The 72,089-nt window shown below is 38.3% G+C and overlaps 2 protein-coding genes, 1 long non-coding RNA gene and 1 pseudogene across 7 annotated transcripts; 1 reads left to right on the forward strand and 3 right to left on the reverse strand.

Moving 5' to 3' along the window:
• Positions 1-5,005: 5,005 nt before the first annotated feature.
• LOC121981363 (N6-mAMP deaminase-like) lies at positions 5,006-8,959 on the reverse strand. Of its 4 annotated transcripts, none has more exons than XM_042533834.1 (11): positions 8,782-8,959; positions 7,717-7,787; positions 6,603-6,694; positions 6,475-6,534; positions 6,165-6,398; positions 5,997-6,073; positions 5,852-5,921; positions 5,656-5,769; positions 5,495-5,561; positions 5,315-5,419; positions 5,006-5,234 (listed from the first exon to the last, which is right to left on the reverse strand). In XM_042533834.1, exons 1-11 carry the CDS (start codon positions 8,883-8,885, stop codon positions 5,110-5,112), a joined length of 1,119 nt encoding a protein of 372 aa, XP_042389768.1. In that variant the 5' UTR covers positions 8,886-8,959; the 3' UTR covers positions 5,006-5,109. The 4 variants fall into 4 exon arrangements, with proteins under 4 accessions (XP_042389768.1, XP_042389769.1, XP_042389770.1 ...); XM_042533835.1 differs by having other exon boundaries at positions 8,578-8,917; XM_042533836.1 differs by having other exon boundaries at positions 8,543-8,917.
• Positions 8,960-18,300: 9,341 nt separating this feature from the next.
• On the reverse strand, positions 18,301-20,359 carry LOC121981364. Its single transcript, XR_006111805.1, has 2 exons — positions 20,113-20,359; positions 18,301-19,960 (listed from the first exon to the last, which is right to left on the reverse strand). It is a non-coding gene; the product is annotated as an uncharacterized LOC121981364 (long non-coding RNA).
• A 10,804-nt stretch (positions 20,360-31,163) lies between these two features.
• LOC121979891 lies at positions 31,164-32,489 on the reverse strand (annotated as a pseudogene).
• A 20,601-nt stretch (positions 32,490-53,090) lies between these two features.
• LOC121981365 (putative pentatricopeptide repeat-containing protein At1g56570) lies at positions 53,091-56,454 on the forward strand. Of its 2 annotated transcripts, XM_042533839.1 has the most exons (4): positions 53,091-53,599; positions 53,692-55,180; positions 55,279-56,313; positions 56,402-56,454. In XM_042533839.1, exons 1-2 carry the CDS (start codon positions 53,102-53,104, stop codon positions 54,895-54,897), a joined length of 1,704 nt encoding a protein of 567 aa, XP_042389773.1. In that variant the 5' UTR covers positions 53,091-53,101; the 3' UTR covers positions 54,898-55,180; positions 55,279-56,313; positions 56,402-56,454. The 2 variants fall into 2 exon arrangements, with proteins under 2 accessions (XP_042389773.1, XP_042389772.1); XM_042533838.1 differs by having other exon boundaries at positions 53,692-56,313.
• Positions 56,455-72,089: the final 15,635 nt, after the last annotated feature.

The raw sequence follows: 72,089 nt of genomic DNA on the forward strand, positions 1-72,089 counted from the left end.
TTTTTAAAAGAATTTTTGAATGAATTTTTAAAATAATTCTTAAAATAATTTTTAAAAAGATTTTTAAAAGGATTTTTTAAAATATTTTTAAAATAATTTTTAAACATATTTTTAAAAGAATTTTTTAAATAATTCTTAAAATTTTTTTTAAAGAATTCTTAAAATAATTTTTTAAAAATGTTTTTAAAAAACTTTTTAAAAGAATTTTAAAATAAATTTTAAAAGGATTTTTAAAAGAATTCTTAAAATATTTTTAATAAATTTTTTAAAATAATTCTTAAAATAAATTTAAAAAATATTTGTAAAGGCTTTTTAAAACAATTTTTAAAAGGATTTTTAAAATAATTTATATGTAATATGTTAATTAACATATGTTTAATTCAATTTTGATTTTAAGGTTTAATTAAATTAATATTAGTATTTATTTATTTTTATTTTGAATTTAATCCTTATTATTCTCACCCGGTCTAAGTTTTAAGACAAAGGGATCATTTGATTTTGTGAGATGAGTTAAGTTAAATTTTAGTGTTTGGTTTAACTTGTGTTAGATTCAAGTTTAGCTTTGGGTTCAATAACAGACATTTCTTTCGATAAACGTTTAAGTTATGGTGAGCCACCTTGACATTATTAGAGTAACCACACCATCAAAATTTTCCAAATAATCCTTACCACTGAATTTACTATAAGACTTTGGTCTAACCAGCTAGGGTTAGTAAGAGATAGTTTCAGTTAGTTCCACTAAACCAAATGCACCCGGTCGAAGCCATATTTTCCTAGACATGCATAGACAATGCTTCCCTAACCTACTATCATCCATAACTTCTCTAGTGATATTTGTCAAATTAAACTTTTGTCTCTAATTAAACTAGTTCTAAATTACTGTCAACCGGGTAAACTATTATTTTGAAGGCGTCAGCTAATTTGGTGCCTCCTCCTAAGTTATTGAACTTGGGTTATGTTAAATTAAGTTTGATTAAGTTTTAGCCAAGGTTTAATTACTTGTAATTTATGTTCAATTTAAGTTTTTAATTTTGAATTAATTAAATTGATAAAATTATCCTTCTTTAAAGGGTGCACTTAATATTTAAATTTTCTTTCACTTTCAATTTTATTAATTTAATTGAATTATCTTTCTTTAAGAGATTATTTTTAATACTTAAGTTTTTATTAATTTTTAATTTCAAATTAGTTAAATTGTTTGAATTATATTTTTTTAAAGATTTATCTTTAATGTTTAACATTTTATTAATTGTTAATTTTGAATTTGCTAAATTATCTTTGTTTAAAATGTTATCTTTAATTTTTAATTTTTAATTTGTTAAATTTAGTTTTGATTTTATACTTATATATTTTTTTTCATCTTTTAAGTGTATATTATTAGTTGAATTTGTTAGATTAGTTTTATCTGTTTTTTTATCATTAGGATTTAAATTTTTGTTAATTGGATTATCTATTTTGGATAGAATTTTCTATATTGATATTATCTAGATTATTAAATAATTTATTAAGATATTTATTGATTTTATCTAAATCTATTTTCTCATTTTTAAGTTTTAAATTTAAATTTATTTTAATGTTTAAATTAATTATTTTTGAATTTTTATTTAATTTTAAATTTTCTAAATTAATTAATTTATTTGAATTGATTTGGTCAATCTTCTGTTTGACCAAGTCAAGGTTGATGCTGATTTGATCGAAATCTTGATTGACTCGATCAAAATCTAGATTGTTATGCACCATACTAGGGATAATTTTATAATTATCTAGCTTATTATACACATTATTTAATTCTCTACTAATAGGGGTTTTTTGGTAAATTGAACTAACCTCAAGTGCAACCTCTTAATTTTGTCAACTTCTTCATTGGATTGGACTCAAGCTTGGATTCATTTTTGTCTTGTTCATCCAGCTTCAAAGGCTCCTCATGAAGCTGGGTTATATTAGCTCATAACTTATAAGCATCTTTGTGTTCTCCATTTCTACATGTAATCTTGTTAGGTAATAAATTTGAAATTAACTTGATTTCCTTTTTATTTGACTACGAATGTTGGGTAGATTTCTTCAATGCAATGTTGTAGTCGAAGTCGTCCATCATAACGAAGCTCTCCATCTAACACTTCCATATTTTGAAGTAGTCCTTGTCGTACGATAGAAGTTCGTGAATGCATTCACCCTAACATCTCTTTGTGCATTGATTCTCTTGCACAATACAATTTTAATAAGATATTCCAAGACTAATGACAAAAGGCCACTACGCTCGCCTCCAGTGTAGTAAATAACAGGTGGCTACAAGCCTATTGAGGCCCTTCCTCCCCGTTAACTTATTGAGAATCTCTTCCGGGTGCCCGTACCACTTTTTTTCTCTTTTCTTCCTTGCAACAAAAAATTAATCCAGACAACAGAAAAATATATTTATCCTGTAAAACAGAGTTAGCACAACATTAATAAAATATGAGTAGTAATTAGATCTTATCTCTCTGAGATTAGGATCTAGTCAAGGTCTCAACTTAGATTTTTCAAATGGACCTAAGTTGGACTGATGCATACAATTCCCTCAATCGGGAATACGTTATCACTGGATCCCTCCTCCAGTTGCTTACCTTCACATACCACTTGCAGTCGCTTGATTTGTCGTTGACCCACCAGGTTTTCTCGTTAGTTGTCATGTCCGACGGACCTAACTAGACTTCAGTCGGTTGTCAGGTTTCGCGGACCCAACCGAACTTTCCGTCAGATATCGGGTCCCGCGGACCTATCCGAACTTCGCACTAGCTAGCAAGTCCCGCGGACCTAGTTGGATTTCAGCCTGGTGTCATGTCCTCAAGACCCGTCAACTCCTACACACTTGGTAAAATAATTAGATCACAAAACACTCTAACTTTAATCCACTTGTCATTAATCAAAACCTGAGTTAGATCATTAGTGAAAATTACACCCAACATTCCAGTCTACTCTCGGTCGGCTCTAGCGCCAGTTGGCCCCAGCGCCGGTCGAACCCCAGGGCTCACTCCTTCATTTCTCACGGGCACGACTCTCAGTCTACTCTCGGTCGTTGTCCGTTCCAGTCAGACTATCACAGGAGACAACGTTGTCAGGGAATCACAATCATCTGTCAAAGAATAACGACTACTTGTCAGGGAATATTTCGATACTTTGCCACATGCACATGCGGAACCTTCCTCTACCCAATGGAAGTCTGTCGTACATCCTTCATCACTCGACATGCTTTGACACTCAACATTCTCTGATGTCTCATTATTACGGAGGTTATGAGAAACAATATAAAAAATGGTCCTCTCTGTTGACTATGTATGCGTTCACACACGCATCTACTATAGTTCTAATTTTTGGTACACTTTTCACTCGGTCTCTTTCTGATTTGAGCGTCGGAATGCTTATACCAGGGACCTCTTCCTTAATTCTCGCTCTAATGCCCCCGTGTGCTCTTTATGTGTGCATACCACATTCGATCGTATTCCTTGCCCCGTGCGAAGATCTAAGGCCTGCAATGTACTTTCACGGATCCTTCCATTCGACTCAACTTCTGGACGAAATCATACACCATCTGACTCAGCAACCTCAATGCCTAACTCAGCATCTCGAGTCCCCCACGTAGCTTGATAGTCTAAGCACTCCGATTTAGCATCCCGAGTCATCCTTGCAACTCCTCTCCAAAATGCCCCATGCGACTTGAGACCCAAGTCCTTAAAGCACTTCGCTCGGGGTTGGCTCGGAGCTCTATATTGAAGGAGCCATCCGTATTACTGAGCAATGAGCATGGCCCTCAGACCCGTCTCAATGCATAGGCCATATGCCTAGGGCCCCAATATTACTGGGGCCCATTGATTAAATAATTAAGTAGACATTAAAAATAAATAAATTAGGTCATTAATATTAATGCATGATAACATACACATTAATAAATATCATGTTAACTTATTAATTACATCTTATCAATTAATTCATTATTCCTATTTATACCTTACACGTATCCTTATTTCCTCATCATTACAATTAGCTAAGATTTTATTTTATTTAATCTTATTTCCTCATAATTATACTTAGTCCAGAATTTATTCTATTTAATTATATATCTTATAAAACTAATAAACTCTTTCCTTCTCAATATCTTTAAAAAATCCTAATTATTCTCTAACCAGTGCTTCGTGCCTATTTCTTTTCTGATCATTAATTTTGTACATTTATACTCTCGTCGGTATCTTTTTTTCTTTTCTCATCAGTAATTCTGTAAGTTTATGCTATCTCGTCGGTGATACTCTAGAACACTCTTCTTCTCACTCGTTGATAATATTTCTTTCTCACTCTTTCTTTTTCTTCCTCAATAATAACATGAATGAGGGATTTTTTTTATCCCGACGACAACGTAAATTAAAATGCGAAAAAAAATCAAAATTAAAATTAATAAAATTTTATTTACATTTAATAATGTCTCAAAAAAATTAAATAATTTAACAATATTAAAAAAAAATATCTAAATATTAGCGAGAAAATTAAATTTTATAAAAAATAATATATTATTTTTTAAAAAATAAATCATTTTTTTAAACCGGTCATTCTTAATCTCAAATTCAAATGAAAAAAACTTGAACAAAAAATTTAAAAATATATTAAAGGACTTTTTTTATTATTATTATTATTATTATTATTATTATTGCCTAAAACCTCGGAGTATCTTGAGACGCCCTGATGGCCCTTGTAGGGATGAGCCGTAACAGAACATGACCCTACTAACCCAAGCATCGGAGAGATTCACTGGACTACTCTGGCACCCTTTGAACTCAAGCATGGACTGCTTTGGTGCCCTTTGACACATGTTAATGCACACAGGGAGCTTTATGTCAGCAGCCAACAAAGAGCCAGATTTTGAATCCATCAAGATCCATCTGATTGAAAACAATAAATCACTAGAAGTTGTATACCTATTTTCTGCACCCATTCAATGGAACACAAAGGAGTAACAATTGTCCTGAGAATGTTCTTTGGCTATTTGCAAGGCACACTAATCCATTATCTGATTATGATTTCAATAAACTGAAACTTCCAATACAATGTCTAATTATGAGCACGATCAATTCCAATTAGAGAATATTACATGAATAATGTGCCTTCAGCTTCACAAAAAATCTTACTAAGCTCTTCTTTGACTTCAAGATCAGCAAATGAAAATTGAATGGCACTTCGAGCAAGAATAAACATGTCGCGCTTGTTTAGTCCTGCATAATTAAAATACAATAATGCAGTAAATATAAAGGTTGGTAGATATGCTTTGTGATAAAGATGGTGATTAACACACCAAATGTTGAGGCAGCAAGATGGTACTCGTTTGACAGAGATGTTGAGAAAAGGCCAGAATCATCAGTGCACAGTGCCACTGGATGGTTGACTTTGTAAATATCAGCTGCACAGTCATGTTCTATCACTGTCTAATGAAAGGTAATGCATAAGCCCGAACTTAAGAAAATGAGGTACCGACCAAAATGATGATTGGATAAGGAAGAGAGGCGTTCACTTTGGATATTTGATGTTAAGCATATCTCAACCTGCGATACATACGTGGGATTTGAAGCAAAATATAGGGCGCCAAGCTAGTGAAAAAACAAACTAAAAAGAGACTGGGCATATGGAGATTATTACTGGGATCCTTAAGACTTTCACCCTCGTCCATTCCTCTTCTTTAAGGAAGCAAGCATGGCCTATTCGTTGGGGGCAAAAATCGATCATTGCTTTGATTTCCTTGTGGTTTGGCACCTAAAATCTCTAAGTCATTACATTGAACTAGTTAATCAGTTTGAAAAATTAGTTTGAAACAGCAATAAGCTTGATGACACACCTCTCCACAATGGAGAGTAATAGGAAGCCCTATCTCTTTAGCATGCTTCAGTGCGGGAAGGAAAGTTTCCCTGCAGATCAAAAGCGATGTAAGAACCTGGAAACTGCATTTGCTATATTATAATTACATTGCATGCACAATTTACCATTCACCGACAATAGGATTGCCAGAGAGATCAAGTCCAACCACACCAAAATCCTTCAGTTCCCTTGCAAGCTTGACCTATAAAATTGATTAATGCCTTTGTAAGTAGCATTCAGATTGAATGATTTGACTGATAAAAAAAAATGCAAATATAGTCCTCTGATAGTACTGTTTCCATTGCAGATGCAGTGGTCTCACGGCGATCAATACTCAGAAGAAGGCGCACATAAATTTTCTTCCTCTTGTTGCAGTTGCTTATACAATTTACTGGTGTAGTTTCGGAAAGAGGTAAATTGTTTGCACCTGATGTTACAAAAGCAACATCAACAGTATCAACTGCTTGTATGCCATTAATGACTGCTTTCATATATGAGAGCTTTGTCATTCCTTTAGATTCATTTTGCTGCAAGATCAGCATAGTGTCATTGCTTAATTGCTCAATATCTTTGAAAACATGTTCGTCCCTTGTGCACAAATACCTTTGGAGTTGTTCTTAGTTCAAGATAAACAACATTCTCAGCAGCAAAATCTTCAATGACCTAGAAGACAGCAAGATGCAGAAGTATGACAGAGAGTGGACTGTGTTACAATCATGCAATTGATGTACCTCCTTAGTAATTCTTGTCACAGTTTGATGGTCAGTGGTAAGTATGTGAAATAAATCAAAAAGCTTGAAGCACTCTGGCAAAGACCGTCCATCTGCAGCAAATATGACATGAAAACAATATCCAGAGCTATCAGTGACTGATCATAATTATTGCAAAAACTAGCTACCGTATTAGTATTCGATTTTGTTAATAAGTAACTATCATATTCTTGAATTATTGTGAAAATTATTCTTAAGATCCTACCTTCATATTGTAAAGTCAAATGAAAACAGTCTCTTTTTTACATCCAAAAAGGGTGAGAGAGAGATCCCATGTTGGCCCTTCCTAGCTATCATTTTCTTCATTATCCTAAAAACTATAGTTGAGATTTTCCCCTGATATTATTGAAACATTTTAGCTATCATATAGTCTCATTTTCTTTTATTGCAGAATAGGTGCCAAGATCCTACTAGGTAGATTTTTTATACACGTAAATGGAGAGAATTAACAATAATCTAGCATAACAAAGATGATATTCTTCATGATAAAAGAAAAAACAAAATAATGTTCAAATTAGAAGAAGCTTTTCACTATAATTCAGACAAATTATCAATGGAAGAATTATACTCCCCCATAATTCAACAGTCGGGCAAACCTAAGTTTACTGCAATATTTACAATGCACATCATGATAAGTGCCAAATTTAGAAAGATGCAAAGATTTCTCTAACCAAGTTCAAGTGACTTATGTAAGTGGAGGCAGAATTTAAATCGTTGTTATATCATTGAGCTCAGGATAAGTACCACAAAGACATGATTAGGCAAGAAGAACCACCTAAGAAGGGGTAACAGGGACAATCAGGCTTTCCATGTTAAGGTAGTTGTAAAAGTGAATGATGGTAAATAACACCTATGTCCAGTGGGAAGAAATAATGAAACTGCTGCTGTATCCGTGGAAGAAATGAAGGAAAGGTGTAAAAAAACAAAAAAAAAATGAAGTAGCATTAGACAGAAATATGAAAGTTGTGTTTTGTCAAAAAATTAACAGGAAATATTGAGATTCTAAACAATAGTTCAATTTATCTCCAAAACAATAACTGAATCAAGGAAACCAGAATACTTCAGTATCACTTACTTTTCATGATAACATGTACTACATCTTCAAAATTAATGACACCTTCATCTCCCAATACTTTTGCAAGCTCTCTGTAGAAGTTAGGGAAAGACACAGATAAGATTAAATTGGGTAACTCAGTGTTTTTCTAACAGCATCACTTAGTAGGATAATGCCACCCCATGAAGGCTATTACCTTTGCTTACATTGTGTTTAATTGAATAATTGGATTCATCATTTAATGCATCTTGATGCAAGCATAACCCACAACTATCAATATATTGGGCTATTAAATTATTGTATTTAAACATTCATCTCTGCATCATACCAAAAGCCACAGTTGTAATAAAGGCGTACATAAAGAACAAATTCTTAAGTTAAACCATCAAATAGAGAAGTCAACCTATTTTTTTCAATGTATGTATGGGTCAATGCCACATTGTATATTAAAGAAGTGAGATTAGCGCAGCCACCATAGTATAAACTCCATGAATGCATCTTATGAGAAACATTATCTAAACACCCTACCATATTATCTGCCAAGTTTGTCATAGCTGTTTTTGTTTCTTGTCTTCATCCGTTAGTTAAATATAGTTTCTTTTCGTCATGAAAATCAGGTGAACTCCCACAGTATGCAAAACGCTCATTATCACAAATTCAGTAATTAAAAAAAAGGCAAATGCACAATGCTATGTGAAATAGGGAATTATCCAAGCCATGGCTAGGTTTTCGCAGGCAGCCATTCCGGCGGACATAATCTGCCTTGAAGAATTTCCAAATAATGTCCACCTCAAGTATTCAATATTACTCCTCAAATTCCATGGTATAAAGGAAACATTTTTCATACTTGTAGAAGAACCTAAAACCCCATCGAAGTCATACATATCGGTCCGACAGGCACAAGGAATTAGAATCGTTTCAACGATGGGCGGCCGATGATGAAATACTTGTACATCGACAAGTCCCACGGCACACAGTGAGTGATCCAGAGAGAGTATGAAATGATAGCACGGACGTTTCGATGGCAGATCCCTAGGTATGGATAGATGAGTTAGTTAGTAGGGAAAGAGATGGGCGAGATCTCACAGCAGGGTTGAATCTCTGACGGAGCCATTGAGGTGGGCATGGAGCTCGATCTTGGGCAGCAGTTTGCACCATTCCGGCAGCTCCATGTCTCCACCTGCGTCCATCTCTTCTTCGCCGTGGTTTGCTCAACAGGGGAGCGGCCTTTATGGACGGGCTCAGTCACGAGGGACCGTCGCTGAAAAAACAAAAGCCAAATTGCTAAAATTTCAAAAGTACCCTTAAAAATCGTAACATATTTTCTGAAAAGTACGCAGACAATTTAATTTCTTTTAAAATACCCTTAAACTTCTCAGAAATAACAGACAAGACAGTCGATTATCCGCTAGCGTAGGCTGGAAGACATAAATTGCATACGAATTTGGAAGTGGAGCCCGCTCTCTTCTACCCTTTTTTTTTTGCCGTTATTTTGTAAAATTTATTCCTTTTTTAGCAAAAGTAAAAAAAAGGGTGTCGTTTCAAAAAACAGAAAAGAAAAATCTGAAAATAGAATAAGTTCCGTCTTTGGAAAGGCCTCTGCTAGAGCCTCTTGCATCCTTTTCCTAAAATCACAAAAGCCTTCGTGGAGCTCCCGGGCACGGGACAAGTGGCAAGGCACCAGGTTAATATAAAAAATATCTTCGTGGATTAATGGTTGGAGCATGTTCGTGATAATATAAATTAAATAGCGGATTAATGTTATTTATTCGCAAAATTCTAAAGATGTCAACGTGTCTCGGGAGGTTAGCTCTAATTGTAGCTCGGGGCTTTTGAACATGTAAATGTGATGTAGCCACATAGATATACCATGTTCACTTATAGTTGGAGAGCAATGTGAAGTGTAATAAAAGTTAATATAAATAAAAGTAAAAAGTCATCCATACAAACTTGGGATAAATGTATCTAATCAACTATATAGAAATTTAGTTTGGCCTCTAGTCAGAAATCTACTTCCTTTTTGTTTTAAAATGTATATGGAGGTTAAAAGAAGTGAAATTAGAGGTGTAAAGAATACCTACCCTCTTCTTATTAAGTATATAATAATGTCTCCATTTTTGGAATTCACTCTTTTAGTAGTAGTTCATGCCAACTAGCTGTGAACCATTTTATATACCCACCTCTTTTTAAGTGGCTGATGCTATAAAAACAAACAAAGTGAAGGGGTAGAGCCTCATTTCCTTAAATCAATAAGAGTCAAAGTACACAATGGGTCCGTAATAACTCCAATTATTAAGAGTCTTTGTTTTTTAGCTCCAAATTCTTGTCCATATCTTTTTTCTTTTCTCATCAGTAATTCTGTAAATTTATGTTCTCTCTTTGATGATACTCTAGAACGCTCCTCCCTTGTTGATAATATTTCTTCCTCACTCTTTCTTTTTCTTCCTCAATAATAACATGAATTAGAGAATTTTTTTATCCCACAACGTAAATTAAAATACTTCATCATTAAAAAAGTATCAAAATCAAAATTAATAAAATTTATTTACGTACAACAATGTCTAAAAAAATTAAATAATTTAACAATTAAAAAAATTATCTAAATATTAACGAGAAAACTAAATTTTATATAAAAATAATATTTTATTTTTAAAAAAATAAATCATTTTTTTAAGCAGATCATTCTTACTCTCAAATTCAAATGGAAAAAAATTGAAAAAAAATTTAAAAATATATTAAAAGATTATTATTATTATTATTATTATTATTATTATTATTATTATTAGTGTCTAGGGTCTCGGAGAATCTTAAGACGGCCCTGCCGGTAAAGAATAAGTCATGTGATGTTGGACCGCGAAAATATGATCTTTAGTCAAAATGTCATTCTCCAATTAGACAATAAGTTAGCTCGTCTGGGCAATGTACATAAAGGAATGTAAATATGAAAACAAATCTACCAAGTACACACAAGCAGTGCCGTAACTTATATGCATCTTCATGGTAAGGTTGGTTACAATTTATGAATTGTCACGAGGAAAATATGTGTGCATGAATTAGCAAAGAAAGATACCTTCAATGTATAGACACATCCATAAGTAAAATGTATAATGAAAGTGTTCCCCAACTTCAAGTCCCAAGGGGGCTGTAGTGAAACAATTTGAAAGTAGTGTTATGACAAAGAAGAGCATATGATCCCGTCCGGAAGTTGAGTCAGACGGACCGCTAGATGAGATGGATGAACTGTTGATAAAGTCGCGACATCCCGGAGGGGAGGTGTGCTGAGATAGCTTCTGTGTTGACCAAGTCTTCAGAAGTCATTTGATCAGCGCTACCTGCAGTCAGCGACCGGGTTGACCCGACCCTCGGTACCCCGATACTTGAGGCAGATCCAACGAATATATAAGTACAAGACTAAGTCATAAAATAATGAAATATGCATAGAATATGAACGGAAAACGTACCCTGGCCCAGGGGGACGCCCTCGGATGGGACGCGGCTCGAGTTGTCGCGACCCGGAAGAGTAGATGACTCCGATCAGGCTGGAGAGTTGGATCTGACGACGAGGAGCTGCCCGCGGCACGGGCTCGGAAGACGAGCTGCAGGTCGAGATAAAACATGGGCACGCAGACCGGGGGTACTAGTGGCATGCAGGCCTGGACACGAAAACAGCATACAGACCGGGAAACGAGATCGACACGCAGGTCGGGATATGACTTCGGCACACAGGCCGTGATATGACATCGGTACGTAGACCGAGACATGAAATCGATATGCAGGCCAAGACACGAGACCATCACGTAGGCCGGGACACGACTTCAGCACGTAGGTTGAGATGAAACACCGACACGCAGCCCGGGAAAACAATAGGTCGTGCGCTAAAATACAACCACACATAAAGCTGGAACAGGGCAACGGCATGAAGGCCGGATCACAACACGCAAGTCAGATCAATGAGAGGGTCAGAACACAACGGAGATGAAACGTGGTCCGCTCGACGGTAATAGAACCCACGACAACAGTAATAAGCGAGAAGCCCGCGGGACAAGAGGGTGTCGGCACTGTGAGACAGAAGTCGATACAGTAGAAATGAAGCAGACGGTTGAGGACATGAGTAGGAGGGATGAGAGTTACTGGTAGCTGCGTGGGGAGGAAGAAGAGGAGATGCACCGGCGTCGGCTCCGGCGAGGAGAAATATGGCGGCGTCACAAGGAGGATGGCAGTGTTGTGCGGTTGTTCGGTAGCGGCGTCGCAAAGAGAAGTAGGAGAGGCAATGCGGTCGACGACGAAAGATGCTCGGAGGCGGCGAGCTCAGTCCGGTGGGGGCGGCCGGCTGCGGAGCTAGGGAGGAGGAAGAAGAAGACCAGCTGCGGTGCTAGCCGCCGGAAGAGAGGAGGAGGAGGAGGAGGGGAGAGGCGGTCGTCGTCGGGAGGAGAGGTGGCGACCCGGTTAGGAGAGGGAGAGTAGATGAGGTGAGAGCCGGCATCAGCTCCGGCGACAACGTCGCAAGAAGAAGGAGTCCCCCCTGGTTACTGTTGCAGGCGGCGGCCAGCCTCCCGAACCAAGCAAGCAGCCCGGTTATCCCTTAATGCCCTAACAGTGGAATGACCCAATTGCCCCTCTCCTTCCCTCAAACTCCGTCTATGCCCCTCAGCCCCAACCGTATCACAAGTCTCCCCTTCAAGTCTAGTCGAAGGAGGCGCAAGTCCGACTGACTAGACCCATCCAATTGAAATAAAGAATCGCCAATGAACGCAGAGTCATATCGCGGGTCGGTCATATAACGTCGAACGAACAGCCATGGCGATGGTCGACTGAACAGGGGACGGAAAGCCAAGCCGACGACCGAGTGAATGCTTAAGGAATGATCGATCAAACAAAAGTGTGTCGAGCTGAGTGACGCACGAAATGTCGAGCCGAGCAACATATAAAACCCATGGCAAGCAAGCGATCAATCGAATGCTGAGGGAAACCAAGTGATAATCCAAGAGACACTCAAGCGATACTGAGCAGAGGGATTGGGGGATTATAAATCACGACCGGACGACCGAAAAATGTTAACCGGTCCGGAGAGAAAATGTCAATCGAGCGAAATAAGGGCGGGCGAGCAATGCCCAATGCGCGACCGAGAAAATACCGACCAAGCAACAAAGATAATGTCGATCGGGCGAGATGAGAACGGGCGAGTAGACGAACGGATAAGTAGAATCGAATGCACGATCGAGAAAGTGTCGACCGAACGACAGTAAATTGTGACCGAGAAATCGCACAATACCGACCGGGGTAATATGGAGAGTGATGGACGAGTGAAGCCGTGAGCGCGAACGAGAGAATGCCAACTGAGCGATAGTGAATCGCGGCTGGGCTATAGAGAGAATAATGGACGAGTGAAGCCGTGAGCGCGAACGAGAGAATGTCGTCCGAGAACAGTAAATCGCGACCGGATGATAAAGAGAATGATGGATGCGCAAAGTCATGAGCACTACTGAGTGAGTGCTGACCGAGCGAAAGTAAGTCGCGACCGGGCAATAAAGAGAATGATGGATGCGCATAGTCGTGAGCGCTACCGAGCGATTGCCGACTGAGCGGGTGCAGACCGAGCAATCGTAAATCGTGACCGACAATAAAGAGAATGACCGAACGAGTGCCGACCGAGAAAAACCCTTAAGCGATAGGTCGGTCAGCATAAAGTGAATAGCCGAGTGGTATCAGTGAGTGATCGAGCAAACGACCAAGCAACATCGATGAGTGAAACGCGAATGACGAGGATCGGGCAGAGCGGTAAGTGGAGTGGTGAGCGCCGACCGGGCAACAGCGAAACACGAATGATAAATACCGAGCAGAGAGGTGAGTGAAGCAGTGAGCATGATGAGTGCTGAGCAGAGCGGCGAGCGGGGCGAGTATGATGAGTGTCGGGCAGAGCGGCAAGTGAGCGGTGAGTATGAAGAGTGCCGAGTAAAGCGGCGAGTGCAGCAATGAGTGCCGACCGAGCCACAGAGGTGAGCGAAACGTGAAGGATGAGTGCCGAGCAGAGCGGCGAGTGAGTCAAGTGTGATGTGTGCCGAGCAAAGCGGCAAGTGAAGCAAGTGTGATGAGTGTTAGGTATGGCTGTAAGTGAGCGGTGAGCACCGACTGAGAGGTCGTTGGGCGTGAGAGCATGCTCACTTATAACTCGCATTGGGACGAGAGTCTGGGACCCGACCTGGAAAGGTCGTTGGGCATGAGAGCCTTGAGCATGATGAGTGCTGAGCAGAGCGGCGAGCGGGGCGAGTATGATGAGTGTCGGGCAGAGCGGCAAGTGAGCGGTGAGTATGAAGAGTGCCGAGTAAAGCGGCGAGTGCAGCAATGAGTGCCGACCGAGCCACAGAGGTGAGCGAAACGTGAAGGATGAGTGCCGAGCAGAGCGGCGAGTGAGTCAAGTGTGATGTGTGCCGAGCAAAGCGGCAAGTGAAGCAAGTGTGATGAGTGTTAGGTATGGCTGTAAGTGAGCGGTGAGCACCGACTGAGAGGTCGTTGGGCGTGAGAGCATGCTCACTTATAACTCGCATTGGGACGAGAGTCTGGGACCCGACCTGGAAAGGTCGTTGGGCATGAGAGCCTTGCTCACTTATAATTCGCATTGGAGCGAGAGTCTAGGACGACCGACCTGGAAAAGTCGTTGGGCGTGAGAGCCTTGCTCACTTATAACTGGTACTGGGGCGAGAGTCTGGGACAGCCGACTGGGAAGGTCGTTGGGCGTGAGAGCCTTGCTCACTTATAACTCGCACTGGGGCGAGAGTCTGGGACAACCGACCGGAAAGGTCGTTAGGCGTGAGAGTCATGCTCACTTATAACTCGCACTGGGGCAAGTGTCTGGAACCCGACCTGGAAGGTCGTTGGGCATGAGAGTCGTGCTCACTTATAACTCGCACTGGGGCGAGAGTCTGGAGGCATGAGAGCAGAGCTCACTTACAACTCGCACTAAGGCGAGAGTTTGGGACCCGAGCTGGAAGGTCGTTGGGCGTGAGAGTCATGCTCACTTATAACTCGCACTGGGGCGAGAGTCTGGAGGCGTGAGAGCAGAGCTCACTTATAACTCACACTAAGGCGAGAGTCTGGGACAGCTGACCGGGAAGGTCATTATGGGGGGGGGGGGTTGAGCGTGAGAGCAGTGCTCACTTATAACTCGCACTGGGGCGAGAGTCTGGGACAACCGACCTGGAAGGTCGTTGGGCGTGAGAGTCATTCTCACTTATAACTCGCACTGAGGCGAGAGTCTGGGATCCCAACCAAGAGGTGATATGGAGGCCTGACCAGTACTTGATCTGGAGACCTGGCCAAGAATTGATCTGAAGGTCTGACCATGACCTGACCTAGAGACCTGACTAGGAAACATTCTGAATGCCTGACAAAGAAGCAATCTGGAGGCCTGACTCGGAATTGATATGGAGATCTGACCAGGACTTGATCAGGAGACCTGATTGGAAAACAATCTTAAGGCCTGACAAAAAAGCAATCTGAAGGCCTGACCCGAAATTGATCTGGAGATCTGACTGGGAATTGGTCTGGAAGCCTGACCAGGAATTGGTTTGGAGGCCCGACCGAGAGATTGTTAGCGATACTCCGATCCGAGACCGGTGGTGATACTCTGGTCCGAGACCAGTGGTGATATCTCGACCCTGAACGGGGGAGGATAAGCCTTGAAGCCCCTAGAAGCGAAGCCTATAGCAATATGAGGGAATAAAACCTTTGTCATACCTGATCGCGTATCATACCTGATCGCGGAGTGGTATCAGCCGACTGAGAATCTATCTCGGTCCCTCAACTCCCGAATACCCGTGGAGTGAGGGGGGAGGATAAAAAGCGTGAAGACGATATAAGGGAACAGAGTCCATAACCATAGAAGGAAGCATAGCACTGTGGATGCAGGTAGCAACACCTGTAGACGTAAGAGACTACAAAATAGGTGAAGGATGCAGAGTATATAATAATAATAGAGTAAAGCACCTATGGTAGCAAGAGGATGCAGAGCCTCCTGGCGAAGGGTGTAGAGCCTATAGTGCAGAGCCGGTAATAGAAAGAGGATGTAGAACCTCATGGCGAAGGGTGCAGAGCCTATAATACACCTGATCGGGGAGCTGGGCCCCTAGTCCCTGATTAGAGAGTAAGACCCCTAGCTTGTAATCAAAGAGCGAGGCCCCTAGATCCTGATCGGGAAGTGGTACTGTGAGTCAATGATTGGGGAGCTGTGTCCCTAGTACATGAGCGGGGAGCTGGACTCCTAGTGTCCAATCAAAAATCGAAAGCCCTAGTCTTTGACCAAGGAACTAGGATTTTACTCTCTTATCAGGGAGCTATATCAGTTCCTATAATCGTAAAAAAGGGAGCAGAGCTTGTAGCTTACCTGATCGGGAAGTCATGCCAACCGGCTAAGGGTTTGTCTCGGTCCCTTAACTCCCGAATACCCGTGGAGTCAGGGAAAAAATATAACAGAAAAACTAACCTGTCAGCCAGCTGCAGCTCCACTCGATCCCTCGACTCCCGAATACCGGTGGAGTGAGGATAGAAGATAATACGTGCGTCGAGATCCTCCGGGATTGTGATAATAGCAGAGAACCTCCCGACGTCGTCCATCTTCACGTTCCGGAACAGGTGAAGGATGTTCCCACAGACGACGCCAAATTGATCTCATCCGGAAGCTGAGTCAGACGGATCGCTGGGTGAGGTGTATGAAATGTTGACGAAGTCGCGACGTCCCGGAGGGGAGGTGTGCTGAGATGGTTTCTGTGTTGACCAAGTCTTCAGAAGTCCTTTGGTCAACGCTACCTGCAGTCAGCGACCGGGTTGACCCGGCCACCGGTACCCCGATACTCGAGGCAGATCCAACGAATATATAAGTACAAGACTAAGTCATAAAATAATATGCATAGAATATGAACGGAGAACGTACCCTGGCCCAGGGGGCGCCCTCGGATGGGATGCGGCTCGAGTTGTCGCGACCCGGAAGAGTAGATGACTCCGATCAGGCTGGAGAGCTGGATCTGACGAAGAGGGGGTGCCCGCGGCACGGGCTCGGAAGACGAGCTGCAGGTCGAGATAAAACACCGCCATGCAGGCCGGGGGTACTAGCGGCACGCAGGTCTGGACACGAAATCAGCATACAGACCGGGAAACGAGATCAGCACGCAGACCGGGATATGACCTCGGCACACAGTCCGGGATCTGACATCGACACGCAGGCCGAGACATGAAATCGACACGTAGGCCGAGACACGAGCCAAGCACGTAGGCCGGGACACGACTTCAGCACGTAGGCCGAGATGAAACACTGGCACACAGTCCGGGAAAACAATAGGTCGTGTGCTAAAATACAACCACACATAAAGCTGGAACAGGGCAACAACAAGAAGGTCGGGTCACAACACGCAAGTTAGATCAATGAAAGGGTCAGAACACAGCGGAGATGAAACGTGGTCCGCTCGGCGATAATTGAACCCACGACAACAGTAATAAGCGAGAAGCCCGCGGGAAAAGAGAGTGTCGGCACTGTGAGACAGAAGTCGATACGCTAGAAACGAAGCAGACGATTGAGGACGTGAGCAAGAGGGATGAGAGTTACTGGTAGCTTCGTGGGGAGGAAGAAGAGGAGATGCGGCGGAGTCGGCTTCGGGGAGGAGAAATCTGGCGGCGTCGTAAGGAGGATGGCAGTGTTGTGCGGCTGTTCGATAGCGGCGTCACAAAGAGAAGTAGGAGAGGCAATGCGGTCGATGGCGAAAGACGCTCGGAGGCGACGAGCTCAGTCCGGTGGGGGCGGCCGACTACGGAGCTAGCGAGGAGGAAGAAGAAGACCAGCTGCGGTGCTAGCCGCGGGAAGAGAGGAGGAGGAGGAGGAGGAGGGGAGAGGCGGTCGTCGTCAGGAGGAGGGGAGAGGCGGTCGTCGTCAGGAGGAGAGGTGGCGACCCGGTTAGGAGAGGGAGAGTAGATGAGGTGAGAGCCGGCCTCGGCTCCGGCGACAACGTCGCAAGAAGAAGGAAGAAGAAGGAGTCCCCCTGGTTTCTGTTGCAGGCGGCGGCCAACCTCCCGAACCAAGCAGCCTCCCCTCATCCCTTAATGTCCTAATAGTGGAATGAACCAATTGCTCCTCTCCTTCCCTCAAACTCCCTCTATGCCCCTCAGCCCCAAGCAGCCTCCCCTCATACCTTAATGTCCTAACAGTGGAATGACCCAATTCCCCTCTCCTTCCCTCAAACTCCCTCTATGCCCCTCAGCCCCAACCGTATCAGCATAGATATACCTTTTTTTCTATAAAATAACAAATATAAATATAAATACACCAGAAAAAGAAAGAGGAAATATTTGTATAATGAAATCTTTCCGAATAATATGTTGCACGCCATGTAATGCTCTTGCAATTGAATAAGCATACCTATTTCAGACCTTAGAAGGCATCAGAATATCTCCACCAATCAAAATCTATTAATGCATTATAAAGTAGAGCGTATTAGGACTCACATTTCCAACACCAATCCCAAAGTTTGGTCTGTCTTGGGATCCTCTTTCATATTCAAAGAAATATTCATCCAAGTAGGAGCAATCTTGTCTAGTATGGACTTAGTGAGACAAACAAGGTTGCAAAACTTGTTTGATAGTTCCAAGAAAATTGTGGAAGAAATAGTTTGATATAGAACCAATGACACAGGGATTACATTCAAAAGAAGTATATGTGGCCTAGTGAATTGCAAGCACATGTTACAAAAACTAATGATCAAAAGGAGTCATGATTTACCTTTTTAATTATCACAGGGGAGCTGCCAATAGGGTCAATATTAGTTATAGGACCTTTTTCTTCTCGAAAAAACTTCCTCATAATGTCTACATGTTCAGTTGGTTTGATATAGAAGATTGGAAATCCTGCAAGATAATCTTCGCGAGCCAAGTTTGGCAACGGTTTGACAAAAATATGATCTGGTTCTGCTATCAATACATACCTGCAGTTTTTTAGATGCAACACAGATAGCTCTGTTTTGCTCATAAAGAAACACAGATAGAGTCAAATGGCACAATGTTCTCAAAGGAAAATAGTTTACTCCTCAATAGTTGCTTCTCCAGCCATTACACAAAGGCCAAAGGTCTGTTTAGGGCAATGTACCCCTGGAACCACATCAATGAAGCAGTAGAGAATAATATCCTCCGTTGGTAAATATTTGCAAAAGTCATGAACCAAAGACACACTCAGAGTGATTGAAGCAACAAGGGAGCATTGATAAATAGTTCAATAGTGAAGAAGTTACATGCACTTGTCTGATACTGTTAAATGCATTTTTATGGTGAAAGAAACTGCCATGTACAAAATTTTCAGTGGAATAACTTGATCAATTGTCAAACAACAATACTTACTTTAAGGGCCTATTCGCAATCAGCCAAATGAGAAAATTTTGGTAAGGAGCTAGCAACTATTTGTCTGCAGCACTTAGCATTGAAGAGATGACTAGGAAAAAAATTTGAGAAAACTGTTAGTCCTCTAGATATTGCATATGATTAAGTTAACGTGGGATAGATTTTGCATAAAACACCACAAGTAACTTGGGCTTCTTAGCAAAGTATCACATACATAATAGTCTTTAACTTTTAGTAATTATCTTGCTATTAGCTATGTTTTTTCTTGGAATTTGGATCAATGACTATAACCTATTGAATTATATATTTTATTGTGTTTTTTTAATAGCAATGCAAAATATAGAGTATTTTGTTAATTATTGTTATATGTTTAATATTTACTTATAATTAGTGACTTTCATTTGTGATTGTAAATTTATTTAATCATTGAGGATCTCATCCATCAGGCTATCAGCTTTCCAGAGTGGAGGACCCTGGTGAACCCTCCCATCTCCGACCCCTCGCCATGTTTCATCTCCTTGTACCAGTAGTGCATTATCCGGCACTGCCACCTGCTATACGCTGCATCAATTGCAGTGGCCGCAACGTGAAACAGTTGCCTCTGAACGCGCAATCTCCCAATCTTAAGCATCCCACTGGCAAAATTATCAACACGGAGCTGGTTCACCGACTCTCGCCGCCGGTAGTGGATAACCATCGCGACGAGATTGTAGGTAGCAATGAAAGACCCGAAGGCCAGAAGCAGAAAGAACAGTGGAAAACCCTTGCCGATGTCCTGCCTCCTAATCATCTTTATCAAAAACCGGCCTTTCCTAGCCGCTGAGATCCAACTCACCGAATTTCAAATTCCCCAGCTTTTAAGGTCAACAGACACCCACAAACTCCATAAAAACTAAACAAAAAGGGGCACCAAGACGGGGACCGAGATCAGAAACGCATAAATAATACAGAATGTGATTCCGATACTCACAAGTCCGGAAAATCGTTGGCTCGAGAAGAATTAAGAATGAAAAAAAGGCGGAAAAGAAGCACTGACGAACTTACCAGCCGGCGGTTGTGGGGCGACCAGTGATTGGAAAGGCCAAGCAGTCTTCGGAGGTAGTAATTGTAGCGAGAAGATCGTTGAGGCTCTTGGAAACTAAGAAGCCGATGATTGCAGAGCCATCGAAGCAGGAGAGGCGGAGCACGCAGTGGCGGAATCGGAAGGGGACAACGAAACCGACGGGAAGGGAAAAGAGGAGTTAAGTTGCGATGGAATGAGCATGGAAACCAGGGTACACGAAAGTTAGCTAACCACTAACTGAAACAATATATGGCGAATCGATCATTCGATGCGGAGGATGATCTCATCAATAATAATAATAATAATAATAATAATAATAATAATAATAATAATAATAATAGATGAAATAAAATAAGAACATCCATAGTAAATAAAGATATTTTTCTCAAATATTTATGATCTTCATTTCCATATTATTTTTTAAATATTTTACTATTCAAATATCTCAATTTTTATAATAAAATATCCCCCACTTCTACATCATTTTGATGGATCACACCATATTTAATTAAATTTAAAAAAAAAATCAAAAACAGTGGCAGCCCACCTCTTTTATGGGCCCCACAAGAGAAAATCACCGGGTACAATTTCCAATCATCCCTCAAATATCCCTCCACAATAGGGGATGGAGGGATATTTGAGAAGGGAGGATATTTGGAGAAATATCCTCGCCAAATATCCCCTATTGGAGATACTCTAAGTTGGGGTCAGAGTTTGTCCTTTTCTGCTGTGGAGAGTTTCCATTGGGAATTTATTTTGACTTTGGGTAATCATATATGCCCATTATCGTCGTAAAAGACGCATATTGCATAGAATTTGGATCTCAAGATTTAATGTGATAGTATCTCATATTTTAACCACCACATTTTTCTAAGAACATCTTTGTTGATAGGTGTTATAACACTCATCATCTCATCAAAAAATATAAAATCCACATACCACATACATATTTTATATTAACACATTCATTCTTTCACATTCGTTTTAACAATAACCTTCATTATTTGTGTGATCCCTCCATTCATCTTTATTTTTATTACAATTTCAATTGTTTTACACAATTTAAATGATTATTATTTAAAATAATCAATAATATTATTTTTAAATATATTATTTATGTAAAATTTAAAATATATTTATTTAAAATTACAATAAGTAATAATATTAATAATTTTATTTAAAATTAAAATGTTATTATAAATTTGAAAAGAAGAAGTACAACATATAAAAAAAATTACACTTGCATAAATTTAAAATATAATACTTTCAAGGATTGTTGTTGTATTATAACCAAATATGTTCAACTAAGTCTGCACAAAGTTGGTGATGCACATGACTGTCACGTAGTTCGAAATTTGTCCGGAGATAATAATGAAATCCTCGATTTGAACCTTGGATAGGTTGTGCAGGTTCATCACCTTCATCGTTGTTGTACCAATTTGTCACCTGCTCCTCCTCATCTTCAACAATCATGTTGTGCAAAATAATGCATGCTAACATAATATGTTTTAACTTTTTTCTGTACCAATAATGAGCTGGACCTCTGACAATTGCCCATTGAGCATGGAGCACCCTAAATGCTCGTTGAATATCTTTTCTTGCAGTCTCTTGTCTTTCCTTAAACAACCTCCTTTTGGGATCTTCCGAGCAAGGAAAAGCCTTCACGAAAGTAGCTCATTCCGGATATATTCCATCTATTAGATAATACACCTTTGTATATTGAGTCTCGTTGACCGTGAAATTAATCTCCAGGACATTTCCTTGCAAGACGTTATTGAATATGGGAGATTCGTACAACACATTAATATCATTACGTGAACCTGCGACACCAAAGAATGCATGTCATATCCACAAGTCTTGAGAAGCGACCGCTTCAAGCATGATTGTTGGTGATCCATGACCTCTTGTAAACTGGCCTTTCCAAGCAACTGGACAATTTTTCCATTCCCAATGCATGCAATCAAGGCTGCCCAACATTCTATGCATTTGAAGAAGATGTTGAACATCATCAGCATTTAGTCTTCTTAAGTATCGATCACCAAATAGTTCAACCACATAACTGCAGAACTTAAACAGACACTTGATGGCGGTTGATTCACCCATGTGTAGACACTCATTAAGATGGTTGACTGGGGCTCCATAAGACAATTGGTGAATCCCAAGCGTGCATTTTTGTAATGGTGACAAGCCTTTTCTTCTCGCGGTATCATCCCTCTACTGAAAATACGAAGAACGACTCTCAAGTGCATTAACTATGCGATAAAATAAATCTCTTTGCATGCAAAATCATCTTCAAAATATTTTATCCAGATACAACGGGTTTGTGGAGAAATAATCATTGAAGAGTCTCACATGTCCAGCTTCACGATTTCTTTGGATGAATCTTCTTCTTCGTCGCATCTCATTATTACTTTGATATACTTCAACTATTTGTCGACTTTGTTGAAGTATCAATGACATTAGCTCATTCTCCGGATCATAACCTTCGTCACCAACTTCAACTTGGACTTCGTTTTTACTTGTCGAGTCAAAACTGGTGCTACTTGAATATTGAGACATTTTGGAGGAAACTAATTCAAGTCTATGTTTAAAATAATAATTATAGAGCACAAGGTGTCTATTTATTTTTTTCTTGTCAACGGATATATTCCAACTGCTACTTTCTATTAATCAAATTGTACATATATTCCAATGGCTATATTAACAGAATTATTCTCATTAATTGATCAATTAAAAATATATTTAACGGATACTTGTTTAGGTGGGCCACCCAATTTATTTATTTTTTCTTTATGAATAAAATATTTGATTTATTGAAAATTATAATAATAAAAAAATTAGGCTAATTGAGGAGTACAATAATTAAAAGTTACATTAATTGAAAAGTATAATAATAAAAAATTACATTAATTGAAAGTATAATAATAATTGAACATTACAATAAATGAAAATGACATATTCCATCTCCCCTTAATATCTTGACATAAATGTTCGTGAATGATTAATTACTCCTCTATCATTTGCGAAGTGTCCTTCGAAATGATTGCATATTCTTTTAATTGAACTTTGGCTAAGACAGCTTTTGTTTTCATCTCGGTAGCGTTTGCTTTCATCTCCTCAACTTTGAGTTGTTTTTTCATTTCAACTTCAACCATTTTTATGCTCGTATACTCAGTAAACTTTGCAAACATATTGTCCAAATTTATTGTCATACCTTCAATCGCTGATTTCATTTTGCCTTTTCCCTTTCCTTTTGCTTCCTTCTGACCCACTGGACTAGTTTCTTCTTCATTTAGGTTTACATGTAGACTCGCATCTTGGTTAGATGAAGTGTTGCTTGCCCCCAACTCCGAGGTCTTTGCCTTCTTCATGCCAACAAGGTGATCAACGAACTGTGGAGTAAATATTGGATGGTCTTTTATGATTTTCCATATATGCTCAAGATTAAATGCAATGCCATTATTTTCCTCGTGATATTTTTCATATTAAGCATCACTGCGGCCGCTACGATACACACTATAAACACTATTGTAATTTGCGTTAAAGCGATATACATTTTTTTGTATGATATTGTGTCAGTACGATCGTATGACACTATCAATTCTATTGGGTATACCTGGAGAATGATTCTCATTGTAGTAGTTTACAATACGTCCCCAGAAAGCATCCACCTTCTAATCATTGTCGATGATTATATCATCACCGATAGTAACAAACGATCTTGCTAAAACCTCATCTTCAACTTTACTCCATGTTGGCCGCTTTCTTCTACCCGCAGCGTCAGAATCCGTCTTCTCCAAATTTGTGAGTTCAATTGAGGATTCACGGTCAGACAGTTGAGTCTCTGGAACAAAAGTCGGAGTAAACAGTTCATTTTTCGCTGAAGATGTAAAAGGCATACCTGTTTTATGTGAAATAGATGGATAATTTTGTGGATATGAATTATATGAATAATTTGGTGGATATGAACTGTATGGATTTGGTGAGTATGAATTATGTGGATAATTTGATGAATATGAAAAATATGGGTAATTTGATAGAATTTGTGAATTTTGAGAAGAAGGATTTTTTTCTGATAATTTTTGATAATTCATAACATTTTTTAAAAAAAAACTCTATTATTTTCATCAAAGGAAAAGTAACTGAAAAAGTCAACTATTAAAAAAATCGTTGAAAAACTGTTGGTAAAATAATTGAGAAAGTCGTTGAAAAATTAAAACTATCCGCTAATTAAAAACTATCCATTTGAAAGTTTTTTTTGTTTTTTAATAGAATATATATATATATATATATATATATAATAAAAATAATAATAAATTTTACTCATATGGGGACATTGGTTAAAAAAATATTAAAAAATACATTGAACGTGTTCAATGTTTTGATGGGTTCCATGTATGTTATAATCATACTCTTGCATTGGTTTTAACGCCCTTGAAATGTTATAACATCATAATAGTTTCAATCCGATTTTTTTTTTTGGGACGGTAATTCTTGATCCGCTCCTAAATCAAAGTTAATTTGTAGATGAAATTTTATGAACCCTATTTGTATAATAGATGTAGAGTTGTCAGACGAGTTAACCCGTGGCGGGGCGGGTCGGCCTGTGATGGGTTAACCATTTGGCGGGGCGGGACGGGCCAACCCGTCAACTTGGCGGGTTGAGAAATTTCCAACCCAACCCATTCTAAGACGGATTGTGGGTTTGGCGGGTCAACCCGCGAGCCCATCAAAAAATTTTTAAAAAATTAAAAAATATTTCATATCTTCAACATTTTACTTCGAAAAATTTTCTACAATTAAATGTATACATAAACATATATTTTAAATATAAATGAACACAAACGAGTACTTATGTTGATGAAAAGTACTATTTTTATTTCAAAATTATAATAAAGAAAGATAATAAATTGACCTAAAACTTAGCTTACATGTGTTTTTCAACCCGCGGGTCAACCCAAGCCCGAGCGGACCGACCCGCGCGGGTCGCGGGCCTAGGCAGGTTGGCCCACGACGGACTTGGGTTGATAAAATTCCAACCCAACCCAGTTAAATTGTTTGGCAGGACGGGCCAACTCAACGGGCCCAACCCAAATTGACGGCTCTAATAGATGGGGTCCATAAAAGTTCATCTATGAGTGAGCTGGTCCATCCTCTGCAAGGGCGTAGTCAGGGCTGGGCTTTGCTGGGCTCTAGTCCAGTGCAGCCTAGCAATGCCCAGCAATTTTAGGCCTCACCCAGCAAGCAATGCTCAGTAATTTTAGGCTTCAACCTTGCTATGCTGGGCTAAGTTTTACTGGGCTCAACATTTTTAGCCCAGGGCAGTTGTTCAGCCTAGTAATGCCCAGCAATTTTAGGCTTCAACCTTACTATGCTGGGCTAAGTTTTACTGGGCTCAGTATTTTTAGCCCAGGGCAGTTGTTCAAGCTGGCTACACTATTGATCCTCTGAATCACACTTTGTGGTCCAAAGAATCCGTGCTCTAATAATTCACCAATGTCGTTGTTCTAAGGGGATTAATCAAATATGCATATTAGTACCTTTTGTTTTTGTTATTTTAAAAAGTATGCCACAAGGTTTGAAATACGAATAGATAAAATAGCAAATGGTCTTCCCTTGTAATAAATTTAAAACAACTCCAATAGTAACCCTTTTACACTATTTTAATATAAAAGGGACCCAAATGTATTTCTTAAACTTGCATCATTGGATGGTGCTGCACAATTTACTTGCGCCAAAATGGTACAATTGCCAATTTGCTTTTTTTTTCTTTGTTTTCTACTTTTAAATTTAGAAAACTACTTTCTTTATTATAATATATTCTAATATTAAATTTATATTTAAAATATTCTTAAATATTATAAATTAATATTATTTAATTTAATTGGATTTATTATGTAAATTTTATATATTATAAATTTATATTAGTTATTATTTAAAATATTTGTTATATTACTTAATATTATAAATATTTTAAATTTATAGTGTTTTTAGATTATATATATTTTTATTTAATTATGTATAGATTTGGATATATTATTTTACTTTTAAATTATTTAAAAGTTAATTTAGAAGTAATTAAAATAATAAATTATATTGATAATTTCATAACAAATACATAATTAAACATTTAAAAATCTAAAATACATAAACATAAAATACATAACATATAGCCTAACATACAATTTAAATATGCAACAAATACTAAAACAAATATATATTTAAAATAACTATAATAATATTACAATACTAAATAAATCAGGTTTAATATTCTAAAAAATCACTTTCTTAATCATCGAAATAATCATGGAATTAACTAAGTCATTCAAAAGAAGATATTAATTTTTATTTTTTTTAACAAAACAAATAATATCATAAAAATTAGTTATTATGTACCATAAAATTATTAATTTTAATAATAATTATTATTATCATAATAAAAATATTTAATAAATTAATATATATGTTGAATAATAAATTATAAGATGAAAAAAATAAAATATTTTAATAAATATTTTTTTAAAGTAGGAAATGATATATATGAAAAAATATTTAATACAAATTGGTACTGAAATTGTACCTAAATAGATTTTATGGTTAGAGCAACCGTTGACTTAAAGTTTTTTCAATAAAGTGAAACTATCAGCTGGCCTTGTTATTTTTCTCATTCTATTTTTAATTTTTTCCTTTTTCTTTTTCCAATTTTGAATATGTTAGATCCATATATTAGGTTTAACTAAAATTAAATTACTATATACATCTAAACTAATCTGATTTCACAAATAATCTAATTTCATAAATAAGCAGAGTCTATGGAATCATTATATGTTTTTCATTACTAAACTAGTTATCAAACCATGCATACAAATCACATTAGATTATTTCTCGGAAGGATGGTATTATAGAGTCCGATTGTAACATTTTGATAAGGACTGCTATATCTCCATAATTCGAGTGTAGTATTAAACATATAAAAATTCGTGTTGCAAAAGCTAACTATAACACATCGGCAAGGACCCTATATCTCTATGAGAATTTGGATGTAGTATTAAATAAACAAGAGTTCTCATATCATAGGTTGAATAAAAACAAATATGATAGAAAAACTAATAATTTAAGATTTAGAACATGAAACATAGGAACACTTACTAGTAAATCAATGGAGGTAGCAGATACGATGATTAAGAGAAAAAAATAGTATTTGGTCTGTACATGAGACAAAATGGGTAGGTGAGAAGACAAAACTGATAGAGAACTCAGGTTTTAAGTTATGGTATACAGGAAAAAATAAAGTAAAAAATGGAATGAATATTGTTGTAGATAGTTTGTTAAAAATAAAATTATAGGAGTAATTAGAAAAGGAGATGGAATTATAGTCCTTAAGATAATAGTATCACAAGAAACTATAAACATAATTAGCATATAAACATCATAAATAGAATTAGATGAAGCTACCAAATCAAAATTTTATGACGACTTAGATGAAATATTACAAACATTCTGCCAAATGAAATGATTTTAATAAGAGACGATCTAAATGGACATGTCGGAGTGAAAAATGAGGATTATGAGAGGGTACATAAGAGTTATGAGTTTAGAACGAGAGATGAGGAAGAGAAAACTATATTAAATTTTGTGATAGCATATGACCTTATATTAGTTAATACATTTTTTTTAAGAAAAAAGAAGAACATTTAGTTACGTTCAAAAGTGAGAATAATAAATCGTAAATTGACTTTCTTATAGTAAGAAAAAAGGATAAAAAGATTTGTAAAGATTGCAAGGTCATCACTGGAGAAAGTTTAACTACCCAACATATGTTAGTAGTGTTGATATATATCTCAAACATAATATCAATATAAAGAAAATATATATGACTCCTAGAATTAAGTGGTGAAAGTTAAAGTATGAGAAGTAAAATATATTTAAAAAAAAAAAGTAGGAGTACAAGCATTAGGTGAAATATACGGTGATTCTAATACGACATGGATAAGACGATATCAAGGTTTAAAATAGTAGTTAAGAGGGTACTCGATGAGTCAAAGAGACATGCACTACTAAGTAAGGAATATTTATGGTGGAATGAGAAAGTATAAGAGAAAATAAAGGAAAAATGAATAGCTTATAAGAAATTATATATTTATAAGAACGAGAAAATTTTAAAAAAATATACAATAGTAAAAAAAACTAAGAGTAGTGAATGAAGTAAAAAATAAAACTTTTGAATGATTATATTAACAATTGAATACAAAAGAAGGGGAAAGAGATATTTATAAAATAGCTAAAGTGAGAGAAGGAAGACAAAAGATCTTATCCAAATAAAATGTATTAAAGATGAATATATAGTGTATTAGTAAATGATGGAAAAATAAAAGAATAGTAGAAGAGGTATTTGCATCAACTTTTTAATAGAGATTTAGGTGACCAACTTAACTTAGGTAATTTAAGTAAGTTAAATGAGCATAGAAATTTAAATTTTTTTATCATAGAATTCAAACTTCAAAAGTAGAGCAAATTTTAAATGGGATGCATAATGAAAAAGCCGTTAGACTAGATGTTATTTCAATAGAGGTATGGAAATGCCTAGGGAAACAAAGTATTGAATGACTTATAAAATTATTTAACATGATATTGAAAATAAAAAAAACCTAATCAATAGAAAATAAATACTCTAGTTCCCTTATATAAGAATAAAGGAGTTATACAAAATTGTGAAAACATAAGGGTATTAAACTAATGAGTTATACCATAAACTTTGAGAAAAAATAATAGAAAAAATATTAAGAAAAGAGACCACGATGCCTAAAAATTAATTTGGGTTCATGCTTGGAGGTCGACAATAGAAGTTATACATCTACTACAATTAATTGAAAAATATCAGGAGTAAAAATAAAATCTACACATGGTATTCATTGATTAAAAAAAATTTATGATAAAATTCCAAGAAAAATTATATGAAGAATTTTAGAAAAGAGAGCTATTAGCATAACATATATTGAACTAATTAAGGATATGCATGTGAATATAATAACTAGAGTAAAGATTTCAGGCGAACTAATTGAAGTATTTCCAATAAAGATATGATTACATCAAGGATCATCTCTAAGTCCCTATCTTTTTACATTAATTATGGACGAACTCACTGCACACATTCAAGACACAGTACTATAGTACATGTTATTCGCAGATAATATTATTTTGGTGGATGAGACACGTGAAGAAGTAAATTCTAAACTAGAATCTTGATGGAAAATACTAGAATGAAAAAGTTTTAGGTTTAGTAGAATAAAGACAAAATATATAGAATTTAAGTTTAGCAATATTAGACATAATGAGACAATTGTTAAGATAGGAGATGATGAGTTTTCTGAAACTAAAATCTTTAGATATTTAGGATCATTTTTGTAAAATAATAAAAGGAATTGAGAGAGATGTATTACATAGAATACAAACAAAATGATTGAAATGGAAGAAAACGTTGAATATTTTATGTGATCGTAAAGTACCTCTTAAATTTAAAGGAAAATTTTACAAAACCGCAGTTAGACCTGCTATGTTATATGGAATTGAATATTGAGTTATGACTCGAGCACATACGCAAAAGATGAGAATTGTCGAGATGAGAATGTTAAGGTGGATGTGTGGACATATGAGAATGAACAGAATAAGAAATAAAAGCATTAGAGAGAAAATCGAAATTACATCTATTGAGGGAAAACTCCAAGAGACACGTTTAAGATGGTACGAACATGTACTTAGACGACCAATAAATGCTCCAGTTAAGCGATATGAAACTATGACAAACATGCATATTAAACAAGAAAAAAGAAGATAAAAAAGACCTGGTTAATAATAATAAAAGATAAAATTTATTTAAATATATATAATGATATAGTAGGAGATCAAACTTAAGAACACAAGAATAAAAAGTTATAATGAGCATGTTAAGCAGTTCCATTTATATGAACAATTTTTTTTTAATATTGAACACATAACTTACACACATAAACACTATGCAATCATTGGCCACATACTGCTAGCATACACTTTTTCACAACTTCGAGTGTTCTCAATTGTTGTTCATGCCTTCAATTAATTAGCAATGTAAACATTAAACAGACCACTTAAACAGGTTATTAATATTACCATTTCAACATTCTTTAATTTAGAGTATTCCTTCTTCAACTGGAATTGCAGTGTTCTCAACTATTATTATTAGTCTAATTAGTTGTCAATCTATGTATCGAAACCGTTCATTTACAAAAAGGTTAATGTTATTACAGCTATTTTATCTAACATCAAGTCCGGCATAAATAATACAGTTTAAATCAAAGTTTACACTACGAGTTTCACCTACTTACTTGTGGTAAAAACTAACGTAACTAATGCCAACATGAACTATACTTGAACAAGTATCTACATTGATTGGAGATCCTTAAAATGGAAATAATCACTTAAAGACATTTCTAGGTTTAAACACTTGAGTTTTCAATGTTCCATCATCAGGGACCAACAAAGTTGAAAGAAAATAACCAAAGGTATGATGCATATGCCATCCTCTTTTCTTGCAAAATATATTATAGTTGCCGTTCTAATTGCGCCACAATTGTTCATCAATTTTCTGTTAAAGATAAACAAAGGTTCTTTTTCATTGTCAAACTACAACATGGAAAACATATTTAAACCTCAAACTACATTACCACACTGGAATTTGTATTGGTGAGAGAATGCACAATGTCAGAATGCTCATACATCAAAATGAAAGGGGAAGAAGCCAGCGCATGCATGGACAATGAAGAGTGCATAATGACACTAAAAATATAAAAAACATTGCAATGTCGCTTGACCATAGCCCTTATTTCTAGTTAACAAACCACATGTGATATTATGATAACATCCTTAAAAAAAATTCTACCAACCAAATAGGATGATGCAGAATCAAAATGTTGGATAACAGTATATAGATAGAATGAAACTTCTTCGAAAACAAAGTATTCTGAAATCATAAACAGAAGGGCAACAAGAACAACAATTGCTATCAAATTCCACTACCACCTATTCTTCCTGACAAGGCAGATGGTGAGAAGATAATGTATTAGGAGAAAATAGAGTTAGTTAAAAGTGTCTACCATATCTCAAACCATCAAGAATAACATGAATCATAAGTCAAACTCAAATTCCATCACCAAGTGTTTCAAGAATTCTAGAAAAAACCTCAGATCAGTTCCCCGGGAACTTGAGCTCCTCCAATGTCGACTTTATGTAATCCCTTACAATCTCTAACCGTTTCAAGTAAATCTGCTACTTTCTCCACTTTTCATCCATGGGCAGCCCTTGGTCTGTCAAAGAACCACACCCAAGGCTCAGGGCCAGGAAGTTCAATGGTGATGTCCCGTTAATGAGCTCCTTAAACAATGGTGACAGGCAACTCTTCACTGTCTCTTCGATGATGTTTGGTATCACAGCTTCAGGAGCTAAAGGTGTTTGCATTGGCGGGGTGGAACGATCTACATCAACTCCCCCAATTGCTGAAGTAGGATCAAGTACACCTGCGGCAGCCTCTTCTATCATTCTCCTTCTCATAAGCCGTCTTGATATAGAGTTCCTTCTCTCAGAACTCATGGAACCATCGTGGATACGAACTGTAATGATAGCGTTCGAGTTTGGACTGTTAATATCCTCCTCGTCGCTATCATGAGCACTCTTTGTGCTTGCGCTCCAGATCTTGCGAGCAATGTCGTATACGGCCGGCCCGTTCATGTTCGCTCTTAAAAACAAAGTTTTTGCCCCTTGATTGCATCCGGCTGACGCAGTTATGATACTTCTTCTTCAGGCGGCGAAGCTTCTCGTTCAGCTGGTTCTTAGTGAATTCGAACTGGAGCTGCTTCTTAATCTCGTCGTAGAATGGGCCGGCGTCATACTGGTGGGAGGCGAAAGTAGTGCCCCGCCTCGATGTGAACTCAAAGAACCCCTGCAGGATTCAAATTTCCTCTTCGTCCGTCCAGATCCTCTGGAAGAGCCGGCGAGAATCATCCAAGCCGACTACGGTGAAAGAGGTCCGTTCTCCAGAGTCCGAGGCGGTGGAGACGGGCAAATGAGCCAGTTTGAAGAAGAGGGCGCTAGAAGGGACAGCAGAGGGTAAGACCTGGACGGGGATGGCACCGTTTTGGGGATGAGCGGCGGCGGGAGGCGGGAGCGTAGAGGACAGGGTTGAGTTCGGGGACGGAATTAGGGATAGGAATTGCGGCTTCACGGGAGGGAGTGAAGGCGATAAGAAGATCACCGGACAGTGCCGAAGCGAGTGCCAACACCGGCTGTGGCCGAGGAAGAGGCTGAACCGTCTGGCCGTCGTCGCCGTTTACATCGCTGTCGTCGCTCATGTCGTAGTCATCCTCGTCGTCGTCCTCGAAGACGGAGCGCTCCTGCTCGGCTTCCTCAGAGGCCGACATCTGGTTTTTCCTCTTCCGCTTCCCCTCGAAGAGAACGCGATCTGGGTTGGAGACGAGGTTCGAGCGTGGAGTAGCTTGATTCGGGGTTTAGCTTGGTCGGTGTCAAATTTAGTGGATCGCCATCGAATCGTCGATATCCACCGCACGTTTTCGAACGGACGGTCCATACGATGATTTGACGGAACCAAGGATTTCAAACTCGATCGATTTGAAACAGGGCATATATTAAGAATGATGGTATGAGGCATTCAAGATAATAAAATGAGGAGTGTATAGTGTTGACTAGAAGAAGATGAAGTACATAGGTGAAGAATGAAAGATAACATATTGAGAAGTCGAGGGCTCGATATATTTGAGGGATGAATAACCTAGCAAGAACTAACCTTGATGATGAGTTACCAAACATAGCTCATATGTGAGCTATGAGAGTTGAGAGTAGATCTCAGCATAAACGAAAACTTGATTATTTGATTGGTTGTAGTTGGGGTTTCAATTGACTAATGAGATAAAAGTTAATTAAGGAGTTGATTCGGATGTGTTATTTAATAACATTGAAAGTCGACTAGGTAGTTGATTGAATTCAATTAATTGATAATAAATTTCAACCAATTGGTAATAATCCTGTTCAAAAATCATGAAGAAGGCTAGTTGGAGATGTAACTCCTCGATTGACCTTATGAAAACTCCGCTCTAATTTATAATATAAAAAATGTTAGTATCAGGCCAGGGAAGGGGTCCCCGGCGTTGGTCTTTTGACGTTCAAGTCAGTCACTGAAATAGTAAAAAGAAAGCGGAGCAATGTAGTCGTAGTGAAAGCATAAGCACAAATAACTAATATCACATACCTCCGTCAGTGCATGAATCCCCTTTATATAGTGCTACAGTGGGTGATGTGCAACCTCCTCAAGGCATGGACACATTTTTTCAACTGTCCTATGAAAAGACATATCAGAAAAATGTCTCTGACACTATATCTTAATAGGGCGTGCAAATCCCTACCATGACAGTAGAAGTTTCTGTCGTGCGATTTGTCTGTTGACCTTGTCCTATTGTCAACGACATTATCTCCCAGAAGGATATTAGGAGATATGGGAGGGGTCCTACTATTGGCTGAGCGGGAGAGCCGCTCGGCCTGGAATCTCCTCTCGGCCGATCTCCGCCGCTCTTCTCCATAGTACCTCGGTTCAGTAGATTGTTTCGCATCTGACCGGACAACTGTTCAGGTTGCCTTAGTGTTCCTTCGGGCAGTAATGAGCATCTGACGTTCTTGCTGTAGTGATCCTGACCGGACGAGCGATCTCCTTTGATGAACCTATTAGTCTATTAGACATTTCGAGCCCGATCAACACTTGACGTTGATTTCTGCTCGGTCCATTTTTGATGAGCTCGTTGATTCTCTGACGTTGACTTTCATGATTTTAACCTCTCCACTAGCTACTATCTCCGCCATTGATCCATGTTCAGTGGATCCCTTTTATCGACGCATCAGGTAACTTGATGAGAAAACTAAAAAAAAAGTTATTAATAATTTAACACATTGAAATTGCAGTAGTTAGTTGGCCTAGGATTTTATAGGAGATCAATCAACTAATGGTGAAAGTAATTATTAGACTATAAATGAAAGCCAGGAAACAATTGATTAATGGTGGATTTGATTAACGACAAAATGACAAAAAAAAAAAATGTAAGTGAATCTCAAAAAAGAATGAAACCTATAAAAAGAGAACTAAAATAAGCATTTTAAGGCTAGCATGTCTAAATTTTTTTATCCAGTCTTTTTCTTGTTCTCATTAGCGTTATCTTTTTGCTCTCTCTTATCATAAATCTTTACAAGAGAAGAATATTATGTAGGTGTAGTGGGGACCGATAAGAAGGGGGATGAATTATTTACAAATAAAAATTATACCCTGCTTAAAGTTTTCCAACTCTTAAAATAAAGCAACAATATAAAATCAACTACAGAAATAAAAGGAGACAGAAATGAACCTGGTTACAACCAAGTGGGTTGTTAATCCAGGGCAGTAAGAAAAGCGCAGTAAGAAAAACTCCTTCTCAGAAGGCGGAGAAGCCTTTTACACTTTGACAGCACAGTAGTTGCTTAAACAGAGATTACTAGAGTTGCTACTTCGTTCGTATTCGTTGTAGTGTACAGCTGCTCGAGACCCTCTTTATATAGGGGTTATAGAGCTTATCGGATGACCTGATCTTCGGGATCAGGTTTTGACTCGAGAGGGATCGGTCGACCGATCCCCAGGTTCGGTCGACCGAACCTGCTGTACCTGCCCAGTCTTCTGTCCAGGTGCAGTCTCTGTGGATCGAGCTTAGGTTCGGTCGACCAATCCTTTTGTTTGGTCGATCGATCGGCCAACGGTCTCCAGCTGAGTTGTCTCGATCAAACTGCTCGACTTGGTCTCTGGATAAACTTGGGTTCGGTCGACCGATCAGTAGGTTCGATCGACCGATCAGCTCCACCAATGGTCAGCTTCTGATGTGGCATTCGACGTGTCTGCTGCGGTTGGCTTTGGTTAATGAAGGGTTCGGTCGACCAATCAATAGGTTCGGTTGACCGAACCGTTGACAAGTCAACTCCAGTTGACTTGCTCCGGTTCGACTCCTTGGGTGATTGTGGCCCACCGGAATAGGGCTCACCTGAACCCAATTCCCGGCCTTCTCCTCGAACAGGCTTCCGTCCGGCTTCTCGTCTCTCGAACGCCGCGCACGTTCTTCTCGCTCCACCGGAGTACTTTTCCGCAGCTCTCTCATCCTTCGGACGCACCGAGCCCGTCGGCTCCCTTCCCGTGCCGTCCTTCTCGCTAGCTGCGTCTTCCGCTCGACTTTCTGTGCTCCTAAGTGTTAGTTAGAGCCCTAGAGCCAATCATTTGATGATTGTATGGACTCATTGTATCATATTCTTGTATATTAATAAAGGCATTTGGATTTTGGTTATTATACTTACTTGTATTGGTGCCAAATAAACTAAGTATAATAATGTCCTTGAGTAGATGGTTCTCACCTATATCAATCGGTTAGTTGAACCGATAGTGAGATGATATAGGGAACACTACTCTTAATCATTCCTAGTCGAGTATTAACATTCAGGGACAATGTTAATGCAATAAGACTAGCATGTAGGTCAACTCGATGACTTGATGTCACAAGTCATGGATATAGAGATATCAAGTTGACACATGGGTATACATTAGAGAATGTATACTGAATGACCCGCCATGAGAAAGTATCATGGATCATTATATGAGTGTCATATACTTTCTCATGTGGCTATTAGTATGACTACTAGTCCTTAGACCTGAAGTCACCATAGATCTCTACATAAGGAGTTATGTACTTTAGTTTCGTCAAACGTCACCCGTAACTGGGTGGACTATAAAGACGATTACTGGGTATGTAACAAATTATGCGGAGGGATGTGAGTGATGTAGATGAGATCTATCCCTCCTATATGACGGGAGTGACATCGGTATTCTTGATAGAGTGAGACCACGAAGTGCATGGCCATGCCCAAATGAGTCAATATAGGATATTGAGCTCATTTGATTTAGTGTGTCTACTTGGAGTTCAAGATTTAGATTGATTAGAGGATAACACGATCTATACCTCATATTAATCAATCTAGATGTCTAGGATAGAAGGACACTTGTCATATATTGTGAAAAGTCACAATTAATAGTCACAAGGTGATGTCGGATCTCGACATTCTTGTAACTTGGGTAGTAATGATGTGTTGCTAGATACCGCTCATTACTTATGCTCCTAAATGAGTTTAGGGCATTGCCAACGTTACAAGAACCTATAGGGTCACACACTTAGGACAATTAGATGGAGATTAGGTTCATATGATGAACCAAGAGGATTAGATTTATTTGATGAATCAAATTGGATTAAGAGTAATCCTAAATGGGCTAACTTGAGTTCGACTCAAGTTGATTCATGTGTTCAATGAGTCTAATTTAGATTTTGACTCATTGAATCAATTTAATTAAATGAATTAGATTCATTATATTAAGTTGGCTTGAATCAAATGGTTAGATTAAATCAACCATGGAAGAGATTGGGTCAAGTTTGACTTGACTTAAGAAGGAAGACCAAAGGTCAATTTTGACTTGACCTTTTGCCACCTCATTGGTGAGTTGGCATTAGGTGGACCAATGATGATGTTCCACATCATCATGGTGTGCCATCTCATGGGAGTTACTAGTGAGTGCCACCTCATGGATGTTACATTCTCTCCTTGATGACAACTTAATGCATTAATGAGGGGAATTACAATAGAGAGTGGCTGGCCACTTTTGATTGAAGGAGAAATTCAATTTGCTCATTCAAGTGATTACTCCTTCTTCTTCCTCAAGCTCTCCCTCTCCCTCTCCTCCTTGCTTGGCCGAATCTTACCAAGGTGCTAGCACACCTTTTGTAGGACCGTTAGATTCGATAGAGGGGGGGGGGGGGTGGATATCGATTCGAAAAAGACGAGTATAAACGCAGCGGAAAAGTAAAATAGACACAGTTGTTTTACTTCGTTCGGAGCCTGTGACGACTCCTACTCGAAGGCCCGTGGTCCTTGACCACTTTCGTTGGGCAATCACTAGCAATTTGAAATAATGATTACAAAAGAACCGTACAGTGAATGCTAATGAAAACTAAAAACAAAATACCGACAAGAAGGGAAAAGAATGGAGCGTAGTGTCGGAGCTTTGTTGGCGTCGCACTGAACGTTGAGCAGCAAGACCAGCAGTAGAAGAATTCTCAGCTTAATTGATTGATCCTGAAGCTCCTGCCTGGGGCTTCTTTTATATGCTGTTCCAGGCGCCTGGATCCCTTTCGGGCGCCTGGATTGTGACGTAACTGCACAAACCATGATGCTCCACGTGGCGACGACTCGGCTGGATAGAATTCGCCTTCCGGGCGCCCGGACCACCTTGTTCCAGAAAACTTTTTTTTCTTGCAAAACAAAGTTAGTCCGAGGCAAATGTATATCATGTAACACAAATTGTTAGCACAGTTAAAGTTCAACAGATGGATAAAGAAAGTATGACTTAGATTCCGTCTTTCCGAGACCGGAATCTAGTCACGATCTCGACTTAGACATCCGAAATGGATCTAAGCCGGATCGACGCCTAATGTCCCCTTCCCGGGAACGCGTCCTCACAGTCACTCCCCTCCAGTAACTTACCTCACTTACCTACCAGACGTCCGGTCAGCCCGTCGACCCGTCTGGACTTCTCGCCAAGCGTCCGGTCAGCCCGTCGACCCGCTTGGACTTCTCGCCAGCTATCCGGTCAGCCCGTCGACCTAGCTGGACTTCTCGCCAAGCGTCCGGTCAGCCCGTCGACCCGCTTGGACTTCTCGCCAGCTATCCGGTCAGCCCGTCGACCTAGCTGGACTTCTCCTGCACACTCGATCAAAGTGTCATACAACAACAAGACTAACTTAACCTATTTGTCATTCATCAAAACCTAGGTTAAATCGTTAGTGCTAGCCGCACCAACAATCTCTCCCTTTTTGATGGAATGACAACCTGGTTAAGTTAGTGAAAGTATATGCAAGAAACAACATGCATTTGTGTGGTTTTAAAGTTAGTTTGTGTTTTCAAATTGGTTTAGCTAACTTAACCACCTAACCCTCCTCCCCTTTTGGCATTCATCAAAAAATGAACAAAGGTAAATAATCATAGTGAAGAGTTACTGAAACAGGTAATCAAATTTTGAAAGATAAAATTGCAATTTTTAACACCAAGTCAAAATAAATAGTCAAGTTGACTTGGGGGAGACAGGTTGAGTTTTGAAAAGTATAAATTTAAGGTTAATCAAGTTTAACTCTCAAGCGTGTGAAAACTTTCAAAATAGGTTTTTCAAATTTACTTTTTATGTTTAAGTAACATCTACTTTTCAAATAGGTAAAATTTTCAACTTCGATTTTTCAAAACAAAGCAAAAATTAAATAATTTTTCAAGAAATAAAATTTTTGCCAAAATTAATTTTTAAGGCTAATTTGATAAAGGCTAAATTTGGAAATAATTAATTTTTCAAATCAGGTTTGAAAATTGGGTGGGATTAAACTTTCACATTTTTCAAATACTTAGTTAAATTTAAATTTCGTAAATCAATGTTCAAACATAGGTTAGGTTTTAAAAGACATTTTTTAAACACACAAAATTTGAGTTAATTCTCTCCCTGAACTTGATATTTAACTTTAACCAGCTGTCTAACCAATTAGGTATTAACTAGCTATCAGAAGATAGTAGCTTTCACATGGTTAGTCAGATTAAGTTGATTACAAGCAGTTAGTTTTTTTTTTGACTCGACTGATTAACTTTAATCTGATTAATATCTGAGTTGTATTTAACGTCCAGACTTATGTTGATGCACTGAAATAAGCATCTTAAGTCCAGACAGTTGGCCTATGCATCTCACCCCTTTCTATGTTTGTCAAACACAAGCAAGGTAAACCTAGGGTGTTGGTGAGATGCTCAAAAACTAGTCCTATGGGTACATGCTTTCTAAGGATTCAAAACTAGTCTAAGGCCAAAACTGTTTTTGAAAATCTAAAAATGGTAAGTTTTTGAAAACAAATAAATTTGACTTACAATTTGGTAAAATTATTTTTGAAAGTATTTTTGAAAGATCCTAGTCTATTAAGCACATCCCTAATTTTCGTCGTAAGGTGCTAAATTCACTTTCAGGGAGAGGTTTTGTAAAAATGTCAGCTAAATTTGATTTGGACTCAATGTACTTGAGTTCAATATCACCTTTAGTAACATGATCCCTGATGAAGTGGTGCCTAATTTCAATATGTTTGGTTCTTGAATGATGCACAGGATTCTTGGTTAAGTTAATTGAACTTATATTGTCAATTAATACTTTTACATTCGTGATGTTTAAGTTGAAATCTTTTAGAGTATGCATCATCCATAATAATTGTGCAACACATTCGCCTATAGCTATGTATTCTGACTCGGTTGTAGATAGAGCAACACAATGTTGCTTTCTACTAAACCAGCTAACAAGTGATGTACCTAATAATTGGCATCCACCACTTGTGCTTTTGCGGTCTAATTTGCATCCAGCATAATCTGAGTCAGAATACCCTATTAGTTCAAAATAATTTGTCCTAGGATACCAGATTCCTACATTTGTTGTTCCTTTAAGATATCTTAAAATTCTTTTAACTTGTGTCAAATGGGATTCCTTAGCACAAGTTTGGTATCTAACACACATACTAACTGCAAATAAAATATCAGGTCGGCTTGCAGTTAAGTACAGTAGACTACCTATTGCACTTCTATAATGTTTTAAATCAATTGGTTTTCCATTTGGGTCACTGTCTAAGATTGTGTTTACTGCCATAGGTATTTTTATTTCTTTCGTATTTTCCATTCCGAATTTTTTAAGTAATTCTTTGGTGTATTTATGTTGATAAATATAATTTCCTTCATTTGTTTGTTTGATTTGTAATCCTAAGAAATAGGTTAATTTTTCCCACTAAGCTCATTTCAAATTCTTTTTCCATTAGATTAATAAATTCTTCTAAAAATTCTGAATTTGTTGAGCCAAATATTATATCATCTACGTATATTTGTGCAATAAATATGTCTGTATTTAATGATTTAACAAACAAGGTTGGGTCAATTTGACCTTGTTTGAATCCTTTAGATGTTAAGTAAGATGTTAGCCTCTCATACCATGCCCTGGGAGCTTGTTTAAGTCCATATAGTGCTTTCTTTAATTTAAAAACATAATCAGGGTGTTCTAGACTTTCAAACCCAGGAGGCTGACCTACATAAACTTCTTCTTTAATTAGTCCATTGAGAAAGGCAGACTTAACGTCCATTTGGTATAGTTTGAGTCCCTTATGGGCTGCATAACCTAGTAACATTCTAATGGATTCTAATCTGGCTACTGGGGCATATGTTTCATCATAGTCAAGTCCTTCAACTTGACTAAATCCTTTGGCAACCAGCCTAGCCTTATTTCTAGTAATTTCCCCAGTTTCACTTAGTTTGTTTCTGAATACCCATTTTGTTTCTATTATTTTCTTGTTCTTAGGTGGTGGAACTAGGTCCCAGACCTCATTACGCTCAAATTGGGCTAGTTCTTCTTGCATAGCTATGATCCAATCTGGATCTAGTAGGGATTCATCCACAGTTTTGGGTTCAATTTTTGAAATTAATGAAATTTGACTTAGGTTTCTAAAAGATGATCTGGTTTGAACTCTTAATTCTGGGTCACCAATTATTTGATCAGTTGGATGATTTGGGTTAACCCTTATTGTTCTAGGAGGTTGATCCTCCTGATGTTGTTCCTCTTCTTCATGACTTAGAGTTTGGTTGGTTTCTGGAACAAACTCAGGTGTTTGTGTAGATTCTATGTCTTGTTTAGTTTCTTCAAATTTTACATTAGTAGTTTCTTCAATTTTTAAGGTAACCTTATTGTAAATTCTGTAGCGTCTACTATTTAGGGAATACCCTACAAAAATTCCATTTTCAATTTTAGAGGTGAATTTTCCTAAGTGTTCTCTTGTATTTAAGATGAAAACTGGGCACCCAAATACCTTAAAATATTTTATATTTGGTTGTTTATTATAAAACAATTCGAAGAACGTTTTGTTATGAGTTTTATTTATTGTTGTTCTGTTCTGTACGTAGCAGGCTGTACTAACGGCTTCTGCCCAAAAGTATTTAGGTAGGTTATACTCATTTAACATTGTTCTAGAAGCTTCAAGTAAGGTTCTATTTTTTCTTTCTACAATTCCATTTTGTTGGGGGGTTTTAGGGCATGAGAACTCATGATGGTAACTGTTTTCTAGACAAAAACTGTTAAAGTGGTGATTTTTAAATTCTCCTCCGTTGTCACTCCTAATTCTTTTAATTTTAATATCTTTTTCGTTCTCAATCTGTTTGCAAAAATTTGTAAAAATTTCAAAAGTTTCATCTTTATGTTTTAAGAATTTTACCCAAGTAAACCTAGAATAGTCGTCTATAATTACTAAACAATATAAGTTTCCATTTATAGATTTGACTCCATGGGAGTCAAAAAAATCTAAATGTAGAAGTTCTAAGATTGAGTTAGTTTGTGGTTGATTTGTTTATTTGTGGGCTGATTTAGTTTGTTTGCCTTGTTGACAAGCATTACATATGGTTGAATCTAAGTTAGGTAGCTTTGGTAAGCCTTTTACAAGTCCATTTAGTTTACTTATATTTCTAAAGTTGGTGTGAGACATCCTCCTATGCCATAACCAAGTTTCTTCTTTTTGTGTTAAATAACACTTAATGGGAGAAATGGTTAGGTTGATGGCATAGATGTTGTCTTTTCTAAAACCTTTTAAGCTTATGGTAGGATTATCTAGATGTTTGATTAAACATTCTGTAGATAGAAATTTGACTTTATACCTAGTATCACACAATTGACTTATACTTAGAAGATTATATTTAAAATTTTCAACAAGTAAAACATTTGTAATTATAAAGTCTAATTTTAATTCAATATTACCTATACCAATTACCTTGAGTTTGCCGTTGTTTCCAAAGGCAACTGTTCCTAGGCTTTTGTAAGTGAGTTGAGTGAACTTGGTGTGATCTCCAGTCATATGTTTGGAGCAACCACTGTCCAAAATCCACATGGTTTCCTACAGTAAGTAGGATTTAAAGTTAGTCTTTTGAGCATGCATTATTTAAGTGTAGAATTAATTTAAGTTTAAAATTTTGAAATTAATTTTTAAGTTTAAAATTAAAATTTTGAAAATAATTTTTAAGTTAAAATTAAAATTTTGAAATTAATTTAAGTTTAAAATTAAAATTTTGAAATTAATTTTTAAGTTTAAAATTAAAATTTTGAAATTAATTTTTAAGTTTAAATTTAAAATTTTGAAATTAATTTTTAAGTTTAAAATTTTAAAATTAATTTTTAAGCCTTATTCATCTCACCCGATCTATATTATCAATCAGGGAATCCTATGATTTTGTGAGATGAAATTGGTTGGATTACAGAGTTTTGGTTTAACTTGTGTTAGATTCAGACTTAGCTTTGGTTTCCACAAATAGGCATTCTTCAGATAAACTTCTAAGCTTGGTGTGTCACAAGGACATCATTAGAAATAACCAACCTTTCGAGGTTTTCCGAATAGTCCTATCCACGGAACTTAGTACTAAATCTTGGTCTAACTGGTTAGGATTCGTTTAAGGGTAGCTTCGGTCAGTTCCACTTGGCCAAATGCACCAGATCGAAACCATATCTTTCTAGACATGCGATGCCCAAGTTTCCCTAACGTACTATCATCCAAAAATTTCACCAATACCATGATTCAAGTTAAACCTGGTCTCTAATTCTAATTGCCCTGCCGAGTTTGTTAGTTTTGGATTACCCTGTCGGGTAAGTTAGTTTTGGAGGTGCCAGCTATTCTGGAGCCTCCCCCTGAATTATTGGCCATTAATTTAAGTTTTGATTTTAGGCTTGTGTCGATTCTTTTTATAGTTATAGTTAACTTGGTGATAATTTTGTTGTTTTTTAAACTGTTTAGATTTTGAATTTGATTTAGGTTTGTGTTTTGGATTTTGGTTTGGTTTATTTAATTTTATATAATATATTTTTTCTTTAGGTATATAATATTGATTAAGTCCTACTTGCGTGGTTAGACACGCTTTCGGAACCCAAGCTAGATTGGTTGAATTGTATTAGGTTATTAATGATTTGAAGGTTTTATTTGAATTCGACTTATATCCTAGTCCGGTTTTATTATAACATGCTTTTTGATTATTTAGGATTAAGTCTAAATTTTTTGATCTTGTTGTGAATTTTTCTAACATTTCCTTTAAATTGTTTATTTCATTTTTTAATGATAAATTCTCCTCCTCAAGTGTTAGATCTTGAGTTGGATTTGAATTTTTTAATTGTTCCTTGAGGTTTTGATTTTCCTCAAGAAGTAATTTGTTTTCATTTTCTACTTTGGTTAATTTACTATTTAAACAAGAAATGATTCTAAAAAACTTTTTGTTTAAATTAAAATATACCTCATTCGAGCCTTCGGAAACGAGTACGGACTCGTGGCTTGTTTCGGGTTCAGACCCGTCTTCATCTTCTGAATCATTTTCAGTTTCGGCTTCGCGGGCCATCAGTGCGAGGTGGCTCTGATGTTTCTGCTTTTCTTCCTCTGATTCGTCCGAGGAGTCGTCCCACGTTGCTTTGAGTGCTTTCTTTTTTGTTGGCTTTGGTTTGTCGAACTTTAGTTTTGGGCATTCGTTCTTGTAATGTCCCTTTTTGTTGCAGCCGTAGCAAGTCACGTTCTTTTGTTCTGAGGGAGAGCTGATCTTTTGAAGATCCTTTTTGCTGAAGCTCCTCTTTCTCCTGGTGAACATTTTTCTTACCAAGTTCACCAGGTGTTCTTCGTTTTCAGAGTCTTGGTCAGATTCTTCTTCAAATTCAGGCTTGCTTTTCTTTTCTTTGGAGGACCCTGCAAATAGAGCTATACCTTTCTCGGCTCCAGCATTAGTTTGTTCGTGTAATTCTAATTCACAGAAAAGCTCATCTAATTTTAAGTTAGAAAGATCCTTAGAAATTTTGTAGGCATCCACTATTGATGCCCACAAACTATTACATGGAAAGGCGTTTAATGCGTACCTTATTAAGTCTCTGTTCTCCATCTGGTGGCCTATTGCATGAAGCCCGTTGAGGATGTCCTTGATCCTCGCGTGTAGTTGATTCGCCGTTTCACCTTCCTGCATTTTTATATTAAAAATTTTATTTAAGAGAAGGTCTCATTTTGTTACCTTGGCGTCGCTCGTTCCCTCGTGCAGCTCGATCAACTTGTCCCATAGCTCTTTAGCGTTTTTGTGTGGGCCGACTCTGTTCAGTTCTTCTCTTGTCAATCCACATTGTAGAGTGTTGATCGCCTTATTTTCTGTTGATGCTTTTTTCTTCAGATCTGCTGTCCAGTCTTCAGGATCTACTAGATTGCCGGCGTTGTCCACTGGAATTTTGTAGGGTCTCGTAATGCTCATCCACTGGTCGAAGTCTGTTTTGAGGTAGACCTCCATGCGCTTCTTCCAGTACGGGAAGTCGTCCCCGTTGAAGAGTGGAGGTCGCACCGTGCTAAATCCTTCTTGTTGGGACATTCTGTGCACAGGTAAATAATCGAAAAAAAAATATCCCAAGACTTGGTCTTGGATTAGAAGTGCGGGAAGAGAAAAATAGTAAAATAAATCTAGATTGATATTGCAAAAAAAATGATAAACAAGTTTTGAGTGTAAAACTGAAAACAAAAAAAATCACCCCCAGTCTGATTGGTGGTTGCACCAAATCAGAGCGGTACCTGTTTTGACACCACTTGTAGGACCGTTAGATTCGATAGAGGGGGGGGTGAATATCGATTCGAAAAAGACGAGTATAAACGCAGCGGAAAAGTAAAATAGACACAGTTGTTTTACTTCGTTCGGAGCCTGTGACGACTCCTACTCGAAGGCCCGTGGTCCTTGACCACTTTCGTTGGGCAATCACTAGCAATTCGAAATAATGATTACAAAAGAACCGTACAGTGAATGCTAATGAAAACTAAAAACAAAATACCGACAAGAAGGGAAAAGAATGGAGCGTAGTGTCGGAGCTTTGTTGGCGTCGCACTGAACGTTGAGCAGCAAGACCAGCAGTAGAAGAATTCTCAGCTTAATTGATTGATCCTGAAGCTCCTGCCTGGGGCTTCTTTTATATGCTGTTCTAGGCGCCTGGATCCCTTCCGGGCGCCTGGAATGTGACGTAACTGCACAAACCATGATGCTCCACGTGGCGACGACTCGGCTGGATAGAATTCGCCTTCCGGGCGCCCGGACCACCTTGTTCCAGAAAACTCCTTTTTCCTGCAAAACAAAGTTAGTCCGAGGCAAATGTATATCCTGTAACACAAATTGTTAGCACAGTTAAAGTTCAACAGATGGATAAAGAAAGTATGACTTAGATTCCGTCTTTCCGAGACCTGAATCTAGTCACGATCTCGACTTAGACATCCGAAATGGATCTAAGCCGGATCGACGCCTAATGTCCCCTTCCCGGGAACGCGTCCTCACAGTCACTCCCCTCCAGTGACTTACCTCACTTACCTGCCAGACGTCCGGTCAGCCCTGTTAGGACCAAAAGTAGCTAGAGGGGGGGGGGTGAATAGCTCGTCGCGTTCTCTCGGTGCTCGGCGTTGCTTGGCGTTGCTTGTTTCTTCAAGAATATGCAGCGGAAAATACAGAAACAAATGCAACAACGCTAACACGGTTGGTTTACTTGGTATCCACCTCACAAGAGGTGACTAGTCCAAGGATCCACACCACGCACGCACCCTCCACTATGAAAACACTCCTTTTCGGTAACTACCGAGGGCGGAGAAGCCCTGCAAGACTCTCAGTACAAGAAGAAAGGAAAGGGAAACAAAATACAAGCGCAAAGCTTACAATGAGTACAGAAAACCCTAACCCTAGCTTCTCTTCGTGCCTTTGATCCGCCTCTTGACTTGAAAGCTTCAAGATCCTTCAAGGCGACCTGATCTTTGAGGCTGTGGAGGAGTAGCGAGAGCTCGAGTGAATCGGAGAAGTTCTCTCAGAGATCGCACGCCTGCGGCTTATACGACGCAGCGGTCGGATCCCGATCGATTCGAATGTTCCCAATCGATCGGGAGGCTTTGGATCGATCACGGATCGATCCAGGCGTTTTACGCGAAGCGCTGGATCGATCCACGGATCGATCCGGCGCTATCGCGTGAAGCGGCTGCGTCCCAATCGATCCACCGATCGATTGGGACATCTGAATCGATCCACGGATCGATCCGAGTCTCTGATTGGGGCAGTGCGGATCGATCCATCGATCGATCGAGCGGATCAATCCACGGATCGATCCGGCACTTGGTTTTGTCCAAAACCAAGTCCCAAACATCTAACAAACATTCGGTCAACCTTGACTGTTGGTATGTCATGCCTAGCATCTAGTCACTCCCTTGACTGCTAGGACTCCCTTACCAAGTGTCAGGTCAATCCCTTTGACCCACTTGGACTTTTCTCTGTGCAAGTATCCGGTCAATCCTTTGACCTACTTGGACTTTTCTTTCATGCCAAGTATCGGTCAATCCTTTGACCTACTTGGACTTCCCACCGGATGTCCGATCATCCTTGATCCATCTGGATTTTCCTGCGGCTTCACTCACCGGGGCTTTCACCTAGCTTCACTCACTAGGGTTTTCACCTAGCTTCACTCACTAGGGTTTTCCATCTGCCTAGCTTCACTCACTAGGACTTTCACCTGGCTTCACTCACCAGGGTTTTCCATCTGCCTAGCTTCACTCACTAGGACTTTCACCTGGCTTCACTCACCAGGATTTCCATCTGCCTAGCTTCACTCACTAGGACTTTCACCTGGCTTCACTCACCAGGATTTCCATCTGCCTAGCTTCACTCACTAGGACTTCCTTCTGCCTGGCTTCACTCACTAGGACTTTCACCTGGCTTCACTCACCAGGATTTCCATCTGCCTAGCTTCACTCACTAGGACTTCCTTCTGCCTGGCTTCACTCACCAGGACTTTTCTTCTGCCTGGCTTCACTCACCAGGACTTTCATTTTGCCTAACATCCCAGTTAGGACTTCCCAGTCAAGTATCCAGTCAACCTTGACCTACTTGACTCTTCTTCAATCAATATCTTATTGTCAAACATCTAAACCCAAACCAAGACTCAGCTTGGTTACCCAGGTCAACCTTGACCTGAGGGATATTGCACCAACAAGCCCGTCGACCCGTCTGGACTTCTCGCCAAGCGTCCGGTCAGCCCGTCGACCCGCTTGGACTTCTCGCCAGCTATCCGGTCAGCCCGTCGACCCGCTTGGACTTCTCGCCAGCTATCCGGTCAGCCCGTCGACCTAGCTGGACTTCTCCTGCACACTCGATCAAAGTGTCAGACAACAACAAGACTAACTTAACCTATTTGTCATTCATCAAAACCTAGGTTAAATCGTTAGTGCTAGCCGCACCAACACCTTTGTGTAAGGTTTTCTCCACCTACGTGTCCGTGTGGATACTTCTAGAGGACCGACGCTTGACGGTCTTGAGATCCGGCAACTCCTTGGATGAGCGGGAACGCGAAAGGGCACACAACAAGGGTAAAGCTCTCAACACATAGATCTAGGAGTAGATCTAAAGTTTTTGAAACTCGTATTTGTATTTCGTTCGATTTTCCTTGCACGGATCTACGGCTTTGGGTGATTCGGGGTTTCCGCGACGCGAAAAGCGGTTTTCGTGGCCCGAAAAAACCCAACACTAAGTTCCTGCACACTCAGACATAGGGGTCAGACAAAACGCAGGACCTAACCAACTTAGTTGATCACATCAAAACTACCACGGGGTCCAACAATCTCTCCCTTTTTGATGTGCATCAACCCAAGTTCAAGTTAAGGTAAAACAGACACAAAAAGGAATTTTAAAGAAAAATTACTAAACTAACATCTTTAAGCATAATTTTGCAATAAATAAAATTGCAACACTATATAGAAAAAATATTAAAAATTTAAACTTCCTAACTCCCCCTAAACTTGTACTTTTCTTTATTCTCCCCCTTTGATCATAGCAAAAACGGGGGCAAATAAGTTACAGAAGTTGAATTAGGATTAACTAAAAAAATTTCTAAGTATTAAAAAAAAATTTCTAAGTTAAGATGAATTTTTCAGAATTTGCAAAGGAAAAATTTTTTTCAAGAAACAATTTTTCTAGGAAAAAAATTTAAATAGTTCCTAAGGATATGTTTAAAAACTTTTTAAAGCATTGTTTAATTCTAATATTAATGCTTTTATCAGAAGGTTAATTAAACATTTTTATTTCAATATTTCGACTTCCAGGTCGTGGCGAGGCACTAGGCCTTCTTAGTTATTGGAGCAACAACCACTTCCTTAGACAAACCTTCCATAAAGAAACTCAAAGTTTAATTTTCTCACTGTAAGCTTTTTAATTTTAAAAAAAAATTAATCAAGTACAGATTTTGGAACCCAGTAAAGGTTCCTTCCTACGGGATTCTTTAAAAACATAGGGGGTATATAACTTTTAGGAATTTTCCTAAGTTGACCCTGATGTTGTTTAATGTACCAATTCAATTTTTCATAAATTCTAACTTTTGATTTTGGAAATCTATTTAAGCATGCATCAGTTTTCAATTTTTCAATTTCTAATTTTAATTTATCATTCTCTGATTTTAGATGATCATACATTTCTAACGGGCATGCTCTTACTAGGTTCAATTTTAGTTCAACATTCTCTTTTTCTAAATGATCTAACTCTCTAGAAAGAGACTTGATAAATTTAAAAGATTGAGTTGGGGTTAGATTGCGTACCTTACTTATCTGTTCTGGTGACGCTCCCCCTTCATTGTTGCTTTCTTCTTCTGATGTTCCTCCCCCTTCATCAATGCTCATTTCTGAGGTAGATGTTTCTTCTAGCTGATGGTTGGCCATCGGTGCTAATCCCGAGAATTCTTCGACTTCTGACTCGGAGGATGAAGAGTCGTCCCATGTCGCTTTCAAATTTTTGTGCTTGGAGGAATCTGATTTCTTGTACTTGGTCTTTGTTTTCTCCTTTTGCTTGCTCTTCAATTTGGGGCAGTCATCCTTGATGTGCCCCTCTTCGTTGCAGTTGTAGCAACGAATTGTCCTTTTCTTTCGTTGATGCATCTGCGATCTAAACTTATTAGTATTAAAAAATTTATTGAAGCGTCTTATCAGAAGTGCCGCTTCTGATTCGTCGACCGAGGCTTCAGAGTCAGAACTGTTCATTTTTGCCTTTAAGGCAATGTGCTGATTGGTCTTCTCTACTCCATTGGGATCTGAAACTCGAGATTCGTGAAGTTCAAAAGTGAATAATAATTGTTCTAAAGTACTTACCTCGAGGTCCTTAGAGATGTAGTATGCATCTACTAAGGAGACCACTCTGGAGTTCTGGGGAAGACATTGAGCGCATACCGGATAGAGTCCCGGTTCGTTACCTCTTCTCCAAGATTAGTTAGTTGCGTGATCAGCTCTTTGATCCTTGCTTAGAGTTGCGCTACCTTCTCACCTTGGTTCATCCGGAGGTTCGTCAACTGGTTCCGGAGGATGTCGCGCCTTGCTAGCTTCGCTTCGGAGGTACCTTCATGGAGCTCCAGGAATTTCTCCCAGAGATCTTTATCGGAGTTGTAACTTCTGATCCGATTTACTTCCTGAGGTGGCAGTACACTGAGTAGATGGAACTCAGTCTTTCCGTTGGCGACGAAGTCGGCTTGCTCCCTCTTGCTCCATGTGTTTTCTTCTTTATCTTTCGGCGCTGCAAAACCATATTTCATAGTAATTAAAATATCAAAGTCTGTTTTAAAGAATACCTCCATTTTTCACTTCCATGTAGCGAAATCTCCGTCGAACTTCGGGGGATGGATGTTCGCGCCGGCCATTGTTCAGATCTTTGTGCTTCAGATGGCGGTTAGTCCCTCTGAGGCTGTTGGGCTCTGATACCACTTGTAGGTGCAGCGGAGACCGGCAAGAGGGGGGTGAATTGCTTGCAAATAAAAATTATACCCTCCTCAAAGCTTTCCAACTCTTAAAATAAAGCAACAATATAAAATCAACTACAGAAATAAAAAGAGACAGAAATTAACCTGGTTACAACCAAGTGGGTTGTTAATCCAGGGCAGTAAGAAAAGCGCAGTAAGAAAAACTCCTTCTCAGAAGGCGGGGAAGCCTTTTACACTTTGACAGCACAGTAGTTGCTTAAACAGAGATTACTAGAGTTGCTACTTCGTTCGTATTCGTTGTAGTGTACAGCTGCTCGAGACCCTCTTTATATAGGGGTTCTAGAGCTTATCGGATGACCTGATCTTCGGGATCAGGTTTTGACTCGAGAGGGATCGGTCGACCGATCCCCAGGTTTGGTCGACCGAACCTGCTGTACCTGCCCAGTCTTATGTCCAGGTGCAGTCTCTGTGGATCGAGCTTAGGTTCAGTCGACTGATTATTTTGTTCGGTCGACCGATCGGCCAACGGTCTCCAGCTGATTTGGCCCGATCAAATTGATCGACTTGGTCTCTGGATAAACTTGGGTTCAGTCGACCGATCAGTAGGTTCGGTCGACCGATCAGCTCCACCAACGCTCAGCTTCTGACGTGGCATTCGACGTGTCGGCTGCGGTTGGCTTTGGTTAATGAAGGGTTCGGTCGACCGATCAATAGGTTCGGTCGACCGAACCGTTGACAAGTCAACTCCAGTTGACTTGCTCCAGTTCGGCTCCTTGGGTGATTGCGGCCCACTAGAATAGGGCTCACCCAACCCAATTCCCGGCCTTCTCCTCGAGCAGGCTTCCGTCCGGCTTCTCGTCCCTCGAACGCCGTGCACATTCTTCTCGCTCCACCGGAGTACTCTTCCGCAGCTCTCTCGTCCTTCAGACGTACCGAGCCCGTCGGTTCCCTTCCCGTGTCGTCCTTCTCGCTAGCTGCGTCTTCCGCTCGACTTCCTGTGCTCCTAAGTTCCTGCACACTCAGACACAGGGGCCAGACAAAATACAGGACCTAACCAAGTTAGTTGATCACATCAAAACTACCACGGAGTCCAACATATTATAGGAGATTTCTCCGCCTTCAAAAATATCTGAGAAGGAAAAAAGCTAGAGAGCTTTTAGTGATTCACCGACAAATAATAGGTTACGAAGTAGGAATAAGAATTTAGAACTATGGTCGGAGGTCATCCACTAGTATAAAGTGAGCCTTATATTTTTTAGCCTTTTTAAGTGACTCACATAGCCGAGCTATGTATTTCTTAGTTAAGTGCAAATTTGAAAAGGTCTGACTCTACATTCTTTAGCCTTATGAATATTACATACAACTCATTGCAACATTCTTGAGCCTCATGAATATTACACTCTAAACTCATTGCAATTCTTTATATATTAAGGTGGTTTTAAAGATTGCCTTAGTTCTCCCTAACTCATCAACTCTAGATCTTGCTACTTGCAGCGTGCAGAGAAGCTGCACATTAATGGAGTGGATGATGAGTCCACTTACACCAAAACAGTGACCCACTAGGTTATTGAATTGGTTGGGCAGGTTGATAAATGCCTGTGGATGGATCAGCCTGCAGGTTTCAAACATTAACTTTTTTTTTCCCCTTTTCTTTACATCTTTGTTTGCTGAATATGACTAAGTTTTTTCCTTAAAGAACTGACCAGTGCCCACATCCATACACTCGATCATGGCTGCCTGCCTGTTGACGATGGCCATTTGGTATGCCAAACAGTGATGCCTAAGACAAATAATTAAAGATCGATGTTCATAATTAAAAGTAAATTATTATACAAGCAACTGCAGCTCAGGAGGGACAGAGAGGGAAGGTGGGCAGGAGGAGGGAGTAGTGGATTGAACCTTCCATGGCCAAGGAAAGGCCTTACAAGATCAAGAACAATGGAGCCATTGATGAACACGAACAAATTAACATGGAGGCCCAAGAAGAGAGTGTAAGAAAAGCTCAGCTAGGATAGCACCGACTGAAAACTAATCAATAGGAAAGCACTTAGGCCTAAGAACAAGCATCGATCCTTTACCGGTGGCTTCAGCTTCTTGCCATGGTGGCTCCAGATGGAACTCTGCATTTCCATCCGTCCATGCTCCAACTTGAGACCTGAATTACACAGAAGGCCTGGAACATATATAAATGAATGCAGACGGGGAAGAAAAAGAAAAAGGAAAACAGAGACTTTAAACAGAAGCAAATTAAACAGGCATAGTCATGTAAATGGAGAGATGAGATGTGAGCTACAAACCTCAGCTAAGCGATTGAACATTAATTTGGTGGTACGAATTATTCAAGTGTTGCTCGAGAAAGTGAGAAGGAGATGTGACACAAACTGCAGAGAATTAAGAGAGCCTTTGTGGCTAGAGTTTAGCATGAATGCGAGAGCTAGAGATAGGTAGTTTAGTCTGTCCAGGTTGCCGTGGTATAGTCTAACTAAACATGAGGAGTGAAAAGCAAATCTATATTATAAAATGCCCTCGGAGTTACGGTGCGATAGTAAGAAATGAGACGATTTCTTAGATAATTGTGATAAATGATGAATACGTTCGTTCTTAATGCCGCTGTCAACTCGTCCCAAGGTCAACACGGAGGAAGTAAATCACGGGCGACTACTAGCTTTTGGAATAGTGGCTAGCACATAAGAGAGACATTTATCTCGGTTTTGTCGAAATTCGAACCCCAAATCTCATTATGATAATACCTCATGCGCTAGCCACTAGACTCATTCAAGGGGAAAAATTTCTTAGATAATGAAGGTTTATAACGCTGTCCGTTTTGATTCATTTATGTTTTCCAATGAAAAATTTATGTGAAACCGGGCTAATCAACTATATTAAAAATAAAAATCTATGTTATAAAACAAATAGTAGCCCAATAGAGCAAATGCCCATTTCAGTCGGCCCAGATAGAAGCCCAGTAGAGCAAATCTATATAAAGCAAATAGCCGATTATTCTCATGGGTTACGGATTAATGGCCACGGCAAGCCTCTCCGAAGCCACCACGCTCATCAAGCGCCTCTGCCGTCAATGTTCCTTCGCGTTAGCCCGCCGTGTGTTCGACGAGATGCCCGAACGGGACGTCGTCGCATGGACCTCCATAATCTCCGGCTACGCTTCCAACGGACTCCCGCGCGACGCTTTCTCCACCTTCTGCTGCATGGTATCTTCCGGCGTTCTCCCCAACCGCTACACGGTATCCAGCGTGCTGACGGCGTGCCGGGGGCTCCAGTCACCGTACGCCGGCGCGGCCGTGCATGGGATCGCCGTGCGACGCGGCATCAGCGACGGGTCGTACGTGGAGAACGCGCTCCTTGACCTGTACTCGTCTTGTGGATACATCGCCGATGCTGAGTTGGTGTTCGAAGAAATGACTGACCGGACGGTCGTCTCTTGGACAAGCATGATCACTTGCTACGCCCGCTCAGGCAATGCACGCAACGGAATCCTTTTGTTTAAACGAATGATTCATGTCTGTCAATCTCTCTTTCCACGTAAGGAGTTATATATACTAACTGAGACGTTGACATGGTCTAATGCCCGTTGCTTCCTTTCTTAATTCAGGAAATCCCCGAGTCGAATGCGTTTCCTTTCTCGATCACAATCCACGCGAGCGGTTCAATTGGTTGTATAAAACTTGGTCGTCAACTCCACGCATTAGTAGTGAAAGCAGGTCACGATTCAAGTCTTCCGGTTGCTAATTCCTTGCTTGACATGTATTCTAGGTGTTTGATTCTATCAGAAGCATGTCAGTTCTTTGGTGAAATGCCCCAGAAGGACCTAATTAGTTGGAACGCCATGATCGCAAACCTTGAGCGATCAAACTCCCATGAAGCTTTACTGCTATTTCTTGAGATGGGATCGCAAGATCTGCAGCCGAATAACTTTACGTTTTGTAGCGTTATGGCAGCTTGTGCTAATCTGGCAATTCTGAGCACCGGGCAACAGGTTCATGCATGCATAATTCGAAGAGGCTACCCAGAGAAACTGCAAGTAGCTAACACGGTAATAGATATGTATGCGAAATGTGGAACTGTGGCTGATTCTAGGAAGGTTTTCGACGAACTGACTACCAAGGATTTGGTAACATGGACATCATTGTTGATTGGATATGGGATGAATAGTTGTGGAAATGAGGCTATCAAACTCTTCGATGAGATGACTAGTTCAGGCTTTCAACCTGATTATGTTTTGTTCTTGGGTATCATTACTGCATGCAGTCATGCTGGGTTAGTAGATCATGGCTTGAGGTACTTCAGTTTGATGAGTTCCGAGTATAATGTTCCACCTACCAAGGAAGTCTATGGTTGTGTTGTTGATCTGCTAGGTCGAGCTGGAAGAGTAACAGAAGCCCACGAGCTGATAAAAACAATGTCTTTTGAACCTGACGAAAAAATTTGGGGAGCTCTTCTTGGAGCATGCCAGATACATAAGAATGCCGAATTAGGAAGATTAGCCGCTCAGAAGATATTGGACATGAAGCCAAATGACACAAAGACTTACATCTCATTATCCAGTATACATGCAGCTGGCAATGCATGGGAAGATTTTGCAGAGGCCAGGAGATCCTTGAGAGAGAAAGGATACAAGAAAGACGTAGGAATTAGTTCAATTGAGGTCGGGAATGAAGTATTTAGCTTTGTTGCTTGTGATAGAAGCAATCCCTATGTTATTTTTGTCTTTGGGGTATTAGAAGAACTGGCTCAGCATATGAACCAAGATAAATTTGAATTAGATTTGATGCTCCATGATTTCACAGACATAAGATGATTCATTTGGTTTCTGATCACCCTCTTGCAAAGTTTCATGAATCAAGCTATATAGACAAGTTCAGAATGAAGATAGTGTTGGTATTCTTCAACGTCATAGTTCTCAAGTATTTATAGAAATGGAAGATCATGTACTTGTATTTGGTTCGTTCTTTCTTACAACACCAGTAATGGAATACTAGTCTTGGTTTCTCAATAATGCTTTTGCAAATGACTTGAACTATTGTCCAACTCTCAAATTTTTGCAGGAGATTTGTTCAAACTATCCTCAGTTTCAATACCCTGTAAGTCTTAATTAGTTATAGAGCTACAACCAGTTGTCTTTCTAAGGTCCGTGTCTTTCATCATTTGTTTACCTTGACAACATTCCAGCATTTTGCAGTAGCATATGCATGGGAGTAGTAGTCATCCACATGAATCCCAAGGAGCAATTCTGACAATTTTTGGTGCCACAAGCAAAATCAGATGCCTACAGCCATGCATCCTTAATCCATCAAACAACACGTCCAGTAACAATATTTCAGATTTCATGTGTGGTTGCTTGCTCAATCACTTAATCTTTTCAGCTCACAGGTAGAGGGCTCAAAGTGTCAATAAAGTTTTATATTTGGTGGAATATCATAAATGTAACAAAGGCATCAGGCTATGCAAATGACAGAATAAAAGACCAATAGTGAGGTTTAATGGGTTTCTTAAAGTCGAAAGCATCTTGAATCATCCCATCAGTGCTAAAACAATGTAGAGCAAAATCTTGATGTGCACATGAGCTTGTTGAATGGGCTAGAGATTTGTGCATGTCTCAAGTTGAAGAGGAAAGAATGATCTAGGGTTGAAGACGACATTACTGGACTTGAAACTAATGAATGTTTTATGGGTTCCATAAAGTATTATGATACTTTGATCAAAGTGTTTGATGTTGGTCTGACAAAGAGGGTGGAACCGATTCTTCTGCTTGACTAATGTTCATATCTTGAACCTATCTGACTAAGAATGACATGGAGGGCTTTTATTATGCAGTATGTCTATCTCTCATATGTTTATGGATAAGGTAGCCAAGCAATTTCTGCCTCAGCCTCTGATAGGTTCATGGATAAGATAGCCAAGTGATTTTCATAATAGCTGTTCCATAACAGCTACTTTTAAAGAGATAAGGATGCAAACTTGTGTGGGGTTGACTTCTTCATCTTTTCAAAGTAATTTCATCCTCTGTTGCAGGCCTCACTGCTTGCCACAGAAGACATTTTGCAGCCTTGATAAGTCGATCAAGAAAAAAGGTTCTTGGCCTTTTGTTTCCCTTTCACTCTTTGGGGCCGGCTCTGTATTGGGTACTCTTCTCGACGGAATTCACTCTAGGGTAAATCTCCAGGTATACCATAATGGAGCAATTGATGTTGGCCCTGTGCATACCAACATATGGGTACACATTTTCTTCCACCGGGTGAATTTTTTTTCTGATAAATTTTTTGGCGCACTGAACATGTTTGATGGAATGTTTCTGCGATTAGGTACCTCCCATGCTTGGAGTGTTCTACTGCGCTGTTGGGTTACTTCAACTAGTTTTGGATGAAAAAATACCCTCAAGATCGAAAGATCAAGCAGGGAGTTTGGAGAAGACTGCAATCTCACTGATGTATGCCATCTGAATATACTATGCAGCTAATATATCTTAGCATCTGCACACAAGCTCATTCAAATTTCTCCTTTTGGGTTATCAGAACACTTGCAGCTTTCATTGAATTGAGTGCTGAAATGTTCAAAGTTGGAGTTCCAGACAACGTAGAAGCCGCCGTTTTGTTCGTGTTGGCAGAGTTCATATGGTTCTTCCTGGATCGCACCTGGCTTGGATTTGCCCTGGCTTGCTTTGTAGGCGCTGCATGCCCCTTGGCTGAGATTCCACTGATCAAGTAAGCTCATTGATCAACCAAAGTTTTGTTTTTCGCCTCATTTATTCTGTTTAGAACTTATTGATCTTCGAAAGTTCTTCAAATTCCAGAGTGTTTCATTTGTGGGATTATCCCAACTCAGATATCCAAATCTTTGATGAGGTGAGAACTGAGAACCCCTCGAAATTACGTTATTATTGCAATAGTGAGACTACAAACTAATTTTATGCTCCACTTTCAGGGATTAATTAGCTGGACGACGACCTGCTATTTTGTTTACACACCATTCTTGATAAACTTGGCACGGTGGCTCAAATCTGTAAGAGCTGATGGTGGCGACAGTGATCCAGTTGCTTGATAAATTCGATAAATTATTAATGCTTCTTTTGTCAGATTAGTGATACTGCTTGGATTGGTTTATATGTTGGGGAAATTGCTAAGATTTCCCGATTGTCGTTTGGAGATTGTTAAATTTACTTTGAAAGTTTCGATGGACTAGACAAGACGATGTTAATTTGGACTCGTGAAAATAATTTAAATGGATTACGTTGAAAATTTATATTTCATTTAAAAACGGATCTAAATAGGTTAAATCATGTATGTGGGTTGATCTACGACGGTCTCGGGATGATTTGTAGATTAAGAAAATAATAATTTAAAATTAAAAATAAAAATTCAAAGTTCATGAGTTAATCTGTTTAATTTATAATATGTAATTCAAATTTAATAATTTAATAATTTTTATTTTTTAAAAATTTTTTGATGGACGCCTAACTCGCAACTCATTTGGATTAGATTGGATTGAGCTTTTTCAGCCCACACCAGGTTGGCGGGGCGGATGAGGGCTTGGGTCCGATCCATGACAGTGCGGACAGTAAGATCGTGGGACTGCTCAAAGTGAATTGTGCTTTTGAAAAAAAAAAATAGATCCGATGGTCTAGTCAAGCACGATTGTGCTGAGCTCAGCCGGCACGATACGTAATGACGCCTCTTTTTGGTTGACTGAAATGGAATGTCTGCCGCCCAAAATCTAGAAGTAATCTTTCCAAATGAGTGTTAGATTTCAAAATAGTCAAAGTCAGAGCAAAAGCCACCTGGTCAACCATAATATATTAATTGTTAATAACTCCGTAAATATTATATTATATTATATTATATTAATTTCAACACAAAGTGACAGAGCTTTTATTCGTTGAGGATTCTGTTAACCTCACTTACACACGCAGCAAGCAAAATATATAGCAATCCCAGAACCAGCGCACATGCTTAATTAGATCCATAGACCATACCAAACTCTGTCTACTATTATATTCAGTCACCGCCGCCATGGCCACGGCCGCCGCCGCCACCTCCTCCGCCGCCGCGGCCGCCGCCTCCACCGCCGCCACCACGGCCACCGCCTCCTCCGCCACCACCACGGCCGCCACCTCCGCCGCCGCCGCCACGGCCTCCGTCTCCGCCGCCCCCACCGCTGCCTCCACCCCCACCTCCGCCGCCTCCACCGCCACCCCCACCGCCGCCACCTCCACCTCCGCCGCCGCCGCCGCCTCCACCTCCTCCAATGCTGACTACGCTATCGGCACCGGCTCCCTCTCCGCCGCTGCTGGCAAGCAAGCGCTCAGTGCTCTCGAGGCGACGAGCTTGGGCGACGCCGAGGATGGCCAACATGGCGATTAGAAGAAGCAGCAGGCCATAGACAAACTTCACGGCGGGAGTAGTACTGCGCCCCATCTCCGCTAGCTAGCTGCTTCAGCTCTGCTCGAGCATATGCGTATCTAACTATTTATAGATGGCCGGCCGGCTCGACTCGAGAAATTAATGCGGGTAGTTGAGGAGCTTGCTGATTGTACTATCTTCATACACGATCAGGATAGCGGAAGAATTGTCCGTGGCCCTAAAATAATCACATGAATATTTCTCGATTAATAAAATGACAGTAATTAATAAGGCGGCACAAAAAGTCACCGCAATTTTGCCCTCAACAAGGATAAAATTAATTTTTTATTCATTCTATATCAATTTCATTTTCATTTTCATTTTTTTTAAAAAATTCAAAAATAATAATAATAATAATAATAATTTTGCTTAAAATGTAGTTTTAATAATGGTTTCTATGAATGAAATTTAATAAAATTTTTAAAGAGATTAATTGGTAAAGAGTTTCATATAGTGGAAAAATTTTAACCTCAAAGAGTTACCTTTGGATCGGTTTTCAATCTTTTATATTGAAATATAATTGAATTTATTTAATTGTTTAGTAATTCAATTTGATAGTTGGAATTGTTAATTTGATGGTCATACTATAAAAAGGAGATTCTTTTCGTATAAAGTACTTGTGGGATGAGAGCAGTGAAGTTAGTAGTGTTTCGACCATTAGAATGATAAAAAATAATGTATCGGTCGATTAGTAACATCTAGTAATTGACTGATGCATTGTAGATGTGAAGGGTTTGTGGTTGAGGAGTTAAATGTGCAAATCTTGAAATAGGATTATTAGTCGTCACTTGTTGGAATCCAACAATCGATTGATGAATTAGAGCCTAAATGGGGGAAGTGTTTAACATAACAATCGATTGTTGAACTAAACCCCAAATCAAAATTTTGCACAGTAACCCTGAAAATCAATTAATGTGATATAACAATTGATTGTTAAACTATTTTCGAGCAAATAGAATGCTCCGAGATCGACCAATCAGTTTGACTAAACGATATTAATCGATTGCTAAGTTCTAGCAATTAATTGGTAGTTCATTCAAGCGAGCATGCAGAATGCTCTCAACATAATTGGTCAGCTTGACTGGTGGCTAGCAGTTGATTGTTAGGTTCTAACGATCGATTGGTAATTCATTTCAAGTAAACAAAATGTCTCCAATGCAATTAGTCAGTTAGAATGGTGGTTAGTGATGGATGATTTCTAATAATCGACTCCTATTCAAAAATCAGGATGATATTAGTTGCTGATCAAAAGTCAATGATCTTTCAATGATCAAGTCGATAGTCAAACCTCTATAGCAATCGATTGTTGGTTGATAACAATTGACAGAAAAAAGTACAAAATCTAGCCCAATGCAAGATTGTTTAAAAAGGGTTTTAGTTGATATTTGGACAATGCTTTTGATTACATGTCTCCTAATCATCTCAATTATTCAAACATCAAATCTCAACATTTTAGTAGTGAAAACAAGAGCTCTTGTACTTAAGATTTTTCCATCTTGTTTCTTCTATTTTCATTGTTCCATTGTAATTACTATAAAACTGTGTAAGAGATTTCTTCATCTTGAACTTGGTCTGAGAAGGAGGAAATTCATTAGTGATGGTAGAACAATAAGTCTAGTCTTGGACGTAGCGTCTCCGAGAGCTGTGAACCAAATAAATGACCTATATTAGCATTGTTTGTGGTTGCTTTTGCATGTCAAAATCTTAGCTATGCAAAATCACTTAGTCGATACAAAACGAAACTATTCACCCTCTAACTCCTTATGTCCTAATATTTATTCCACGAGATAAACAAGTACATATGAACTCTAGGTAAGTCTTTATTTAGTGAATTCATAAGATTTTCCTTTGACTTATATAAATAATATAAATTATTCCATTAGAGACTAATTGTTTAATAATATTATATCTTTAACAAATATGTGGAGACTTGGCATCACACATGTTTGTCTTTGTCCTATTAATAGCTATTTGACTATTATAGTATTATATGTTTAACAAATATGTGGAAACTTGGCATCTTTGTCTTTGTCCTATTAATAGCTATTTGACTATTATAGTGCATTATTAGAGTAAAAATGAAATTGCCATCTTAGCAGTCTCTTCATAATAGTCTCACACTTATATTAAATTAACCATCTAGATATCAACTATGTCAATCTATTAGGCTATTATAATGCATTATAATCATTGATCAAATTGTGTCTAATATGAAATATTCTCCAAGAAATTGTAAGATTATTCTTCTTGTTTGGGCTATCAAGTTTTTACATGGTTATCAAAGCCTAAAGTAGTCCTCAATATTTTTTTTTCCATTTGAGTTTGAATCAATATTAAAGTTTAAATTTAATTAAACTAATATCAGAACGTTTAAGAAAAAATGATTCGACTAAGAATAACTTTCATTCATGTATTATCTATAATATTTTTAGAACATAATAATAAATATATTACGATACATGAGTGCCTTTAGTTTACTTGTTTTTTCTACAACTTTGATTCTACAAGGTGTCATTTTATTAGTTTTGAATTAAAGTCATTCATACTTGGGAATTGATTGGTAACTAATTTGACAAGTCCATCTGACAATATATATATATATATATATATATATATAGCGATCCTGCAACTACAATTATGTTAATACCGAGCCAGAGAAGGAGTTCCCCGGCGTTGGCCCTCCGACACTCAAGTCAGTCACCAGCGATGTGTGGAAGCAAAGCAAAGTAACGAACAGCAACAGCAACAGTAAATTATTGCATACCTCCGCTGAAACTTGAACCACCCTTTATACAGGGCTCATTAGCGCGCATGCACACTTTCCAAGGTATGCACGCTTTTTGAAACTTTTCCTGAAAAGATGCATCAGTAAAGTGTCCCTGACATAATACCTTAACGAGCCGAACATATATCTGAAGTGACAGTGGAAGCTTCTGTCATACGATCTTCTGTCTAAACCAGCCGCCTGTCAGCGGCGCATGCTCCCAAAAAGATAATATCCAGCTAGCGGTGTCTTTTAGTGGGCTGAGCGAGATAGCCGCTCGAAGGATAACCGCTCGACTCGGGTTCTTACTTTCTGATCGGATGAGTATATTATCTGGCAGGCAGCTCGACCGGTGCTCCCGCTGTCCTGATCCCTAAGCCATTATTTGGACGAGCGGGAAAACCGCTCGGCTTGCCCTTGCAGATACCTAGTAGTCTTTCTGAGCGTCGGAAGCTCGGAATCCCGCCAAGCTGTTATGATGTCGGATCGGATCTTCATTATCTCGATTGGGCGAGTGTGCTCCCCGATCGGCCAGTGGCATAGGGCGTTTGACCACCTTAACTCTGACCTCCACCATGACACTAATCTCCACCATGGCGGCAGGGTGGGACCTCCCCCCCTTATCACCGCATCAGGTAAGATGTTAAATATGCTTAAGAAATTGTATTAGATTTAAAATATGGACTATGTGAATTGAGAAAAAAAATTGTCTTTTTAGTGAGACCCATTTGCAAGTCTTTATGGTGTTGTGTGAATGCTTGAATATAATTCATGGCAAACAAATAAATTTCTTCACTTGAGAAAGAAAGAAAGCTCGCATTAAATGAAGATTGGAGCTATTTGCACTAGAGGTGTTTATCATTAGTTCAAAATAATCAAGTTAGAATATTAGTCTAAAATAGTTGATTTAGGCTATTATGTAAAAAAATAATTTCACAAATATCTTGAATTTTTTCCCCTTCATAATGTTTGAGACCAAAGAAGCGAAACTAATTAAGTGGCATGCCTTATTTAAATCAACACAAAATTGGATAATTTCAGTCCTACCATAATCCTTATTTTGATTTTGTTATTAGTTTTTACCTTTTAATACTATAAAATCATACTTATTGTCCTTAAATTTTGATCAACTAGGCCCATGTTAAATCTAAATTTAGACTCATCAACACCTGATCCATTTGAGATAGGTAAGTTTGACTTTGAAACTTTTATGTTTATACTTTTTTCTCCCTTCAATATCAATGCATATTCAAGAGGATTGATTGAACTTATAGTCAAGTTAGGAGCTTCCATTGGAATTGGATCAAATCATATTCACCCTATTTATTGTTCTTTAGTCAAAGACAATCTTCTAGTTTAGTAAACAATCTTCTTTTGAATTCAATAAGTACTATTATCCATCTTAATAGTCAAACTTCATTAACCATATCATTGTCAAATTTATTATCAGTTTTTCTCCATTGTTGACATTTTATGAGTAAGATGCTTTTAAATCAGTATCAGACATTTTAGAACATCTTTATCAGACAGAGAGAAAGCTAACATATAATATTTTGAGCAGTTAATATTATTCAATGACGTTAATTAGTGGAATATTTTAACAGTTGTATTTGCATGATTAATTGATTAGAGTTATTTTAGATAACTAGAGGAGGATAAAATAGAGTTATTAGAGGTCTTTAAATGTAAGCTCTTAATTGGGAAGCTTTGAGCTTGAGGGATTCTACTAAAATATTTATGATACTCCTTTGAATTTCAAGATCTTCGGAGAATTGGAATAAATTAAAGGCTCTAACTTAAGCTCTTAGTATATATATATTCAATTTACATTTCATCTTGTATTTGAGAGGAGTGATATTTGTAAACACCTGGAAGTTGGGATGACAAGAGGCTTGTCTATTACCTCTTGTGAAGAGACGACTTTAGTGGAACAATTTGGTGGTATGGAGTTGAATAAAAGCAAGGGCTTCAAAACACTAAATAAACTTATTAGCATGTATATTTTTTTTATCTATTTTATTTTTATTGTATATTATACTCATAATACGTACATAAATACCAAGCTCATCAAATATCTAATGTTCTATTTGTTTATATTGTGTACAAGGATTATCGACAAGTATGTTGGCTATTCATCCCTCCCCTTTAGCCAAACTCAAGACATCATCTCATTATGTATACTATATAGTAATCACCACAATAATGATAAGGTCTAAAAATAATCTCACAGATGAATTAACGAATAAATTTTTCTTAATTGACGGTTGACCTAAGAATACTAGACTGGTAGGTCATCCGTTGCAAGTATTTCCAATTTATATAGTGACTGGTGAGAAATTTTCGTAAGACTAGGCCAGTCTCCCAGAATTAATCATCATAAGCTGGATACCTAGTACCAACTAAAAAGAAAAATAATCTCACAGATGTGGCCAAGTCACTTACAAGAAGCTTAGAAACAAGTATACACTAAGTAGTGTGACAAGACTGAAAAACTTAAATTTAACCATGACAATGATAACCTAACTTCATATTAGTAAAACTAATTTTAAAAACTAATAAATAATGGTATATCGTCCTAAAGTGTTTGAAAAACACTATTATGGCACGTAATCATGGGATGTTAGACTTCTAGATTACCTATCGTGAGCAATTTCTAATTTATCTTTATGATAGATGGAAAATTTTATAAAATCAAATCAATCATCTCAAATTTAATGTTACTAGTTCATCAATTTTTTTTTTATAAAAAAACACACCATTATATAGTCTCTTCGAAGAAGGTAAATAGGATAGCTACTTTATACTCCTGAGAAAGTTGAAAAGAATTTCTTAATATAACTATTTTATTAAAAAATTACCTTTAGAAAAGAAATTCCGCCAATATAAAAGTGGTGTTGCTTTGCAGACGGTGTGAGAAGCCTCGTGTAAGTATAGAAGTGGTGTTGCAAACCTCTTAAGAACAAAATCTCTCTCTCTCTCTCTCTCTCTCTCTCTCTCTCTACACCGTGTAGTAAGAATTTATGTACAAACTAAATAAATAAATTTAAACTATATTCAACTCATTAACATTCGTGAATAATATTCATAAATAATATTTGTAAATTATATTTATCAATAAAACTCTTATCAACGTGCTAAATAAATAAAGAAAGTTTCAAAATGAACAAACAAGTTTGTATTATGATCAAGCTCAATAACCAACCAAATAAACTTAAAATATTTTTTTTTCAAACAATCAAACAAGATTAAATTGAGAACTCGATAATATTTAAATGAATCAAGGTCAAGCCAAGCATAAACTAAACTCAAGCTCATAAAAAAAAATCAAGTCAAACTTAAACAATTATTTCAAAAGCTTGGTTCATTTTAGGTTGACTTGATTACCTTATCAAAAAAATTTGGCTCGACTTGGCTTGTTTATAGCCCTAGTCCTTATCATTTTTTATGGGGTTTCAACTAACATAGGGGGTTTGGTTAACATGTCAGCTAATCGAGACCTTGAGCCTGAGTTCCCTTTCTGCCAAGTTCCCTCCTCCATGGAGTTGACATGTAGATAATGTTGGTGCAATTAACCTCCAAGATTTTAATGTCCAACAAATATGTTTAATTGAACTTGATCATGGAAAGTCCTAGTCGTGGCTAGGCAAGGGTGGGAAGTCAACCGAGTGACTAGTCCTAACTGCGGTTAGGCAAGGGAAGTCCTAGTTGCAGGCTAGGCAAGGGAAATCTCGATATATCGTAGAAGCCAGGTGGATTCGATAGGTCTGGAGAATTAGATCCATGGGTAGTCGAATACTGAGTCTTGGTGAGTAAAGCCAGGTGGAGAAAACCCTAAGGGATGGTAACCTTAGGTTCTAGTGAGTGAAGCCAGATGGAGAAAATTCGCTTCAAGTTGCTTTGATGTTCCTTTGTTTGAATCGTCTTGACCCTTTGTCCTTTTTCTATTCTTTGTTTTTAGTTTCGAACAGTTGTCTTTAATATGTCCTTCATCCAGTTGTAACACTTTACCTTCCTATTTTCTCGAAGAAGCTTCGTAGCTTGTGTCTTATTAAACTTAGTAGTTTTAAAAAACTTATTGAACTTCTTACCATGTATGATTCTTCATCTTCGTCGGGTGATGATTCTGAATTTTGTTCATTCTTCTTAGCTTTTAGAGCGATATTGTTATTTGATTTTTCTGTATCTTTAAAATCTGTAAATCGAGATTTGTGAAGTTTGAAAATTGAAAATAATTTTTTTAAACTACTTATCTAGAGGTCCTTGGAGATTTAAAAGGAGTCTACTATTGATGTCTATTCTGGTATTCTTGTAAATGCATTTAGAGCATATCTAAGTGAATCTCGATTCGTTACCGTTTCACCAAGGTTGGGACTCCAGTTATCAGTTCCTTAAGATTTGCGTGTAGTTGAGCCACATTTTCTCTATTTTCCATCCGGAGGTTGATTAGTTGATTTTGGAGTAGATCTCGTCTTACTAGCTTGGCCTCCAAGGTTCCTTTATGGAGCTCCAGGAGCTTCTCTTAGAGTTCTTTGGCGGAGTCATAGGTGTCGATCTAGATGACTTCTTGAGGTGATAGACCACTTAGTAGATGAAACTTCGCCTTACCGTTTGCCATAAAGTCAGTATGTTGGTTCTTGTTCCAGAGATGTTCTTCCTTTTCTTTTTCATTCTTGTTTTTGGGTGATTCAAAATCATATTTAATAGTTAAAATAATATCAAAGTAGGTTTTAAAAAAATACCTCTATCTGGGGCTTCCACAACGAGAACTTCCCCTCGAACTTCGATGGCTGAATGCTTAATCAGGTCATCTTCTTATTATTTTAGTGGGCGGTTAGTACTTCTAAGACATTCTAGCTTTGATATCACTTGTTGAAATAGGTGGACCAGCTAGAGAGGATGAATAGATGACCTGCAATTGAAATTATAATTTTTTGTTGTTGTCCACTACACTAATTAAATAGATAAAAATAAAATAAAAAGAAATAAGGGCACAAAGTATTTACTGTTAGAGTGTATACTAAAAGCCTAGCTTTTGGTATAAACATTTATCTAGAAATAAGAATTACATTGGTCAAATGTCTACATTTATGATAAATGTAATTGTTCAATTAATTTATATTGTAGATAACATGGTGTGTGGTGTCACACACAGAGGATCATGTTATCAGTACCTTATAAATTATAAACAGTAGCTCACGACCATAATGGAAAGGAACAAACCATTGGAAGGTCGTAGTGTAATTAGGTATTAGTTTATCTTAACTATATAATTACACTAATACACTAAGAGTGTATTGAGTAGGACCATTAGAGGTCGTTTCTTTTATACTGACTTTATAAAGAAACAAAGACCTCAGTTATTATGGAAGTGTGTGCTCTTAATCCTAATATAATAACAAGCACATATATTTGATATTTATTTCTTTAATTTATCAATGGGTGAGATTTAGTTCGATGAATCAATAAGCCCGATAAGTTGGGAAATGATATCACTTATAGTGTGTGTTGTTGATTATAGAAGGAAACTGTGTCCTAGTGATCTAGGTTGAGAATGTCCCCAAGAGGAGCTCATAAGGATTGTCATGTTAAACCCTGCAGGTGGACTTAGTCCGACATGACGATGAAGTTGAGTGGTACTACTCTTGGAGCTAGATATTAATTAAGTGAGTTGTCAGTAACTTACTTAATTAGTGGACATTTGTTATCTTAAACACAGGGAGACTAACACACTCATAATAAGAAGGAGCCTAAAATGTAATTTGGGATTGGTGCGGTAGTTCAATAATAGTTCTTTAGTGGAATGAATTATTATTGATGAAATTAAGTTGTGTGTTCGGGGCGAACACGGGATGCTTAATTTCATCGGGAGACCAAAACCAATTCCTCCTCTCGGTCCCTATCGTAGCCTCTAGTATATAGAGATTTATACCCACCGCATACTCACCTTCTTTCCCATCCAATGGGGCCGGCCAAGCTAGCTTGGAACCCAAGTTAGGGCCAGCCAAGACCAAGTGGATGAGTCATGTAGGTGGCCGGCCAAAGCTTGGGTCCCAAGCTTAGGTGGCCGACCACTAGAATATTAAAAAGGATTTTTATTAAAATTATTTCTTATGTGGATATCATGATTTTAAAAGAGAGTTTAAAAATTAAAAATTTCCTTTTATAACTTTCTACAAAAGATTAAGAGAAGAGATTAATCTCTTTCCTTATTTGTAGTTTAAAAAGATGGTTTTAATTTTTGGTAAAAACTTTCTTTATTTGTAAATCATCTACATGTTTAAAAGAGAGTTTAAATTTGAAATCTTTCCTTATTTGTTGATTAAAGGAGGATTTTAAATTTTAAGAAAACTTTCAATTTTAATCATGTTCATGATTTAAAAGAGAGTTTAAAATTAAATATTCTCTTTTATAAGTTTCTACAAAAGATTAAGAAAAGATTTGATATCTTTCCTTATTTGTAGATTAAAAGAGATTTTAATTTTTTAGAGATAACTTTCTTTTTATCCACATGTTTAAAAGAAATATTTTAATTTATAAAATTTCCTTTTTATTAACCACCATGAAGGGAAAAATTATTTGAGAAATTTTTATAAATTTCCGGAAGTAAATTAGGAAGTTTTAATTCTTGTGTGAATTAAAATTTCCTTGATTAAAGGGATTAAGGTGGCCGGCCATTACAAATAGAAAAGAAAATTTATTTTTAATTAAATAAATTTTCCTTTTTAATGGCAAAAGAATTAAGGAAGTTTTTATTAAATTTTCCTTATTTGCCAAGACCAAGGATTATAAAAGAGGGGGTAGAGGAGGCTTCAAGGTGAATGTCTCTATTTATTTTTCTCCCTCTTTTCTTCTTTGGGTGTGCTTTTCTCTCCTCTCCTTTGTGTGGCCGAAACTTTCTCATGGTGGAGTTAGCTTTGGTGGTAGGATCTAAGAAGGAGAAGAAGGAGAGAAAAGAAGCCTCTTTTCTAGCATCCCTTGGAGCATGGTGGTGGTGGCCGAACCTCTTCATCCTAGAAGAAGTTTTGATGGCCGAAACTTGCAAGGAAGAAGAAGGTGCTTGGTGGTTCTCATCTCGGAAGATCGTTGCCCACACAACGTCCGAGGTTAGAAGAGGAATACGGTAGAAGATCAAAAGGTCTTTCTAAAAGGTATAACTAGTATTTTTTCTTTCCGCATCATACTAGTTATTTTTGGAAATAATACTAAATACAAGAGGCATACGATTCTAGTGTTTCGAATTTGTTTTCGATATAGTGTTCTTTTGTTTTTCTTTTCCTTGTGATTTGATTGTTCTTTTTGGTTGACCTAAAGTTATTTTAGGAAATTAAATATTAGATTTCCATAAAAGGTTTTGTCTAGTCGGTGGTGGTTGTTCCCATATCCAAGAAGGCCATGTGCCTCGCCACGTCAGTACTGGGAACCAATTATGGAAATTAATATTTAATGGAATTAATAACTTATGTGATTTGGATCAAACGTGTTAAGTTCCGCAGGAGATCCAAGTCTAAATCTAAAAGAACAAATAGATTAAGTTTTGGATCAAACGTGTTAAGTTCCGCAGGCGATCCAAAATTTAATTTAAAAGAACACATGGTAGCTAGGAAAAGGTTCAGACCTTCGTACAAAATTTTTGTACAGTGGACCTCTAGGTTTTCCGAGTAGCAACCAACATTTACTTGGTTACAACCTACGTGGTTGTTAATCCAAGTCAATTAAAAGAACTAGCATAAAACTCCTTTTTCGACAATGTCAGAGGCGGAGAAGCCCCTTATAGCAGTTGAAAGCTCAAAAATAAAGTATAGAAAATGAATATTGAGTGTATTGTTGAACTTCTAGCTTTAGGGCATTATTTATTGTCCACTGCTCGAAGTGACCGTTTGCTAACGTGGTATTGGAGGCACCTCCAATTACATCCATGGTGCCTCCATCAAGCTGAAATCTCATCTGCGTCATAACAACTTTGCAACGACTCTGTGCCATTGAAGGCGCCTCTAGTTGATCTAAGGCATCTCGGCTATTGTTCATCTGAGGCACCTCCAATCAACTGAGGCACCTTAAGTCTCTTTCGCGACAACTAATCTGCTGGGCATCCGAGGTACCTCAAGTCAATTGAGGCGCCTCGAGTCTTCAAGTCTTCATGGTTATCTTTCAAGTTGACCATTTTTAGACTCTGTTCGCTTGGATGATGCTTTGGTTGCTCGAAGTTGAGATGACCTGAATCTAATGTAAGATCATAAGCACGTGAGGGGGGGGGGATGAATCACGTGTATTTTAAAAACTTATTTCATTTCAGTTTTAAAAATGAGTGTGAGTATGCAGTGGAAGAAAACAATAAAACAAGAAAAGCATAAATGAAAAAAATCTAAAACAATTAACACGATCGATTTATTTGGTTTAGAGTCTTCAGTGACTCCTACTCCAAGACTCAGGTCTTTTGGACTTATTGATAGACAATCCACTAAAATCCTCTATCGATAAACTCCTAGTAGAGTAATTGAGTATAAAGAATAACAATAGAAAAGTGTAACACCCTACAGTTTCCTATGCAATTTAGTGAATACGAAAGTACAACTTTAAATTATACCGACTTTTGTGGCTGAAGATCGTGGCTTGAAGTCGGTGTCATCCTGACTGCAACAATTAGGCATAACAGAGTAGTAGAGAAGTAGTAGAAATAATCACAGGAGTTCATTTCTGAGTTCCGTGTGAAGTGTTGGTTGAACAGGGCATTTAAAGGGTGTTGAGGGCGCCTCCAATCTCATCCAAGGCATCTCCAACCTCAAATCTAATATCGCAATCTTCGATCTCTATCATCTCTGAAGCCTGTGATTTTTATTTGTGCGAGGGCACCTCCAAGCGGTCTAAGGCACCTTCGAGGTGCCTCTAGTGCATTCAAGGGCGCCTTCGCGTAATAAACTTTATCTCTGAAGTTTATCTTCACGTGGGCACCTCCGCTGGGTCCAAGGCACCTCTAAGCGCTGCTCTGAGGCACCTTTGCTTACCTCCAAGATGCCTCGAACATTATTTATCCGAGGTTGATTTTTATCATTTAACCCTGCAAAATGCATTAGTCCAAATAACAAAACATAATCTATAAAATAGAGTTAGCACAATTAAAAAAAGATGATTATTAATTAGATCATGTCTAACCAAGACCAGGATCTTGTCATGGTCTCAACTTAGACATCCAAAATAGATCTAAGTTGGACCAGTGCCTACAACCCCATAGGGGTTTGTCCTCACTAATCTCTCCTCCAGTTACTTACGTGACCTTACCTGCCAAACATTTAGTCCTTCATACCTATTTAGACTTTCTTTGGTCCCGCTTAGTGTTTGATCAACTTGATCTACAAGACTTACCTACAACACCGAGTTAGTACAATAGATATAAAACATTAAAGTAAAATAGTGCTAGCAGTATTAAAATTCGCTAGTCTAGTCGACCGCGCATGATCGACCGAAAACCAGTTGGTCATATATGCTTAGAGTTTACTTCTCTAAACTTCTCATTACGTAGGGTTACCTCCCTCTAAGATTACTTAGATTCACTCACTAGGACTTTCATTGTTTGACTTCACTCACTAGGACTTCCACCACCTAGTTTCACTCACGAGGGTCTGGCTTGACTACTTTCATTGCATGACTTCACTCACCAGGATTTCCACTACCTAACTTCACTCACTAGGGTTTGCCTTCACTTACTAGGACTTTCACCACCTTCACTTAGTAGGGCTCGACTTTACTCACCAAGACTTTCACCTGCCTAACCTCCAATTAGGATTAGTCACTCAGTAGACTTTTCACCTGTCCAACCTTCAGTTAAGACTTGCCCTTGCTTAACCCTTAGTTAGGACTAGTTACTTAGTAGACTTCTCACTTGCCTAACCTTTTGGTTAGGACTTATCCTTGCTAGTCATCTAGTTCTGACTAGACTTCTCTCTTCCAAATATCAAATTCTATTTAGATTAACCCTTAGTCAATCTGAACCGACACTTATATATTTTTAAATATCAAAACCCTAGAGGCCAATTACACTAACATCCAACTCTGATCTTCTCCTCGAGCAAGTTTTCTCCCTGGTTTCTTGTCCCTCGGATGCATTGCGCGCATCCTTCTTGCTCCACCGGTGTACTCTTCTGTAGCTTCTCATCCCTCGGATGCACCAAATCCGTTAACTCTCTTCCCCTACTATCATTCTTGCTCAATGTGTCTTCCACTCGATTTCTTATATTCCTAAGTCCTGCAACTTAGACACAAAGTATTAAATCCGTAGACCTAACTTAACTTAATTGATCAATATCAAAATCAATTTGGGGAACTTACAGAGAACTAGGCAATAGAAATCTTAGTAGGGCTATATAGTGGAAGATATAGTTGGGAACTAGGCAATAAAAGTTCTAGCGGGGCTAGGTGGTGGAAGACATAGTTGGAAACTAGACAAATCTAATTGGGAATTAGTTTAAGTCCAAAGTGGGTCAACTAAGAGATGAACACTTGACACAAGAGGGAAAGTCCAAGTGTGTCACAGTTGACTGATCACTTGACGGTCGAAAGTCCAATAGGGAGTCGGTATGAAATGAAGAAGTCCCGATAGAGCAAACTTTTAAAGGTAATAACTTTTAATTCAGATATCAGAATGAGACAATTTTCATTACAAAATGGAGTGCATTCAGAGATATATTTTTGTAAAACTTAGGTATCAGTCAACTGATGGCTTTAAAAACTGAACAAAAGCAAGTTGATTCTATTATTAGACTCAACTGCTGACATTTGTCAACTGATGGTTGATATCATTCAACTGATAGCTTCAAAAATTAAATAGAAGCAAGC

Source organism: Zingiber officinale, chromosome 5A (genome assembly GCF_018446385.1).
Source record: "Zingiber officinale cultivar Zhangliang chromosome 5A, Zo_v1.1, whole genome shotgun sequence".
NCBI classification, from domain to species: domain Eukaryota; kingdom Viridiplantae; phylum Streptophyta; class Magnoliopsida; order Zingiberales; family Zingiberaceae; genus Zingiber; species Zingiber officinale.

Coding starts and splice junctions, on each gene's coding strand:
- LOC121981363 (XM_042533834.1), bottom strand. CDS start 8,885: ATGGACGCAGGTGGAGACATGGAGCTGCCGGAATGGTGCAAACTGCTG. Junction 5,770..5,851: donor TTACTCTCCATTGTGGAGAG/GTGTGTCATCAA, acceptor TAGAGATTTTAG/GTGCCAAACCACAAGGAAAT. Junction 5,235..5,314: donor TCTTGCTGCCTCAACATTTG/GTGTGTTAATCA, acceptor TTAATTATGCAG/GACTAAACAAGCGCGACATG.
- LOC121981365 (XM_042533838.1), top strand. CDS start 53,102: ATGGCCACGGCAAGCCTCTCCGAAGCCACCACGCTCATCAAGCGCCTC. Junction 53,600..53,691: donor TGTTTAAACGAATGATTCAT/GTCTGTCAATCT, acceptor TTCTTAATTCAG/GAAATCCCCGAGTCGAATGC.